A 72,089-nucleotide genomic window follows, 5' to 3' on the forward strand; every position below is an offset into this window, starting at 1 on the left:
ACTATTACATAATACACATGCATAAAGAGAAAAATTAAAAAATAATGTACCACATATTAATATAATAATGTATTTCAAGATATTGTGCTATAATACTATTGTATAGAAAAAACGCATAAAGAAAAAATCAATATTAAAATGATTACATACACATGCATAAAGGAAAATTGAAAAAAATCAAGATATTGTATTGTTCTACTATTACTAAAGAAAAATCAAATATTGTACCAATTAAATGTAGCTAATACAATCAAAAAATGTTCCAACTAACATATGATACTAGTACAGTATATAGCTATACCAACAGGGTATACAATTATACGCAAAGAGTTTAATTCTTTTTTAATTCAATTATTAAACTGAAATAATATTAGTTGTCAATAAAAATTTCAAAAAATTCTAAAAGGGCCTAATTGTAAGAGTATACTCCCTGATGTTACCTTTATCTTGATACTTTATTGAAATCAGACTTGTCTGCCTCGCAAATTTTTATAATTATTTTGTGCTAATTTTAATTTAAGAATATAATATAGCTAAATCTGAGATATATGGCATTACATAAGTGTAACAAATTAAATAACCTTGGGATATATTAAGTTACAAGTTGATGAGTGAAGGACCTAACCTACATGTAAATAAAAGAAAAGGTTCTAGTAAATGAGGCCAGGGAATGGAGCTAAAATCTGAGGCGTATGTCCAGATTAAGCTTGATTGCAGTATGTAATATTTATTGAGAAATGAAAATATTAATTACCAAAAAAAAAAGGAAAAGGTTCATTAGCAAACAGAAAGGGATTGAGGTCAAGAAAAGTTGCGGGGCAGTTGGTGGCTATAAGGATTTAACTATGGATCCTTGGAATTTAATAACAAACAAGCGGACAAGAGAATTAAATAACCCATTAAATATCTGTAAATGGGTCTCGTGGCTTAAGGAATGGGTTGTGAGTAGGCGGGTAGTTTCTTCTGATTGTTTAGAAGTTTATGTAACTATTTTTAAAATGGGTAGAAACGGGTAATATAAATGGCCACCGTAAATATGGGAGAATGGCACACTTACAAACAAAAATAAAATTATTTACCTTTATATATCCATTTATTTTTCTACCTATCAAACTAATTAGATTTCCTACCCATAGTAGTTTTTGTGGGAAATTTTCTCTTTTTTCTCCAATTCTTTTTTATTTCTATGTTTCTTTTCTTTTTTCCTTTTTTTCTTTCTTTCCTCCTTTTCTTTTTTCTCGTTTTCTTCTTATTTTTTCTTTTTTCTCTTTTATTCATTTATTTTTACCCAAATTGTATTATTGTTATTTTTACCGTAACTTATTTCACACTCAAATTTGACTCCTTTTTTTCTTTTTTCCTTTTTCTTCTTCATTTCTTGTTCCTTTTCTAATTCCACGTGATTGCATGCAAACCTTGATTTCTTTCCCTAAAAATATCAGTACACACTCTATCATTAGCAATAACACAACTAGTTATGGAGCAAGAAAACATAATCTACGGCCACCAAATCTCCAAATATACTAGTTAGAATAGAAATGATAATAGAATATTGAAAAATGCAATAAAAATATAAGTAGCAAAAATGACTTCTAGTACTATATGATACCAATATGGTATACATATATACCAACAGACTATATGATTGCTCTAGAAATATTGCTACAACTATCTACGACTATAATACTGTACCAAAATATTAAAGGATACAATAAAAGTATGAGAAAATTACATGCTCGTATTGCAAGTTAAATATTCGCAAAGCAACTTGCTCATTCCGTATACTAATAGGGAATATAGTTGTATGGGGTCGTTCCGCCTCTAATTATAAAACCTATTACATAATGCACATAATCTATGTCCATCAGCACAAAAAAATTCCAGCACTACAAATCATGTTCATATAAATAATTTCATAATAGAATTCACTTAAAAATGCAGCTAAAACAACCAAAAAAATATTCAAACTACCATATGATACCAATATGGTATATAACTATACCAACATGGTATACAATTTTACTGGTTAATTTTCGGCAACTATATGACTACACTACTATTACATAACACACATGTATAAAGAGAAAAATAAAAAAAATAGTGTACCACATATTAATATAATAAAGTATTTTAAAATATTATACTATATTACTATTATTAAATGAAAATTAAATAGTATACCAATTAAATGCAGCTAATACAACCAAAAAATGATTCAACTAGCATATGATACCAATATAGTATATAGCTATACTAATAGGGTATATAGTTGTACGGGGTCATTTCAACAACTGCATATAAATATAAAAACTATTACATAATGCACAAAATCTATGTCCATAGGTACAAGAAAATCCAACGCAACAAAACATGATCATATAAATCATTTCAGAATAGAATTCGCTTAAAAATGCAGCTAAAACAACCAAAAAATATTCCAACTATCATATGATACCAATATGACATATAATTATACCAATAGGGTATACAGTTCTACTTAATACTACTATTACATAATACACGTGCATAAAGAGAAAAATTAAAAAATAATGTACCACATATTAATATAATAACGTATTTCAAGATATTGTGCTATAATACTATTGTATAGAAAAAACGCATAAAGAAAAAATCAAAATCAAAATGATTACATACACATGCATAAAGGAAAATTGAAAAAATTCAAGATATTGTATTGTTCTACTATTACTAAAGAAAAATCAAATAGTTTACCAATTAAATGTAGCTAATACAACCAAAAAATGTTCCAACTAACATATGATACTAGTACAGTATATAGCTATACCAACAGGGTATACAATTATACGCAAAGAGTTTAATTATTTTTTAATTCAATTATTAAATTGAAATAATATTAGTTGTCAATAAAAATTTCAAAAAATTATAAAAGTGCCTAATTGTAAGAGTACACTCCCTGATGTTACCTTTATCTTGATGCTTTATTGAAATCAGACTTGTCTGCCTCGCAAATTTTTATAATTATTTTGTGCTAATTTTAATTTAAGAATATAATATAGCTAAATATGAGATATATGGCATTACATGAGTGTAACAAATTAAATAACCTTGGGATATATTAAGTTACAAGTTGATGAGTGAAGGACCTAACCTACATGTAAATAAAAGAAAAGGTTCTAGTAAATGAGGCCAGGGAATGAAGCTAAAATCTGAGGCGTATGTTCAGATTAAGCTTGATTGCAATATGTAATATTTGTTGAGAAATGAAAATATTAATTACCAAAGAAAAAAGGAAAAGGTTCACTAGCAAACGGAAAGGGATTGAGGTCAAGAAAAGTTACGTGGCAGTTGGTGGTTATAAGGATTTAACTATGGATCCTTGGAATTTAATAACAAACAAGCGGACAAGAGAATTAAATAACTCATTAAATATCTGTAAATGGGTCTCGTGGCTTAAGGGAAGGGTTGTGAGTAGGCGGGTAATTTGTTCCGATTGTTTAGACAATTTATGTAATTATTTTAAAAATGGGTAGAAACGGGTAATATAAATGGCCACCGTAGGCATCTTGTGTAGTTTCCTCTATAATAAACAAACGGAGTAAGGACACTCCTGCAAATAGGGTTTCTTAAAGCAGTTTTTTGGTTTTTGAGGGGATGAGATAACGTGATTTGTTCTAACAGGAAACAATGGCAGCTATTCAGCAAAGTCTTTCCACTTCAATCTCTTCATCAACTTCTACTTTCTTGGGTCAGCACAAACTCCGTCTCAGGTACCAAATTTCATCTCCTACGTTTTGTTTGATTTCCTAACTCAGTTCCAATTCTATTTTTTTAGTGGTATAGTTTCAATTCATAGTATTTTTTATTTGAATGTTATCAACTGCGTTAGTTATCGACATTGCTTGTCTCTTTAGCTGGTAAAAATTCAATCTTTAAGAATTAGATGAAGCAGGAGAGAATAAAGGTCCACTATACCTTCAAGCATTCTGACTCGCTTCAGCTTCAGTTATTCATTTTTTTTTTAGTTTTTTTATTTCATGATAGAAAATAAGGTTTTGTTACCGATTTTTATGTCTGACCCTTGTTTTCTTCCTCCAAAGACCTGGGGGTTGTATCTTTCTTTTATTGGTTTCCTACCTAGAGTGGGGTACCAACATTGGGGCCGCGCCGCCTTAGGCCATTAAAGGGGAATGAGCTCATACCAAGATGTTTTTCACTCACAGGGCTCTCGTTAAGGTGAAGGGATCCTATCTATTCCATCACAACCTTTGGTGGTGCGGTTTAAATATCTAATTCTACTGATTCTTGAATTTGACTCTTTATTTTTCTATAATTTGATGATAGAGCGTTTTGTTTTGCTTTTTGTTAGTGTTTTCATTTTGACTTACACGAAGGGGAGGACTCTCTTTTTCCTTTATTGAACAAAATATCCCCCATTTATAGCATTTACAGGCTGGGATGAGTTTAGTAGTGAGTGAACTGACTGAGAATCTCATCTGCATTGGTTTATTCATGACTAAATGCATTGATGAGAATGCAGTAAAAAACAATTGTTGCTTCCATTAATACTTTGGTAATCCTGAGTGTTTTCATTCCTGGTGTATGCAATGTTTGCTAATGTAAAAGTGTGCATTAATTGTTGCAGGAGCCAGAATGTGTCGCTGCCAGGCAAAACCGGTGGTATTGTCAGATGTGTTGAAACACCCTCTACGGAGACTTGTAAGCCTTTATGTTAATGTTGTTTCCTAGTGCAAATTGTTTCACATTTTGTGGTGTTCTTCTGTTTTTCTCTTGGGGGTCAAAGGTGTTCTTCTGTTGAATTGCCAAGATGTATTAATGCAAATAGTAGACTGCGAGCCAGTGCAATATGGATCAATTAGAGCTTTTGAATCGGTATTTGAGAACTTTAAACTAATCAATGTTTGCAATTGCATATGTATTGCTTTTAACTCGCTGAGAAGCAAAGTGAAGAGTCAAAACAGTTGCTACGTGCACGTTTTTGAAATAATTGTAAAAAAATTGTCTTTTGACGATGATAAAGAGTAAACACCTGTCCATCTTAGTCTCACCTGTATTTGTCCATTTAAATAGATATGCAATTTCTTGAGATTTGACTGCACTAACAAAATTCTTGTGTTGCTTGAAGCTTACAAGACAAAGGTCTCTCGCAATGAGAACTTAACTAAACTGCAAGCTGGTTATCTTTTTCCTGAGGTCTGTATTTCAGATGGTACTTTTCTATTGAGTTGATTGTCGTTATCTGTTTACTTAAGTTACTTTGCAATTGAAGATGCTTCTTATATTGAATTAGCTGTACGAGATTAGAGAAGAAGTTGGACACATTGCTTGGAATAAATTGGAGGCATTGCTTTTGTGCTCATGCAAATAAAAGATTAATTTAGATGATATGGCAGTAATGTGGAATTATGATGAGACAACGAGCAGATTTAGTTCCCCGAAGCAAAATTATTTGCTTTTTAAGCTGGATGTAGGTTGGCTGATTTTATACCGCCATTACCCCTCTATGCTTCTATCTTGAAATAGGGGAAAGAAGACACTTTATAGTAATAAACTAAAATACTTTAATTCTTATTTTGTAGACATTCTCTCCTACTTAATTGGAGTTAAGTTCTAAACAATCTGTCTTTGGTGAAGTTAGATCGCAAGAAGAAGATCTGCACACATGTTGAAACACCCTGATGCTCAAATTATAAGCCTTGGAATTGGTGACACTACTGAGCCCATTCCTGAATTCATAAGTTCTGCCATGGCACAGGTAATGCTGATAGCCTTGTTTGTGAATTTTGTAAAGACAGGATACAGTTTCTGATGTTCAGGGGTCATTTGACATCTCTATCACGCTTTAGTGTTTTGTTATCAGTGAAAACTTCGAGTTTTGCTGTATTTCGTATCCTGGTCTGTTTGACCGATGATCGGATTACTGGCAAAAAACCATTTATCTGGTAACATTTGGTTTTATAATGAACATGTTTCTAGATATTTGTGTTGATAGAATTCAGCATGCCTACATGGACTGCCATTTAACTTCACGAGTAGTTTCTATTTTTAATCTATTCTGCTTATTGAACTCTAAGTCGATAACCAACTTCCTGTTCTTGATTTTGTTTTCCTTACTCTACTCATTGGCAGAGAGCACATGACTTGTCAACATTAAAGGGTTACAGTGGTTATGGTGCTGAGCAAGGAGAAAAAGTAAGTAGCGGATTTCATCCCCCTTCCCCCCTCCATATTTCTGTAATATGATATTAGTTCTATTGTTTATAGTCCATTTCTTGATTCTCTTCCTTTTTCTGCGACAAGAATAAATGATGCTTTGCATGCGCGCTTATAGTTTGCCTTTCCTCTATTTATGCCTATTTCTTTGTTCATTTTGTATCTTCTTTCCTCAAATGCATTACTATCTTCTTTGTCCAGTGGTCCACGCGCTAGAAGTTAAAAACTTCCTCTTTTGTCATAATGTCTAAAAGGCGTGAACAGCTGGAATTTCTGAAGCATCTAAATTCATTTCCGTATATTATATCAACAATAATCTATTACCACTTTGTAATTAGCATTTATTGGACACTTTCTTGGTTTGGCTACCAAGGTAAAAAAAAAAAAAACGAGAGTGAAATGACACGTTTCATGTTTGGCTATTTTCAAGTGGTTATCTTGGAGCCTTGCTTTAAGATAGACATAAAAGAAAATTACTCTATGTTCTCCGTATTTTTCGTTCGTAGCATTTAATTCGCGATTTAAGTGTAAGTCAGCTGTCAGAATAACTCTAAGAATGATGTTGATCTTTTTCCGCATGAGCAGCAACTTAGAGCCTCCATTGCTTCTACCTTTTATGCAAATGTTGGAATAGAGGAAGATGAGATCTTTGTCTCTGATGGTGCCAAAAGTGATATATCTCGGCTTCAGGTTTGGTTTTCTCTGTATTAAGTGGTCTTTTATTATAGCCGCTGTCTTTAAGTCTTTCACTAACAGTTTTTTGTATTTCTTGACTGTATCTTAGGTTCTCTTTGGGTCTAATGTGACGATGGCCGTGCAAGACCCATCATATCCGGTAAAATTTTCAGGCTTTTTTTGACAAAAATGAAAAATGCCCATCCAGGTTACCTGCATATTGTTGATTTGCTGTGTCTATTTTGTTCAATGATTTTTCATATCATTGTGAGATTTAAGTGAAGTGGTACTTGTTTATAACATAGCACGGACTTTTATACTCTTGTAAAGGCTATTGATACATCTTTTATTATTATTATTATTATTATTATTATTATTATTAACATTAAAGAATCTAATTGCAAATTTTCCTGTTATTTGTTAGGCTCGTTATAGTCTGTAGGAGTACCTCTTGCTTTCTTTACCACTCCTTGGAGAGAGGCTCTCATATCTGATGATGTGTGTAAGATTCTGATGTAAGCCTTGATTGTTGTTTCTACTGTAGGCTTATGTGGATTCCAGTGTTATTATGGGCCAAACTGGTCAGTTTCAAAAGGATGTGGTACGGGAATATTGCATACATGAGATGTACTCCAGAAAATGGGTTCTTTCCTGATTTATCCAGTATTCCTCGGACAGATATTATATTTTTCTGTTCGCCTAATAATCCAACTGGTGCTGCGGCATCAAGGGAGCAGCTTGTTGCAGAAGCCAAATGTATATAGTGTGAATAAGTCACAACTAGTATACCAAAAATTATGACAGTCACCAAATAATAAATAAGACAATAAAACAACAATAAAGGGAACACCAGAATTTACGAGGTTCGGCTAATTTTGCCTACTCCTCGGACACAACTAATATTTTATTCCACTCCAAAAATACAAGTGAAATAATACTAAAGAGAGAAGATACAAATGCCTTAAACAGATGAGAAGACAAATGAGAGGTGTGTTTAAATCCTAAACATTAGGCCTTCTTTTATAGGGGAAAATCCCCCCAAAATTCAAGAGCCCACCGATGTGGGACAAATTTGCCAAACTTCAACAAATCTCCACCTTGGCAAAATTCACATCTTCAATTTTCTCTCAATAACAAATTTTGATTGTGTCTTCATCTTTAATCTTCAGTTTTCAACAATGTTGATCAAATCCAAACAATGTTGAAACTTGACCGCAGTCACCACCTTTGTCAGCATATCAGCAGGATTCTCTGTAGTATGAATTTTCTTCACCGTGACTCCACCTTCTTCTATGATTTATCGTACGAAATGATACCGAACATCAATGTGCTTCGTCCTTGCATGATACACTTGGTTCTTCGCTAATTGAATAGCACTTTGACTATCACAAAAAATTGTGATACCTTTTTGTTCAACACCAAGCTCCTTTAGCAATCCTTGAAGCCAAATTGCCTCTTTCACAGCCTCTGTAATAGCCATGTATTCTGCCTCTGTTGTAGACAAAGCAACTGTTGACTGCAAAGTAGACTTCCAACTAACTGGTGCCTTTGCAAAAGTAAACACATAACTAGTAGTTGATCTTCGTTTGTCCAGATCACCCGCAAAATCTGAGTCACAATATCCAACTACAGACTGATTGTCTTCCTGCTCAAAAACTAACCCGACATCTACAGTATTATGAATATACCGTAGAATCCACTTCACAGCTTGCCAATGCTCCTTCCCTGGATTGTGCATATATCTGCTAATAACTCCAACATCTTGTGAAATGTCAGGCCTTGTGCAAACCATTGCATACATCAAGCTACCAACAACATTTGCGTATGGTACCTTTGACATATACTCTCGTTCAGCTTCATCCATTGGCGACATAGTAGTACTTAGCTTAAAATGGGGAGCAAGTGGAGTACTAACTGGCTTAGTCTTGTCATCTATGCCAAAACGTTGTAGTACTCTCTTCAAATATTCTTTCTGAGATAAACATAGTTTCTTTGAACGTCTATCTCTAATTATCTCCATGCCAAGAATTTTCTTTGCCTCACCCAGATCCTTCATCTCGAACTCCTTTTTCAGTTGAATCTTCAACTTATCAATTTCTTCCAAATTCTTGGAAGCTATCAACATATCATCTTTAAGCTTGTGCAAATACACACAATGATCGTATTTGCTTCTCTTGTACCCTTGCCGCAACATAAACTCGTCAAATCGCTTGTACCATTGTCTAGAAGATTGTTTCAATCCGTACAATGATTTTTCAAGTTTGCACACCATATTTTCTTTTCCAGCAACTTTGAATCCTTCTGGCTGAGTCATGTAGATTTCCTCCTCCAAGTTTTCATGTAAAAACGCAGTTTTTACATCCATCTGAACTAGTTCCAAATCCAATTGTGCTACCAAAGCCAACATAATTCTAATGGAGGAATGTTTTACAACTGGAGAAAACACTTCATTGTAATCAATTCCCTCCTTTTGAGCATATCCTTTGGCCACCAATCTTGCTTTGTAGCGAACATCTACTTGGTTAGGAAATCCTTCCTTCTTTGCAAATACCCATTTGCACCCAATTGCTTTCTTTCCCTTCGGGAGATTGGCCAATCTCCATGTATGATTATGATGAAGGGACTGTATTTCATCATTCATGGCAATCCTCCACTTATCTTCTTCTGAACTTTGGACAACATCTTTATAAGTGGACTACAATTGAGGTTGCACAAGCAACCGTCTCTATGAGACGAACAAGTTTCGTTATTGTTCTTTTTGGCCTGCTGGTTGCTATTGATTCAAGTTGTTGTTGAGGTTCCTGAGTTGGAATCTCCTCTACTAGCTCTCCTTCCAGAGGGTAATCTTCATTTGTTTCCTCCTCTGCTTCTTGTGTAGGAAAAATAAATTTTCCCTCAAACTCCACCTGCTTAGAAGCACCTTTATTTTGTTTGGTATCTTCTGTTACCTTATTTACCATAGATTCATCAAAGGTAACATCCCTGCTGAATATTACTTTCTTTGTCATAGGACACCATAAGTGATATCCTTTGACTCCAGAAGTAATTCCCATAAAAATAGCCTTCTTTGCCCTTGGATCTAATTTTGACTCCGTCACATGATAATATACAGTTGAGCCAAACACGTGCAAAGAGTTATAATCTACAGCAGGTTTTCCATACCATTTTTCAAATGGTGTCTTGCCATCAATAGCAGTAGATGGTAAGCGATTAATGAGGTGGCATGCATATGTAATTGCCTCAGCCCAAAATTCTTTGCCCAAGCCAGCATTGGACAACATACACCGTACCTTCTCCAGCAAGGTCCGGTTCATATGTTCTGCCACTCCATTCTGTTGTGGTGTATGTCTAACAGTGAAGTGTCGGACGATGCCATCATTTTCACAGACCTTATTGAAATGATCATTTTTGTATTCACCTCCATTGTCTGTGCGAATACACTTGATCCTCTTGCCTGTTTGATTCTCCACCATCGTCTTCCATTTGAGAAAAATTCCCAACACTTCATCTTTGCTCTTCATTGTATACACCCATACTCTTCGGGAAAAATCATCAACAAAGGTTACAAAATAGTGTTTCCCACCCAATGAAGGTGTTTTGGAAGGACCCCAAACATCAGAGTGTACATAATCCAAAATGCCTTTACTATTATGGATCGCTGTACCAAATTTAACCCTTGTCTGTTTCCCTTTGACACAATGCTCACAAAACTCCAAGTTGCAAGTCTTTACTCCTTTTAACAATCCTTGATCTGATAGAGTTTTCAAGGATTTTCCTCCAGCATGTCCCAAGCGCATGTGCCATAGCTTGGTTGCTTCTGCCTCTTTGTCGTCACTGGATGTCACTGTCGCTGTCCCAATAACTGTACTGCCACGATAGCGGTACATATTATTATTCTTCCGATTAGCCTTCATTACCACTAGTGCACCGGAGCATACTCTCATCACTCCATTTTCTGCAATGATTTTGAACCCTTTTGATTCCAGGGCTCCCACAGAGATGAGATTCTTCTTCAAATCCGGTACATATCGAACATCTGTTAATGTTCTGATCATTCCATCATGGTTCCTTAATCGTATTGAACCAATGCCATATGAGGTAAGAGGGCTGTTATCCGCTGTGTGGATGACTCCATATTCTCCTTCTTGAAATTCCACAAACCAGTCCCTGTTGGGACACATATGATGGCTACAAGCCGAGTCCATCAACCATATGTCTGATGATGTTGATGACTCTGTTGTACTAATGAGAAGTCTGAATCATCACAATCAGCTACATTTGAATCCATAATGGTCTTTCCATTGTTATGTTTGGCCTTATTCTTCAACTTCGGACAGTCTTTCTTCCAGTGCCCTTTTTCTCGACAAAAGGCACATTCATCTTTGCTGGGTCTGGATCTTGACTTGGATCTTCCATTCTTTGTCCTCGTTTGATTTTGAGGACGACCCCTCACAAATAGTGCTTCTCCTTCTCCGCCCTTCTGTTTTTCTCGCTTTCTTTGTTCATAGCTGTACAAAGCCGAACAAACTTCTCTAAGAGAAACTTCGTCATTTCCATGGAGTAGAGTAGTTTCAAGGTGCTCGTACTCATCAGGAAGTGACGCCAACAACATCAAGGCCAAGTCACCATCATCATAAGTTGTATCCATATTTTGCAAATCTGTGACCAACTTATTGAAACTGGTGATATGTTCATTCATCGTGGTACCAGGAACATAGGTGAAGTGAAACAGTCTCTTCTTCATGTACAATTTATTTTGACTGTTTTTCTTCAAAAATTTATCCTCCAGTGCTTTCCATAATTTACTTGCAGAAGTTTCCTTTGTGTATGGATATTTCTGCTCTCTAGCAAGGTAGGATCGAATGGTACCGCAAGCAACACGGTTGAGAATCTTCCAATCTTCTTCTCCAATAACATCTGGTTTCTTTTCTTCAATGGCCAGATCTAGCCCTTGTTGAAAAAGGACATCTAGAAGGGCCTTGCCACATCCCAAAATGTCCGGACCCGTCAAAAATTTCTACCGCAAATTTCGCATTTGACACAATTCTTGTCATAAGCGAAGATGCCAATGATGACGTATTGTTGACACTTGATGTAGATTCTTCTTGTTTATTCTCCCATATTTGACACAAATATTATTTAATAGCTGACGACACAAATCAAGATTATTTCCTTTCTGGTGTGGAAGATCAGACTAAGCTGCAACCACAGAGTATACTAAGACAGAATCTTGACACAGTTACCAAGATAAATCTTTTCTGACGTGGAAGATCAGCCTATGCTGCAACCACAGAGCATACTAAGACAGTACCTTGGCTCTGATACCAATTGTTGCAGAAGCCAAATGTATATAGTGTGAATAAGTCACAACTACTATACCAAAAATTATGACAGCCACCAAATAATAAATAAGACAATAAAACAACAATAAAGGGAACACCAGAATTTACGAGGTTCGGCTAATTTTGCCTACTCCTCGGACACAACCAATATTTTATTCCACTCCAAAAATACAAGTGAAATAATACTAAAGAGAGAAGATACAAATGCCTTAAACAGATGAGAAGGCAAATGAGAGGTGTGTTTAAATCCTAAACATTAGGCCTTCTTTTATAGGGGGAAAATCCCCCCAAAATTCAAGAGCCCACCGATGTGGGACAAATTTGCCAAACTTCAACACAGCTAACTAAATTGGTGCAATTTGCTAAAAACAATGGCTCAATCCTTGTTTATGATTCTGCATATGCAATGTATATATGTGACGACAGTCCAAAGTCCATCTTTGAGATTCCTGGAGCCAAAGAGGTAAGTCAGGATCATTTTATTTGGTCAACATTAAGCTTTATGTTGTTTTCTTGTGAAAGCTTCTGCTATCGTTTGTTCAGACCCTGTAGCATGTAATGCTGTAGATGACTAAAACTCATAATGTCTGCATATCACTTCGTTCTGTTGTTCTTTTTAATCCCAGAACAATCGTCAGCTAGTTAGGGTCAGCATATGCATTCTCACTATTGATTTCGCTCCATTTGGACCTATTTCATTCTAGTATTCAGTATTTTCATATTGATTAGTTGTATCAATCTTTTGCATTATGGTGGCTAAACTTGCGATACCTATACCCCTACTAATCCTAAAATTCGTATTCTCTAGAGTGCTCTCCATAGTTCAAACTTTCTGTTAACAACACCCTCACTAATTTCTCAATTAACTCAATATCATTTGCAAATAACATACTAGGAGATCCAAAATAGTGTTAGGGCTATACGCTTCTAGTCCTTGCATGTCTATTTTCCTCTTTAGTGAACTGATTAAAAATGGAACACAATTTGAAAATTCTCCATCTTGGCTTGCTTCAGAAAGGATAGAAAAGATAGTGATAAATTAGAATGCCATAGCAAATAGCCAAGACCTCATCCTGCATACTATTGGTTAGCTCATCCATAATGCGGATAAGCAAGTACAGGCTCAATTCAGATCTTCATGGTTATGGAAAACTCTTTTGTATCTCCTACCACTATTCTCACACTTGTGGGGCTTTTTCGTACATATCCTCCATGACATTTTTTGTATTTTATATAGATTTCTTTTCTTCTCCTACATTCTCTTTCTAATTTTTACTGTGGAAAAAATGACATGAGCAGACTGTTCAATTGAGACTTTTAGCTGGTTTATTATATCATCCATGCAATTTGTTGGGACCTTTCCTTCTAATTCATCTTCTTGTCCTTCTCCTTCGTTTATCTTTTGCCGTAGTTGAACCTCATCAAACTAGTTTGTGAGTGATCTTCCAAGTCATCTTCTTCCCCTGTTCTTCAATGGCACTCTGTAGTAAGGTTATCTCAAGTCTATTCAATAAGTGCTTTTTATCCCCTGGTTAATTGCAGGGACTTTCTTCTGATCCTTCTTGCTTCCTCACATGTCTTTTTCTAGAAGTTACAGAGCTTCTTATAGAGTTGTCATATTTTCAGTTGACTTTTTTGTGCTGCATTTTCTCCTTACGTCTGGTGTACAGTGTTTATTGCATGATTCTCTACATTAATAAGTGGATTGTTTCTAAGCGATGCAAGAAGCATGATGTACTGGACTTGCAGGTTGCCATTGAGGTTTCATCGTTTTCGAAGTATGCTGGTTTCACTGGAGTTCGTTTAGGTTGGACTGCAATTCCCAAAGCACTCCTATATTCTGATGGATTTCCTGTAGCAAAAGACTTCAATCGCATTGTTTGTACTAGCTTCAATGGTGCATCCAATATCGCTCAAGCTGGCGGTCTGGCTTGCCTTTCACCTGATGGTTTCAAGGTCAGTTTCATCATTTGCTCGTCTCCCTATTCGCGTAATCATAATAACATTATTTACTAGGCTCAAGGTCTCTACTTGAACATGTTGACTTTGCGTCACAGGCCATGAAGGATGTGGTTAGTTTCTATAAAGAAAACACAGAGATCATAATGGAGACATTTAAGTCACTAGGTTACAAGGTGTATGGAGGTAAAAATGCACCCTACGTGTGGGTTCACTTCCCTGGACGAAGCTCATGGGAGGTTTTCAGCGAGATACTTGAGAAGACTCATGTCGTTACCACACCAGGCAGTGGTTTTGGACCTGGTGGTGAAGGTTTTGTCAGAGTAAGTGCATTTGGGCACAGGGAGAACGTCGTAGAAGCTTGCAGAAGATTCAAGGAATTGTACAAGTGAAGTAACTCGTATGCCTGGATGTCCATGTGAAAACATGCAGGTAAATGGGAAACACTTTTGGCCTTGAGAGGCTTCATTCAGATGCTGTATCTTGAATGCTCAAACATTTTGATCATGTATGGAATTTGTTGCTTTGGAAGAATAAGCTTATTCTGTGATTGCCAGTGATTGGTTCCTCTTTGTTATCTCTTGTCAAGATTAGATTCATATACACATAATGGACACGGATGATGAATTTAAAGGGAAGGAATAGTTGAAACAAAATAACAGGTTTTCACGTGTTGAAAGTGATAATGTTTGAGCAAACATCATGCTTCCGGAGCAAAGTACGAACGTTAAGGTACAAACCACCAATAGCATGAATTGCCAGCTTTTAATATTAGATTTCTGAATGCCTTAAAATTTCAACTATTCTGTCATTTTCTTAAAATTTCTGTTGAAAGAAAGGGAAAAACAACATTCTTTCCATTTTACTGTTAGCCCAATATCAGTATCCTGTCTAGATTACCCATAGCTTTCAAACATGTAACTCTTTTTCCCGACGTTAATTGTATTAGCGCGACAAATGAGTTTGAATATCACTATTTTGAACCCATTTAACTGAACTAAATCATCAAATAAGGGAAGGTTGAAAATAATAGTGAGAATAAAACAGAATTAGTAATCAAAGCTTTTGTTTAGGAAAAGCAAATAAATAGAAGTAGGTGTAGAAAAAGAAAGATGTAAGAAGTCATTTTATGTTAAGGACGCCAAAATAAATGGGGTTTTGACACAGTTACCCACAAAAACAAAACTATTTATCCTTGTCTACCCATTTATTTTCCTACCCATAAACTAATTACATTTCCTACCCATAGTAGGTTTTGTGGGGAATTTTTTCTTTATTCTCCAATTCTTTTTTATTTCTATGCTTCTTTTCTTTTCTTTTTTCTCGTTTTCTTCTTTATTTTTTTATTTTTTCCTTTTCTAATTTCATTTAACTTCTTTTTTTATATTCTTTTTCTCTTCATAATCTAGTTTCATTTATTGTTTTCACTGTTTTTTATTATTCTTTTTTTTATATTATTACTAAAGAAACAATCAAATTGTGTACTAATTAAATTAAATGTAGCTACTACAACCAAAAAAATATTAACTAACATATGATACCGGTATAGTATATAGCTATACCAATAGGGTATACAATTTGTATGCAAAGAGTTAAAAAAAAATTAATTCAATTATTAAATTGAAATAATATCAGTTATCAATAAAAATTTCAAAAAATTCTAAAAGGATCTAATTGTAAGAGTATATCGTTACATTATATAGCATACTATAATTTTTTTTTTTTTTTGCATTTTCAGTTTGCCCCTCAGGCTGGGTAAAAACTTAAAGCAAATTAAAAGGGAAAAGACAAGTGAGTTTACGGGTAATAAGTATACTATTATAGTATATTGTATACTATTACAACATATTGTTACAATATCTTGCATATTATTACAATATACCATAACAATATATTGTATACTATAATAATATATTGTTGCAGTATAATTATATACTCCTATAGTATATTAGTAAACTGTAGCGGTATACTCTTAGGTAGCTGTATTCTTCTTTGATTATTACAATATACCGTTGCAGTATATAGTATACTGTTTCAGTATAGCTATATACTCCTACAGCATATTGTATACCGTGGCGGTATACTGTATCTGTGTTCTTCTTCAATTTTTTTTTTAAGATTTCGATCTCAATCACCTCAAATCAGCTCCAAATGATATCAAATTTCAGTATGAACTTCTAGAAGGTATTATAAGCAATATTTAACAACACTCACTTTGAATCAAACAAGAAATCTTCAAAAATAAAATTGAGCTTCAAGCCCAACAATGGTGGATATTCAAATACACATAAAATTTAGATCTGGAAAGTTTATTCGAAGATACTATAAGCAATATTTTATAGCAGCACATCAAATCAAATAATAAATCTTCAAAATAATAGCACCACTTCAACAAAGCAATCATGAAAGAAGAGGTGAATGGTGGCAGGGCCAGAGGCAGGGGCATCTTTGAACATCTGAGAGATTACTGAGCCAACGAAAATTTCAACTTTAGGACAAATCTTGGCATAATAGTTACCGGTGAGTTGTCGAGGCTGTCGTCGGAGGGTATTGATGGATGGGGAGTTGAGCAAAGAATTGGAGGAAGGTAAAGTGAGGAAGAAGAAGAAGAGGAACATAATAAAGGCGGGTAAATAGGTTGGGGCGTATGGGTAGGAGTAGTAAATAGTTTGGACTTGGACATTAAAGAGTAAATAGTTTGGAATTAATGGGTATAAAGTGAGATTTTTTCAAAATAAATATAAACTATAATAATGTAAGAAGCCATTTTATGTTAATGACAACAAAATAAACATAAAATAAAAATATATATTGCCCCCACGCAGGATCGAACTACGGACCTTCAGTTTACAAGACTGACGCTCTACCACTGAGCTACAGGGGCTTTGCGTCTGAACCTGCAAATTTAAATAATACAAACAAAACTAAATCCTCTTTTTTTTTTTTTTTATTAAAGTATACAAACTGCAAAAAAAATTGACAAACTTCTTACTTGTCTAATTGAACCCTTCTTCCTGAAAAGTGAAAACCATGCTCTAAAACGACATTTCTTGTTATTTTATTAAACTTTAAAAATTATGAGAGTTACTTAAATTAGTGGTAGACCACCATAAAATTCGACTTATTCCTAATCATAATTTATAAGAAAACTCGGAGGAGCAGCTACTTCAAATTAGTGGTCCCACTTAATTGAACGAATGGTGGTCTATCAAATTCCTTCCTTGGCAACAACCACCATAAACTACAATGAATATATTTAGAAAAAACTTTGATGATGCCACAAAAGTAGAATTGAAAGAGAAACAAAGGGGTCAAAGTTTTAATAAATAAATTTGGATTTTTTTGGCCATAGAGATAGAAGATAGTGATAGAGAGTATCCAAACTCACCCATATCTAGCCAATCTCATTCAAGCACTATATTTCCTTTGATGACTTCTTTCTTTCACTCTCACTCATTTCTTATCTCATCCCCCCTCTCTTTCCCCCCTACCCTATCCCCTTCACCCCCTCTCTCCATATTCTTATATCTTAACTAAAATGTACCACATTTTTTTTCAAGAATTCACTTCTTCCTTGAAAGTTGAAACTATCTCAATTCACTCTCAAGAAAATGGCAACTAATTCTTTCAAGTCCATTCATCACCACCATACATTAAGGAGAAGGCATTCTATTGATTGCCCTTTTTCTTCCTCTTCCTTTTTCCTCAAACCAATTACCAAAAACCCCTCTTCAACTTCATTTTCCAATCACAATCTCATCACTTTTTCACTTTCCTCCACCACCCCAACCACCCCCACCACCACCCCCACTACCCCCACCACCCCATTTGACGTTCTTGAACAACACTTATCAGCTCAAGACTTCAGACAAGCTGACGAGGAAACTCGGCGTCTACTCATAGTTTTAGCCGGAGAAGCAGTAGTCAAACGAGGCTATGTTTTCTTCTCTGAAGTTCAGTTCATTCAAGAATCTGACCTCAAAGAAATTGATTCCCTTTGGAGAAAATACAGTGACAACAAATTTGGATACAGTGTTCAGAAAAAAATATGGAACAAAGTGAACAGAGATTTCACTAGTTTTTTTATTAAAGTTGGTTGGATGAAGAAACTAGAAAGCAGTGAAGTAGACCAGTATAATTACAGGGCATTTCCAAATGAATTTATTTGGGAATTAAATGAGGAAACCCCAGAAGGACATTTGCCACTAACAAATGCACTAAGAGGAACTCAACTATTGAGTAGCATTTTTACTCATCCTGCTTTTGTTGAAGAAGGAGAAGAAGAGAAAGAAGAGGAAAAACAAGGAAGTATTTCTGGGGAAGATAAAGGAAGTGTAAAGAAAGGAGGATTATTGGGTGGTTTGAGGAGTAAATTATTTGGTAAACCAGATTACAGCTTTTGAATTTGAAATGTGATTTGACTCTATTTGTAAAAGTGATTACTATTAATCAGTACACAAAAAAGTAGTAACATTATGTGATAAAAAATGAATGAACTAGAGCCTTTTTCTTTAATGTGTTCTTATGAAAAATGCATAAGTTGGAGGTTCTTCTTCTAGTTTTTCATTTTCTATTTTTGGGGTTTAATGTGTTTGTATTACATGGTTCATTGACAGTGCTGATTGACTGAATATTCTTCATTGCCTTCTCATCTAATTTTGGCATTGTTATTTGTTACGGTTCCTTCGAACCCTTGAAACCCATAAAGTTATTTTTTTGTGACCTATAAGTCACGAGTTTGAACTGTGAAAGCAGCTATTAATACTTGTATTACACCCTTTGAAATGTGACCTTTCTCTACTTTGTGTGATTGCGCAATGTTTTACGCACTTTTGTTTAAAATATAGTAATTCATCTTTGAAATGGAAAAGACCTAACGAAATTGAAAGAATTTTGGCCTGTATGCACTTTTTAAAGATTATTTTTTCTCTGTTATAAGGCATGTAATATTACAACTAACAGCAAGGCTCGTTTAGGTTTTTTTGGTGATTGTTTTATGCAATGATTAAGAATGAAAACGAAAAATTATATAATGAATAGTAATATAAGAATTTTTATGTTTTGAATATAATACAGAGAATATTATGTAAGTATTGCCTATTCTTTCATTGTTAGTATATGCATTTTTATTTCATATTTTATTCTGCATTAAATAAAATATGAATTGCATCATAACATAATTCGGGTGTTATTTAATATGCTAACCGATACTGCATTAATTTTTCGGGAATAATGGTTGTGGAAATGTTTGGTGTGTAAAAATTTTCCGTCAAGATGGGGTGTGTCAAAGGAATTTCGGTATAAGGGGTCGTTTGGTAGGAGATATTAGATAAAATAATGCAAGCATTAGCTTTATGTATTGCTAATACTTTATTTGGTACATTTTTTCAACATGTGTATAATCATACTTGATATTATCCTATGTATAAGTAATGTATAGAAAATCATGGTATTAGTAATACCAAGGCTATTAATACATGCATTAGTATGGTTAAAGACAAAATTGTCCTTAAAGTCCCTTAAGGCTAGAGAATATGGAGGGCATTTTTGTAAACAATTATTTTTCTTACAAATTATGCAATGCATTATAATTTTAATACACCACACCAAACAATAGATAAAAATATTATCTGCATAACTAATGCTTGCATTACTAACACATGCATTACTAATACACCTTATTCCGCACTATTCTTATATACCCTACCAAACGACCCCTAAGTTTGAAAAGGAAAAGGAGGAGGGTTGAAGTATGTATCAAAGTATCAAACCTTTCTTATATAACGATGATTAGCACAAATAGTGGGAAAAAAATTATCTATACATTTTTTCTCTCTGCTGACATATATACTAAGATCACCTATGAATTTCATCCCCATAATTTTCTTTTGGTTTCCTACTCGATGTTCGGTATCTGCATTGGAGTCCGAATATATCCTGATTCGCGTCGTGTAGGGCCCCATTCAGGGGGGAAGTGCTCCCTACCAATAATTTTTCCATACTGAGGACTCGAATTCGAGACCTCTGATTAAGGAAAAAGTAGTTCATCCACTGCACAACACCTTTGGTGGTCATCCCAATAATTCTTGGTTACATGTTTTGGTGCAAAAAAGAAGATATAATTAGTAAAAAGGATTTTTACGAATTTGATGTCAATTTTTTTTAAAGTGAGTTTTACTAATTTAATTTCAAAATTAATTTTCTTAACAAATCTTGTAAACTTAGTCTTAGAGTATTGCATTTTCTAACTTAAGATTGTATATTTTAGTTATTCGTAGTCTGATATACTCTCCCTTGTATAAGTTCTATCGTTAATGAATGGTTTAGGATATTTGGTGAAGCGTTGTTGAAAAGCTTTTTTATTTATGATAAGTGGCAACTAGTATGTATTAAACAAAAATAAGAAATTCTATGATTACTCTGTTTAACAAAAAATAGCTTTGTACTATATGTTGACCCCTTTAGTTGGACAGTTACAGAACACCTATGGCACTACGACAAAGATAATAAATTAATCTGGCGACACTAGAAATTCGCACCCCTCTGTAATTTTCGCTTATTTATTCCATTAACTTGTCTTTTTTAGCTTTGAGGTGTTGGGAATAGTTCTTTGTTTGCTCATTGCTACAAAGATTCAACGACAAGTTTAAGTTAGTTACACTAACTTGTAACTTGTGACTTGTAACTTTATTTTTTTATCGTAACAAATAATTTATACACACAATGCTATAATTAAGTTATACTCCCTCCGGTCCACAATAAGTGATTTTTTGGTTATTTTCACACAAATTAAGAAATCTAACTTTTAACATTAATTAGCAATAAATCTCTTCACATAAACACTCCTAACACATCTCCAATACTATTTACTCCAAAGGCAATGTATGAAAAAAATTAATTAATTCATTCTTGAAACAATGTGCAGGTTGTGATTTTGTGTGCTCAAATTTGCAAGACCGTCGAGATCTAATTGAATTCATATCCTGAGCTTTTCCTTAATTAAAATAGAGTTGCTCTTAGGGTAGAAATGTACTATATAATCTCCGTATAAGTCAATTCCTAATAATATTTGCTTCATCGTGTTATTAGCTATTCATTTCAGCAGTACCAGTGCAGTGCATACCTTTCACCCTGCCTCCGGAGCCCCCTCCTTTAGAAGTTAGTATAGCCTCGACTACAAGATGACCTTAATTATGTGAACGACCCCTCTCTATGTGAACTTGGGTATATAATGGTAGTCTCACTTAATAGTGACCATTAATCTGGGCACCTTTTCAAAATCTTCTAATATAGGCACATTACCACTGAACTTGTGAAAAATTCACCAAAAGATACGTCATATAGATATGTCCTTTGCAGACAATCCCCTCCACTTTACAAATTAGCTCAAGTATTCTTTTATCTCTAGCCCAAACAACGGCTAATCAATTCACTTCAACATCTCACTACCAAGACAAATATGCGGTGAAGCTACTTGTAATTTGGGACTCGCATATCAATATTTTGACATCAGTAATGCTTTGTAATCAGCGGAGAATGAAGTAGATGCATAATACATACACCACTTACCACATTAAAAGTCAAAAATATCAAGAACCAAAGGATTAAACAACAAGCAGGACATAATTCCTTTTCACCACATAGCATTCTTCACTCAGTAGCGAGAAATGGGGATTAAACAATAGTGAGGTTCAGTATTAGGAAACTAGAAGATGCCAATTTCAGCGGATAAGAACCAACATATAGATAGAGCTTTCATACCGTCATTCCATAGACTACATGAAAAAATAAGCCAAAAAAAAAGACCTAGTGACTCCTATATCATTGTATTTTATGAAGGTGGTGTATGAAGGAAAAACCTGACAAATCTACCAAGCAAGTGGCGACGTAATCCACAAGGGCAGAAGCTACATAATCTTGCCCAAGTTTGAGAAGGATTCACTCTGACAGTTCACATATTTTACTAATTTATTTCTCTTCGCAGCTAGGAGCACACTAACACCAATTTCTTAGACAGGCAATAATACCGGATTGGAAAACTAACTCATATATCCACAATTCCATATGCAGACACCATATGACATGGTACATAAAAATAGGAACTAGAAGAGCAACAAATTTGTTCCATCACAACAGTCATCCTAATTAAGTGCAATTCCACCATATACCAAATCATTGACACGCACTATGATGACAAGAACTAATTGGTCACTTTTAGTTGGCACGTTTTGACTTTTTACGCACCTTCAGAAATAATAAATGAAATGCATAATTTATCATGATACCCATATTAATTAATGAATATTTTATTGGATTTGTGAAAATAATTTGAAATGAGTAATAAATATTGTGGGTATAAAAAGAAAAACAAATTGTATTCTCTTGATATGCGTAAAGTAAAAAGTAAAAATGAAAATCTTTTTTTAGTATACATGCCAAGTAAAATTGAACAAAGGGAGTATTTGGTATCCGTTGAGAACAAATCTAACATAGATGGGAATGTAAGGGTTATCAAGGCCCGGTGTCAAGGTGCACCCACTATAGAGGATTAGAAGTGCTTAGAAAATTGTATAAGCTGATGTATACATAAATGGCGATATTCAGAGTTGTAATTACTTAAGACCTATGAATCATACAACAAAACCCAAAGATAGAGTGTGCAAACTTAAGGCCACATAAGGGTGAAGGGGAAGAGTTGGATATATACCCATATACGAGGCAGATCTACAACATATGCTATATTTTCACGAAGAAACTTCACAAAGATTTGTAGGAGAGGAAAATTGATCTGGACAAATTTTCTTGATGTGTCAAAAATTTACTCAGTGAATTCTTGAGAAAAACAATGCATATCAAATATATAACTTCCAATGAAGTGCCCACAAGTGCGAGGGAAACAGTAAGAGATAAAAATAAGAGTTTCCCTCATTCCTGAGTTTAAACACAAGGATCAACTTTAATACCAGTTTATTCCAATTATGGATGAGCTATATACACAACAAGACAGCATCTTAACAAAGGATGAAGGTGGGCCAAAAAAATGGAGTAATGCTACGAGTTTCAAGGGTGAATTGGGTTCAAATTATTGGAAATAGCCTCTCCAACGATGCGGTAAGGCTGTCTACACTATGCCTTCCCAGCAGCTTGCCTGAGCGGGAGCCTGCACTCGGGTCTGACTTTGTACTTAACAAATGACAAAACTAAATGGAAGCAAAGCATCCATACAGATGATACCTAGTAATTGAAAAGTAGGACTTAATTGATGTTACTACACTTATGCTTTGTAATGACAGGACAGAATAGGATCTTGTTGACATTTAGAAAACTTGAAAGACAGATCATTTTGTGTTTGAAGGAAATGGGGCCAAAAGAATGAAATGAATTATGGATTCAAATAGAAATACAGCCAAAGACCAGCTAGTATAGGAGGGACACATGGTAGAAATAACCAAAAATGCATAACCAAACCACTAGCTTAAATTGTGATTACCAATAAGAGGCAGCAGTACTTGTAGAAAAGTATGCTGAATAATTCTTCTAAATTATAAAGCAGCTACCTGCTGAATGCATTAAGCTGCAACCCACTTATAAGCAGGATTAATGCTGACTTTATTTGGGCTAAGCACTACATAATCTAGTGAACGCTTCAGGCCTTAAAATAACAAGCTTCCTAACCAATTTAACCATTTCCAAGAAAACTCACGGAGTAATTCTTAGAACACAAGCAGCACATGTGCACTTACTTAGTATAACAATCCAGAAGCAACCACACATTATAAGAAAACAATCACATACAACATATATACATAAGAGCAATAAAATAGACACAACATGAAACCATCAGCGTAATTAAAAGCAGATCTAGTAATTTTTCATCAACAAAACAGTGCAAAGAAAAAAACAGACTAAATGTAGCTTAATAATAAAAACATTATCCATCCCTCCTTTAACACTACTAATATTACCATATTCATCAAAATTCAGTCAATCTTAATCATATGAGATCAAAATTACCAGCAGTGCAAGGACCAAAACAACCTTCCCTCAGAACCTAAGCTTAGTGAAGAACCAACGATTTTTTCCAGTCTTGAACCGCTCCTCGAGCCTAGCTTTCGCCTCCTTAGCAGCAGTAACCTTCTTGTCACGTGACTGCAGAACATCCACGTTGACAACATCCTTCAGATCCACGTCAAGCGTGTAACGAGTTGGCATGATGTGGTTGTAATTCACGAGCTTGATGAAAGTCTTGACACGTGACTTCTTCGCCTGCTTTTTGGCTGAGTCCTTTCGGATCACCTTCTTAGGGTACTTGGAAATACCTGCAACCAAACAATGGCCGTATGGCCTGTCCCTTGTTCCTTCATCAAATGCCCTAATGATCACTGCCTTACGGCCGGCATATTTGCCTTGAAGAATGATTACAGCTTTGTTTGGCTTCAAAAACTTCACCATCCTCGCCGCCGCGGATTCTCTCTCTCTCTCTATTCAATCTGTCTCGGCTGAATGCAAATGGAGTGTAAAACCCTAGTTTCTGCTTTATAAAGGAAGGGTGGCTTGCCTGAAAGTAAGAAGCCAAAGCCCTAGTTCTGAATGGGTTTCGGCCCAAGTGATTACTGTTGGGCCTTTAGCTTGATGAAATGGACCTTAATCTCAACCAAAAGGCTGCAAGGGGAAAAGTGCACCAGTAGCCACTTTTAAGCAAGCTATTTAGAATATAACCATAATTTATAATGTATTTAAAGATTAAGAAATTCGCCCAAACTTCAGGACTAAGTATCCTGAATTTTTGAGTTGCTAATTTGAAATTCAGTACTTAGTGTACTAAATTTTAAGTTGCTAATATGAAATTCAGGACTAAGTGTCATGAATTTTTGAACTGTCAATTTGAAATTCAGGACTAATAGCCTGTTTGGCCAAGCTTCTCCATGATCCAAAAGTATTTTTTTTAAAAAAAAAAAACCTCAACTTGAGGTGTTTGGCCTAGGGCGGATTTATAGCTTAATTTATATGGCACGTGAAACCATGATCTTTCCGCCAAATTAGGTATTTTATGTACATATTTTCTAGAATTAATCTAATATTATCCGTTGGCACCCATACTCTACGTAAGCTAGATGGTGCACTTGGTTGAATGTTGAATTATTTACTCAGATGAGCAGGGATCAATTCCCACTTAATACATTTTTTTTTCTCATTTCTTTAGTGGTGCACCCATGCTATAACATTTTAGATCCGCCTCTGTGTTTGGACAAGCTTTTTTAGGGAGAAAAAAATATTTTTGGCTAGAAGCTGAAGCAATTTTGAAGAAGCAGAAAAAAATAGCTTCTCCCAAAAAGTAGAAACAGTTTTGTATTTTTTTCATATAAAAAATATCCGTAGTAAAATATACTTTAAGCATAATATTTAGGATATTATACCTTCTCTTCAGCAAGCAAATCACGCCTCTCTCCAGCAATAGCTTAACAACATCTTAGGGTTTCTCCCTTGTTTCAGCAGCAAATCGCTTCAACAAAAAGGAAAATTATTGATCCAACTTGAATTTTTTTCAATCAAACTCTCTTTTTTCTCACGGTTAGTTTATTTGGCCCTTTATTCTTGTGCATTATCCCCCCCCCCCCCCCCGAAATATATGACTTATTATATTGTATTTTGAATTAAAGAATTGAAATTGAATATCATAAGACCACTCCCTTTAGACTTTTTCTTAATCTATTGTTAATTTGTCTTTTTATTTTTTGTCGAGTTTGAATTTCTCCTTGAGATGTTGAGATATAGAGTTTTTTTTCCCTATGTGATGTGCATATGCATTTATCTGGAGATTTTGTCTGTTATTTTATAAAAGTAGAGCCTTCATGTAGGGGTTGATCAATATTGGAGTTCTTAACATTGAAAAAAATATATATTTTTGTCTTCCTAATCAGAGGTCAACAGTGGAGTATCTAATATTTCGGGGGCAAATTAAATTGTGTCCATGCCAGAAGACTTTATAGTGTGATACCTTGTAAAATTCTGAAATTTAGTCCCAGATAGATCACCTAGAGCAGGAAGACATTTGATTTCGTACTCTGCTTTGTCAAAAGATACCAAGTTGTATTAAAGCCTTTGTTTGAGTGTTTTTTCTTTCTTTTGAAAATTCAATGTGTAAATCTCTTCTAAATATTTTAAAAGAAAAATGATATGAGTATACTTATTACTTAATATAGCAAATGTATGTAAATTCTAAGTCAATGGAAAGTGCTTATTGGGTCACAAAAATGGTGGACATTAGACATGTTGTTTAGAGTACACTAATTAGGTACTCCCTCCATTCAAATCTATCTCATTTGAAGATCAAACACCTAGACAAAAAAAGAACTAATAAGTCCAAAACTTAGCGATAGACAAGCTTTCATGATAAAACAAGCTTCATATGACGGTAATATTATGGACTGGCAAAGCAAAAAGTGAAGAAATAATGATAACAAAGTAATGTTTTAAGCTCTATTTAGTGTAATGTTGGCTCATATAAAGACATCTCTAATAAAGCCATTTCCCTTTCTTATGTGTTGTTGTTGCCCTTGGCTTGGGGAATAGAAAACATTGTCATGATTCCTCCTTTTACTTGTTCGTTAAATGTTTTTCAATGCATATTGACAAGATAATGAGCAAAAAAGTGACACAAGATAACAATAGTGAGAAAGCTAAATGGGATGCAGAAATAACATAATTGTTTTTAAATTTATGTGTGGAAGGAAGATATTACTGCTGGAAATTGTCCCGTACTCATTTTAGTAGAATAGGATAGTCTAACTTGGTGCAAAAATTTAATGACAAGACTGGAAAAAACTATGATAAGACCAAATTGAAGAACAAATAGGATAGTTTGAAACTTATTTGAAAAGATTGGGATACTTTAGCTGAAAAGAATACTGGCTTTTGATGGGATTGCGAGAAAAATACAATTCAAGCGAGTGTCAAATAGTGGAGTAGGAAGATAAAGGTATTAGAATTCTTAAATTGATTTTTGCTTAAACATAATGAGTTATTATTTTGTTTCGAAGACTAATATTTTTCAAATTGCTCTTCCATGAATATAGGAGAATCAAAATGTAGAGAAATTCAGAGATAAAGGTTTACAATATCGAGAGTTGATGGAAATTTATTTTGAAAGATGTTGTTGCCATTGGTGAACATGTTGTTGGGAAGCGTATCGGGCTAATAGGGGAAATATATTTAAATAAAAAAGCAATAAATTGCACAAGACAAGACGAGATTTACGTGGTTCGATAATTTTTGTCTACTCCATGGACACACAAAGAATAACTTTTTATTAATAGAAGAGAAAGAAGAAGTTGAGGATGATTTGCAAATGAAAAGGCAGATACCCCTTTATAGGCATGTGAATGCCCTGCTGAAGTAATCACTTACATCATAAGAAAAGAATTCGAAGATGAATTCTTCTACCTAATATTATGCTTTATACTACTTTTTCTTCTCTCCTTGACTTTTTTTTCTTTCTTTTACATGTGCAGGGTTTTTTCCCCATTAATACCCCCTATAACCCATGTACATAAAAAAAAAATAACGATTCTCTAGTATGACGCCTTCACATTATTAGTCTTGAAGGCCAACTAAGGCAGTTTACAGCTTTAGTTTGTCAATACCGATAACTGGTTTAACATATCTGACGAATTCTTCTATCTTGGTATCTTCTGTAGATAAAGAGTTTCTTTACTTATCAACTCTCGGATATGATGATACCTCAGTTGGATATTCTTTGATCTTGTATGAAACACTCGATTTTTGGCAAGATAAGTTTTACTCTAGCTATGGCTAAAAAGCTCATAATTGTCCTTCTTTTTACCTAGCTCTTTAAAAAAATTCTGGAGCCAAATCATCTCTTTTCCAGCTTTTTAGACTGCCATTTACTTTGCTTTAGTGGTAGATAGAGCAACAATTTTCTGAAGTCTGGACATCCAGCTAACAGCAGTACCACCCAAGGTGAACACGTAGCCTGTGGTATTTTTTCTACTATCCAGATCACCGCCTAAATTTACATCAGCAAAACCTTGTAAGATAATATTGCTCTTTTAAAATAAAATGTCATACCTTAGGTGCCTTTGAGATATCGCAATATCTATTTTATACCTTCTGAGTGCTCTTTTACAGGATCTGACATGTATTTACTAACAACACCAACTGCATGGGCTATGTCAGAACTAGTATAAACCATAACGCACATCAAACTTCCAACTACTGAAGCATAGGGAACTTTGGATAAGATGACTTTCAAGTGGAGTGCTTCTGATATTTGAAGCATGAAAACTGAACTTGCTTAGTACCTTCTGTATGTACTTTTCTTGAGACAACTTTAAGGTTCCTTCAAACATGTTTATGGTAATCCTCATCCAAAGCATTTGCTTAGCTGGTCCTAAGTCTTTCATTTCAATCTCCTCCGCCAGTTGTTGCTTAACCCTATTGATCTCATTTATGCTAGATCCTGCAATTAGCATATCATCAATGTATAATAGTAAAATTAATATAGTATTCATCAAATTTTTTGATATAACAACAATGGTCCATTTCACATTCTGTGAAACTATTGTTATGCATGAATCCATCAAATTTTTTGTACCATTGTCGGGGAGCTTGTTTCAAACCAAACAAATTCTTCTTCAACTTACGCACAAGGTTTTCTTTATTAAAAACTTAAAAACCTCCAGGTTGCTTCATGTAGATGTCTTCTTCAAGGTCACCATGCAAGAAAGTAGTTTTAATATCTAGGTGCTCCAAATGCAAATTTTCTACAACTACAATACATAGAACCAACTTAATAGTATTTCATTTGACTATGAGGGAGAAGATCTCGGTGTAGTCAATTCCTTCCAGCTGCTGAAAGCCTTTTACTACTAATCGTGATTTGTATCTCTTCTTACCATCATGTTCTTTTTTGACCTTGTATACCCACTTGTTCTACAATGCCTTCTTTCCTTTTGGTAACTTTGTAAGTATCCATATTTTATTCTTTTGAAGAGAATTAATCTTTTCTTTCAAGGCTAGCTTCTACTTATTAGAGTTCATCACCTGCATTGCTTCAATAAAATGCTCTGATTCTCCAGCATTAGACAGAAGTAGATAGTGGAGAGAGAGAGAGAGAGTTAATGTATCTGAAGCATTCATGACTATTTTAGATCTCCTTAATGTAGGTTCAAGAGTAACTGATCCCGAATTTGATTCAAGTCCTTGCTTCAGATCTGGTTCTCCATCTGATTCTGTCCTAGTTCTAATTCAGATCTAGATTCAGCTTCTAGTTCTGCATCTTCAATTTCAGAATCAGTTGTAATCCCTCAAGCCACTTCATTTTCTGATATTTCTTTCAACTCAACTGTTTCATATGTCTGTTTGGTGGTGCTGGTTGGTTCTACTCCAAGCTTGTCTTTGTACGTCACATTTTCATTGAATGTGACGTTATGTGTCTTATGGTCTTTCTACTTTGATTACCAAAATTATCATCACCATATCCAATAAAGACATATTTTTTGGCTTTAGGATCAAAATTATCTCTATCATTGGAGTTTACATGCACGTAAGCAACACAATCAAAGATTTTCAGATGAGAGAGAGTTGCCTCCTTTCCTGTCCATACCTCCTCATGAATTTCAAAATTTAGTGGTACAGAGGATCCCCTATTTATGAGGTAAGATGATGTGTGAATATCCTCGGACCAAAAATAATTTGGCAACCCGGAATGTATTCACATACTTATAGCTTATTCATTCAGGGTTCTGTTCATCCTCTCAGCAATGCCATTTTGTTTCGGTGTTCCAGGAACTGTCTTGATCATTCTGATCCCATTTTTAGAGCAGAATGCTTTGAACTCTTAACTATCATACTCCCCTCAATTTTCAGACTTCAGACATTTTACTTTAAGCTTGTCTGATTTTTATCTTCAGCTTTCCATCTTTTAAAGGTAACAAATATATCAGATTTATTTTTCAGAAAATAAACCTATACATTTCTCGTGGAATCATCAATGAAGGTGACATAATAACGTGAGCCTCCCAGAGAAGTTATAGAAGTTGGTCTCCACACATCCGTATACACTAGTTCCAACTTCTCTTTCTTCGGCGTCCTTCCCGTCTTTGAGAAACTAATTCTCTTTTGTTTTACGTAAATGCAATCTTTGCATAAACATAATTCATCATGTTTGAGGTTTGGCAAAATTTTCTTTAGATGCCAAAAACTTCATTCCATTCTCAATCATATGCCCGAGCCTCCAATGCCACAATGTTGTATCACGACTATGGTCAACTACTGCTATAGTATCTCTCTGTATTATGGTCGCATATTGTGTTCCCTTCTTAATGCCTCATGCCACAATCAAATTTACTTTGGTTATTTTCCACGATCCATTATCGAATATTGTTGTATATCCTTCGTTGTCAATCTGACCCATGGGTATCAGATTTTTCTTAAGGTGAGGAACATGTCGGACATTTTACAATTTTCATAGCGTGCCTTGTGAAATCTTTATATGAACTTCACCTTTTCTGACAATATCCAAAGGTTCAACGTCTGTTAACCTTCCCGAATTTTCTAGCAATATAGTTATGCAATAATTCTTTGCATGAGGTAGAGTGAAAGGATGTACCTCAGTCTAGAATCCAAGATTCGACTGGGCTGTCTACACAATAAATTAGTGCATCACCAACTTGTTCAGCAATTGCATTTGCTGAATTATCATCATTGTATTGATCGTTCTTCTTATTCTTTGGCTCCCTATACTGACTACTATACTGACACTTTTTATCGCAATTACAACAAGTAATGTCTTTGCGATTCTTGGATTGCCTTCTTCTCCTAAATTTTGATCTGCCACGGCCATGACTTTGCCCTCTTTGGCTGCTTCTCCCCTTGCTTTTGGTATTAAAAGAGATCATGGAAAATCGATTGATTCTCTCCAGCGAATATCTTCACTTAGAACCAAGTCTCTAGTATCATCCAATTTGAGTTTGGTACTTCCCGATGAATTGCTAATTGCAGTTACTGTTGCATATCAACTCTCATGTAGAGATGATAGTAAAATCAATGCTCTGACTTCATCATCAAATATTATATTAACAGAACTCAATTGAGTTAATATTATATTAAACTCATCGATATGTTCCGTAACAGAACTACCTTCTGTCATCTTCAAGTTGAACAATCGACGCATCAAATAGACTTTATTTGAAATAGATGGCTTCTCGTACATATTTGATAACACCTTCATCAAGCCTGTAATGGTCTTCTCGTTAATGATCTTGAACGCTACATTTCGTGTCAGTGTCAAACGAATCACACCAAGAGCTTGGCGATCTAATATCTCTCAATCCGCTTTGGTCGTATTCTCTCATTTTACTCCAGTCAGAGGTAAGTGTAATTTTTTTGTTACAAATAATCCTTTATTATCATTTTCCAGAATCCAAAATCTTTGCCATTGAATTTGTCAATTTTAACCTTTCCTTCTTCCGACGCTATTACTTCACAATTTTTTTATGTGAATAATGCTTGTGAATAGTTGTAACGGCCCGATCGGTCGTTTTGAGCTCTAGCACGTCGTTCAGCAGTTTGAGGCCTTGAGTAGCTTCACTTCAGATATTATAACTTGCATGCATGGTCGGAATTGAATTTGGAGAAGTTCGGAGTTGATTCGGAAAGAAAATTCTCATTTTGGAAGCTTTAAGTTGGAAGAATTGACTAAAGTATGATTTTTGAGTAAACTACCTCGGAATCGGGATTTGAAGGTTCCAACAGGTTTGTATGATAATTTTGGACTTAGGTGTATGTCCGGTTCGGATTTTGGATGACTCGGGAGTGTTTCAGCTCCTATTATGGAAGTTAGCATTTTGGAAGAATTTCATAAATTTGGGTTGAAGTGCATTTCAATATTATCAATGTCCGTTTGGGATTCCGTGTCTGGGAATATCTATGTATGGTGATTCTAGTGTTGGGAGCGCGTCCAGAAGTGGATTCGCAGGTCCGTAGATCATTTCGGGGTCATTTGGCGAAAGTTATAAATTTGAAGGTTTTTGAGAAGTTTGACCGGGAGTGAACTTTTTGATATCGGGGTCAGATTCCGATTTTGGAAGTTGGAGTAGGTCCTAATGTCGAATGTGACTTGTGTGCAAAATTTGATGTCAATCGGAGGTGATTTGATATGTTTCGGCATTAAATTAGAAATTAGAATTTCTTAATTTTATTAGACTCGAATTGGGGTGTGATTCGTGTTTTTAGCATTGTTTGATGTGATTTGAGGCCTTGACTAAGTCCGTGATACATTTTGAGACTTGTTGGTATGTTTGGACGGGGTCCCGATGGGCTCGGGTGAGTTTCGGGGTGGTTTCAGACCATTTCTATCACGACCCTAAAACCAACCCGGTCGTGATGGCGCCTATCGTGAAACTAGGCCAGCCGGCACAATTCCAAATCAAACCATTATTCTATAAAAATCATTTTTAAGCCATTAATTAACAAGAAATCTCATAATATAGGTCTAAATAACCAGTGCGGAAATATAACACAAGCCCGACATCGGGGTGTCACAAGTCACGAGGATCTACTAAGGTCTGAACACAATGAAGATTCTAAAAATATACTATAACAGGTTAAAGAAGATAAGAGGGAGAGAACAGGGTTGCGAATGCCGGGCAACTACCTTGCAAACTTTGATGACTCTACCACTGAGCAATCAACACCCGCTACCGGATTCAGAAATACCTGGATCTACACACAAGGTGCAGGGAGTAATGTGAGTACGTCAACTCAGTAAGTAATAAAAGTAAATGAAAGTTGAGCAGTAAGAAAACACGTAAATCACACCATAACGCTACAACAAATACAATACAATTCCAAAATAGTACAAAAATCATTTATTTCGTAAATCAAACTCAGTTTCAGTAAAACCCTTTTCTTTTACAGAGAAAACTTCTTTCAATAGTTTAAAGGAGTGATAAAACAGTGAGTAAAAATGATAGGAATGTAGACAGCCCCTCGGGCAAAACATGTACCATAAACTGCCCCTCGGGCATAATATCAACAGAACCAGCCCCTTGGGCTACCTCACAATCACTCGTAATCAGCCCCTCGGGCATGACATGAATCAAGAACCGCTCCTCGGGCAACAATATGAAACAACAACAGTCCCTCGGGCAATATCACATCTCAAACACTGGGTACTCGCGCTCACTAGGGGTGTTCAGACTCCGGAGGGGCTCCTACAACCCAAGCGCTATAATAAGCCATCCCGTGGCATAATCAAACTAGCCCTCGGCCTCATAATAAGCCACCTCGTGGCGTAACAAATCAGGCCCTCGGCCTCATAATATCATGAATCAGTACAATTTGCTGCGGCGCGCAGCCCGATCCCATAATATCCTCACAACACAGGCCCTCGACCTCACTCAGTCAGAAATCTCTTATGCCACTCGGGCAACAGTAAAACATGATGCTCGGCCCAAAATATCATTTAAAATATCAAAACGGAGTAAATATGGCTGAGTTATGAAAACAGTAGAATACAGCATGACTGAGTACAAATATGCAGTCAAACAGTGAGGAATAGTAGTTGTCACACCTCCTTTTTCCGCACCCGCGAGAGTACAAGGGGAGTTTTTTTCAATTAAAGGACAATCGAAACGGGATTGGTTTATTTATTTCAAAGTCGCCACTTGGGAGATTTTAGGGTGTCCCAAGTCACCAATTTTAATCCCGAATCGAGGAAAAGAATGACTCTATATTATAGTCTGCGTACCAGAAATCCGGACAAGGAATTCTGTTAACCCGGGAGAAGGTGTTAGGCATTCCCGAGTTCCGTGGTTCTAGCACGGTCGCTCAACTGTTATATTTGGCTTGATTATCTGATTTTGTACGAGTATGAACTTATGTGCGAATTTTAACTTTTAACCGCTTTATTATTATTGTTTTTACAAGAATGTGAACATCGCTTGAAACACGTCTTTGGACTGCGTCACATGAAATGCACCCACAATCCGGAACGCATATTATTTGATGTTTTGAGATTTGGATTTGGGTCGCATGAAATGCACACCCGAGCTTAAGAAAATAAATTATTAAACACGCGCCTAAAGAGACTATCGCGTTATTGTTTTGCGGAGGCCGTGAAATTCGCTAAACGACCCTCCTGAATTCTAAGTAATTTTAAACAAGTATTTACTGAGGGCCCCGCAATTTGTGTTTTTATTCGGCGAGGCTCATCTCATTCTTATTTTTTTAAAAGGAATTTGCAACGTCATGGACATGCATCTCGGGCCACGTCACAATCAATGTGCCCATGACTAGAGACATATTTCGACTCCGTTGAGATTTGGATTTGGGTCACATAAATGTGCACCCGAGTTTAGGGAGATAACATTATTAAAGGCGCGCCTAAAGCAACTAGCGCATTATTATTTTGGGTAGGGCCGTGAGATGTGCTAAACGACCCATCCCGGAATTTAAGTATTTAATACATATATTTTGTGAGGGCCCCGCAATTTGTCCCTTTTATTTGGCGAGGCTCGTCTCATTTTTTTTATTGTTATTATTATTTTTATTTTTTATATTTTAAAGGGATGCCATTTTTACGCCTTTAACCATACTAAACCTTACAACTTCTTTACAACTAAAATCTCATAACTTGTTAGAAGTTTAATAAGAAGAGTTTTAGCGAATGAGTATTTCGGGAGTAGTGATAACATGTACTAATAATTTTGTCCGAATGAACTAAGCAAAAGACCCCGAACAAATTAACGTCAAACTTGTGTCATAGAACAACTAGTCAAACTTAATTAAATGACATCAAATAAACAAGAATCATATAACGCAAAATGAGCAAAAATGCATACAATGAAAACATAAGCAGAAAATTATCATACCAATTTCTATATTGCATTTTCGAACATTTGACGTAACATTTTCTTATCTAATACTTGAGGTTTACTAACCTTTGAACCTCGGCAAACTCAGGGCGACAAACACGATCCCGACGGGACTCAAGCCGAACCTCACTGCACGAGGAACAACGACGAAACCTCGGGACAAACTCGACGTACCGGACCTCGACGAACAACGACGACCTCAATGGAGGCGGAAAGCTCGGCAAAAAACAATCAACGCACGAGATGTTAGCTGCTGGATTTTCTCAACGCATCATGTTGGCTCGAGAGAATGCAACAGGAGGGGTCGTTCAGGAATGAGGAAGAAGCAGGTTGTGGAAGGTCGTTTGGACAGTGGTCGATGGAGCTGAACGACGAGCAGCAGAGGTTGTTGGGGAGGCTTGGTGGTCGACGGACTGGTGGAGCTGGAGTTCCGACGAGGGGGTGGCTGACGGGTCTGCTAGGTTTTTATAGGGTTTGATGGTGGTTTTACGGGAGGGGGCTGTTTGTTGGTAGTAATGGAGGAGTGGTCGTTTGGTGGTGGTGTTTGGACAGTGACGGAGGTGGAGGGAGTTAGTAGTTGACGGACGCTTGGTGTGGCGTTGTGGTCGTGAGGGAGTAGGGGTTTCGACCGGGGGAGTCACTGGTTTTGGTTCATTTCTGGGGCTCGAGGGGTCGTTTGGGCGGTGTCGATGGAGGTTTCTGGGTGGTGTGGTTGTTTGGTGGTCGTCTGGAAATGACGACGGGGGGGGGGGGGGCTGGTTGCTCGGTGGTGAAGGTGGGAGGAGGAGTTGGTTTTCTGGTTTTCAAAGGAGGAAGAAGAAGCATCAACAGTGATTTTCTCCAAAAAATTCAAAAGTCCCCCTTTTCCAAATGTTTGTCCGTGTTTTGTAATGGGTTTGTCAAGAAAAATGAGCCCCACGCGTGGTGGGTTTCAGACTTATGTCCCCCACGCGTGGTGGGGTTCCCCATGTGTCCTGGACTCGGTTTATTACGGGCTAGGTCCGAAAATTAGGCCTAAAACCGGGTAGTTTGAACCCGAATATTATTCTTTTGCCCGTACCCGAGAAATAGGAACACGTTGCTTAACTAGTCCTATGTAAGCAAAATAACTACCAAAATAAGACTAGTATTCAAACAAAACTATATCTTTTTAAATATTTTTTTCAAGATTTAAAATAGCTACAAAATATTAATAAAACTATTTTTGTAATTTTCGTTTTTTAAATATTAAGATAAAATATGAAGCAATATTTTTTTGTATTTTTCAAAGTTAAAATGACTATAGAATATTAATAAAACTATTTTTTTGTAATTTTCGTTTTTTAATAAAGACAAAAATATAAAGTTATATTTTTTGTATTTTTCCAAAATTAAAACGACTACAAAACATTAATCGAATTATATTTTTTGTAATTTTCGAATTTATATAAAGTACCAAAATAAAGTACAATTTTTGTATTTTTCAAGTTTATGAGAAATACATAAACTAAAATTTATATATATATTTTGTGATTTTTTTTCTTTTTGCAACGAAATAAAGTAAAATAGTTAAAATGGCTATATTAGACCCAATTTCATATTTATGCTAAAGAAAATGTGAAAACCCTCGGGGAGGGTCAAAAATCACGTGCTTACAGCTGCCCCTCTTTGACTGGAAACACGAAGAGTTTTACGACAAAGAACGACTAGACGTGTTTTTGACCCGACCATTACTTGGACGGACTACACTTAAGGAAAGGGAGGGAATGTGACCGAGCTCTGGCATCTGAGCTGCCTACATATCCTTGGTTATACAGGAATCAGGCCACGTGTAGTTCGGGATATGAGAGAGATAGTGAAGTTGTACCGAGGTGGAGAGCCGATCGAGGTGCCGTTCCGTTGAGGTTCCGGTCCGCGATCCTGTCATTACAACAAAAATGAAGACTGAAAAAAAAGACTAACTAAGCCTATCAGCTACTAGTTACAGGGATTCCTATCTGTAAGTCTTCTGAAACTTGGTCTTGAGTCTTGAATGGTGCTTCATACAGACTTCAGATTTGAACCTTGATACTGCTAGTTGTAGGTGCTAGTTCTTTGAGCGGACCACATCTGTTCTCCACTTCCGTACCTTGAGTTCTTTTCCCCTCTTGTTTTCTTGTTGTCTTTTTTGACCAGCCTTTTGTGAATGCTGGGGATTTTATTGCTTCCTGCTGGAGATTCCTGTTGTATTCCTCTGCTTCATTGATTCTAAGTGTGCTCCTTCCTCATATGAGCGGGCTTTTGACTTCAATACTTCAATTGTATTCCCTTATTCTCCAGGTGGGTGCCTGATTTCTATTTCTTTTATCCTTTTTCTCCCGGTGGACGCCTGATTTCTATTTTCTTTGTCCTTGTTCTCCAGGTGGATGCCTGATTTCTATTTTTCTTTGTCCTACAACAAACTCCGTTCTACAGGCAGGTCTCCTATTGGTAAGATTAAACTTAGGAAGTGCGTCTCCTATGGTGAAACTAAACTGAGGAAGTGCGTCTCCTATTGGTAATGACATGCCTGCATTTATACTTGTAGGCGACCTGGAATATGGAATGAACAGACAAAATGTATTCCCGTATTTTACTGGTGGGCGACCTAGAACTTAAATGTATTCTCGCATTTTACTGGTGGGCGACCTAGAACTTAAATGTATTCCCGCATTTTACTGGTGGGCGACCTAGAACTTAAATGTGTTCCCGCATTTTACTGGTGGGCGACCTAGAACTTAAATGTATTCCCGCATTTTACTGGTGGGCGACCTAGAACTTAAATGTATTCCCGCATTTTACTGGTGGGCGACCTAGAACTTAAATGTATTCCCGCATTATACTGGTGGGCGACCTAGAACTTAAATGTATTCCCGCATTTTACTGGTGGGCGACCTAGAACTTAAATGTATTCCCGCATTTTACTGGTGGGCGACCTAGAACTTAAATGTATTCCCGCATTTTACTGGTGGGTGACCTAGAACTTAAATGTATTCCCGCATTTTACTGGTGGGCGACCTAGAACTTAAATGTATTCCCGCATTTTACTGGTGGGTGACCTAGAACTTAAATGTATTCCCGCATTATACTGGTGGGCGACCTAGAACTTAAATGTATTCCCGCATTTTACTGGTGGGCGACCTAGAACTTAAATGTATTCCCGCATTTTACTGGTGGGCGACCTAGAACTTAAATGTATTCCCGCATTTTACTGGTGGGTGACCTAGAACTTAAATGTATTCCCGCATTTTACTGGTGGGCGACCTAGAACTTAAATGTATTCCCGCATTTTACTGGTGGGCGACCTAGAACTTAAATGTATTCCCGCATTTTACTGGTGGGCGACCTAGAACTTAAATGTATTCCCGCATTTTACTGGTGGGCGACCTAGAACTTAAATGTATTCCCGCATTTTACTGGTGGGCGACCTAGAACTTAAATGTATTCCCGCATTTTACTGGTGGGCGACCTAGAACTTAAATGTATTCCCGCATTATACTGGTGGGCGACCTAGAACTTAAATGTATTCCCGCATTTTACTGGTGGGCGACCTAGAACTTAAATGTATTCCCGCATTTTACTGGTGGGCGACCTAGAACTTAAATGTATTCCCGCATTTTACTGGTGGGCGACCTAGAACTTAAATGTATTCCCGCATTTTACTGGTGGACGACCTAGAACTTAAATGTATTCCCGCATTTTACTGGTGGGCGACCTAGAACTTAAATGTGTTCCCGCATTTTACTGGTGGGCGACCTAGAACTTAAATGTATTCCCGCATTATACTGGTGAGCGACCTAGAACTTAAAGTATTCCCGCATTTTACTGGTGGGCGACCTAGAACTTAAATGTATTAAAATTGCTTCCCCGTTCTTCCGAGAAAATTTTTCGACAATCGGCAGAAAATTTTCTGCCCCGGTTTTTGGTGGTTTCCCTAACGTTGCGTCTTGCTGCCATTATCAATCCTTTGTTCTCCTTCAGTAGACAAAAGGATTTAGTCAGTTTTAATCGTGGTGGTAGAGGGTGTCTTTCCGGCGAACGATTTTTCTCTCTTCCCCTTTTCTTGCTCTATGTCCCCATAATTGATTAATGGGCAGAGTTGCCTGCTAGGGGTCTCTGGCCTGCTGGGGATTGACTTTCAATTAATCCCCTTTTCTGCTTTCTCTTTAAGCACATGCTGTGGGAGTCTGTTTTTAACTCCCGAAACCACTCCCTTTATGAGCTTACTTCCTCCAAAATTGCCGGGCATGATCACTGCATTGCCTGGGATCGGCCTTTAAGACTGTTTGTATTATCCTGCATTGGATGAATTCCCCTCCGGTTTCTGGTAGTAAGCTTTGAAAAATCCTTTCAAGACACATTTTAGGAAAAGAAATAAAAGATAGAAAAAGGAGAAAATCTTTCTGAACCAATATTTTGGTGGGAGAAGAAACTCAAAAGAACTTATCTGGAGGACATGACTGGTCCCCGTGATCATGACGTGCACCACCGATTCCCGACCCAGTCTATTTGTATCAATCGATTTGCCCGATGGTTTGATTTGCTGGGGATGATAAATGAGTGTCCATTTCGTTGCGAATGTGGTAGCTTTTGTTGATTTGTCTTGTCGCCTCATAGTGCCCTTCGAGGGGTTTTCACTAATGAGACTCTCTCTTTTCTCTCATCTCCCGGTGCCTTATGGTGCCTGTGAAGGTTTTCACCAATAAGACTCTCTCTTTTCTCTCATCTCCCGGCGCCTTATGGTGCCTGTGAAGGTTTTCACCAATAAGACTCTCTCATTTCATATTCCTCATCTTACATCGCCTCTCGGTGCCTGTGAAGGTTTTCACCGATAAGACTCTCTCCTTTTATTTCTTTCGAGGAATCGGGGTGTTGTAGATACGACCCTCTCTTCTGGAGATTCCTTTGATCATCGATTCATTCCCAATCTTACGATCCTCTTCTTTGCTGGGGATCGGTGTATTATTCTTGGTCTTATTTGCCTGACTTGGCATCTCTTGGACATTGATCGGGAGGTCTTTTGGACGTTGATGTTGGCACTGGTGTGGGGTTAAAGAAAGGCTATAAAAATGAAAATAATTTGATGGGTGATGTGCTACAACTTTTGGAATCAAACCTTTGTTGGAACTTAAAACATAACCTCTGCCCCAGTTTTCTTGCTTGGGGAATTTATTTTTTACACTTATGTTGCGCTATGTGCGTTACGCACACTGTGCCTATTATGCACACTATGTACATTATGCATCCTATATTCGCTATGATGCATACTATGACCGAGCCGTGAGGCGCCTACGTATCCTCTTTGAGGAATCAGGTCAAACGTAGTTCCCACGGTTTTGTATTTCTTATGATTTTATCTTCTTCTTTTTTTTTTCTTTTCCTTCTTTTCATTTTCTTTCTCTTTTCTTTTTCTCTTTTTTTTTCATGTCTTTTCCATTAGTGGTTCCAAAAGAGGGGTATGAAAGAATTACTTAGGGCTCAAAGGGAGAAGCAAGGGTTAAAAGTGTTTGGATAGAAGAAAAAATTGCCTCCGTCATCTCATTATCCAATAAATGCCAAATACAAACAAATAAACCAAAAATTGCCATAATTAAAGAAATTACGCATAATATCTCTTGACTGCATCCGAATTGATAGCCATATCAACACATCTCCCCTCGACATCTGTCAAACACAAAGCACCGTTGGTCAATACTCTGGTCACGATATAAGGCCCTTGCCAATTTGGGGCGAATTTGCCTTTTGCCTCGACCTGATGTGGGAGGATCTTCTTCAATACCTGCTGCCCTACTTCAAACTTCCTGGGGCACACCTTCTTATTATATGTTCTTGCCATTCTCTTCTGGTACAGCTGACCATGACACACTGCTGCCAATCTTTTCTCATCTATCAGGCTCAACTGTTCCAATCGAGCTTTGACCCATTCATCATCATTAATCCCGGCTTCAGCGACAATTCGGAGGGACGGAATTTCGACCTCCGCTGGTATTACGGCCTCAGTTCCATACACCAACAAATAAGGAGTTGTGCCTATGGAAGTTCGGACGGTAGTGCGGTAACCCAACAAAGCAAAGGGTAATCTCTCGTGCCATTGTCTGGACCCTTCCACCATTTTTCGCAGTATCTTCTTGATATTCTTATTGGCTGCTTCGACTGCTCCATTCGCCTTGGGACGATATAGGGTGGAATTGCGGTGTGTAATCTTGAATTGTTGGCATACCTCTCTCATCAGGCTGCTATTAAGATTCGCACCGTTATCCGTGATGATCACTTTTGGGATCCCAAATCTGCAGATGATATGGGAGTGAACAAAGTCCACCACTGCCTTCTTAGTTACTGATTTGAAGGTTTTAGCCTCAACCCATTTGGTGAAGTAATCAATGGTTACTAGAATGAACCTATGACCGTTGGATGCTGCCGGCTCGATGGGCCCAATGACATCCATGCCCCATGCCACAAACGGCCAGGGTGCTGACATCGTATGTAACTCTGTTGGCGGAGAATGAATCAAATCTCCATGTATCTGGCACTGATGGCATTTCCTCACAAAAGTGATACAGTCGTGTTCCATGGTGAGCCAATAACACCCTGTTCGAAGGATCTTTCTTGCCAATACATATCCGCTCATGTGTGGCCCACAAACTCCAGCATGTACCTCTGCCATAACCGTCGTTGCTTGACTGGCATCTATGCATCTCAACAATCCCAAATCCGGGGTTCTTTTGTACAATACTCCTCCACTGAGGAAGAAACCATTCGACAAACGCCGAAGGGCTCTTTTTGGTCTCTAGAGGCATGTTCTGGATATATCCCCATTCTGAGGTATTCCTTGATATCACGAAACCAGGGTTCGCCATCTGCTTCTTCTTCTATGGCATTGCAGTAGGCGTGCTGATCACGGACCTGGATGTGTAGAGGATCAACATACATTTTGTCAGGGTGGTGCAACATTGATGCTAAGGTGGCCAAGGCATCCGCAACCTCATTGTGAACTCTCGGGATGTGTTTGAACTTCACCGATCGAAATTGCTTGCTCAGATCATGCAAGCATTGCCGGTATGGTATGAGCTTTAGATCTCGTGTTTCCCATTCACCCTGAATTTGATGTACCAAGAGGTCCGAGTCTCCCAAGACCAAGACGTCTTGGACATCCATGTCAGCAGCCAAGCGCAGACCCAGAATGCAAGCCTCATACTCGGCCATATTGTTGGTGCAATAGAAGCGTAGTTGAGCCGTAACAAGATAATGCCGTCCTGTTTCAGAAATGAGTACTGCTCCTATTCCAACCCCTTTCGCGTTTGCAGCTCCATCGAAGAAAAGCCTCCAACCCGGTTCCTCAGGCAATTCCAACTCATTTGTATGCATTACCTCTTCGTCAGGAAAATACGTTCTTAAAAGCTCGTATTTTTCATCAACAGGATTCTCTGCCAAATGGTCTGCCAGCGCCTGGGCTTTCATGGCCGTCCTCGTTACATAGACGATATCAAACTCTGTGAGCAGAATTTGCCATTTTGCCAACCTTCCCGTGGGCATAGGTTTCTGAAAGATATACTTCAATGGGTCCAAGCGGGATATGAGATAAGTAGTATACGAAGACAGGTAGTGTTTCAACTTCTGAGCTACCCAAGTTAGGGCGCAACATGTTTTCTCGAGTTGAGTGTACTTGACCTCATGTACTGTGAATTTCTTGCTAAGATAGTAGATGGCTTGCTCCTTCCTTCCTGTGTCATCATGCTGCCCCAACACACAACCAAATGAATTTTCCAAGACCGTCAGGTAAAGAATTAGGGGCTTCCCGGGCTTAGGCGGGACCAATACGGGTGGATTAGACAGATACCCTTTGATTTGGTCGAAAGCCTCCTGACACTCTGCCGTCCAACCTACCGCAGCATCCTTTCTCAACAGCCGAAATAGGGGCTCACAAGTTGCTGTGAGTTGAGCGATGAACCTGCTGATGTAATTGAGTCTACCCAGCAAACTCATTACCTCTGTTTTGTTCCTTGGCTGTGGCAAATCTCGGATGGATTCAATTTTGGATGGGTCTAACTCAATCCCCCGTCGACTGACGATAAATCCTAGCAACTTTCCTGATGGAACCCCAAATGCGCATTTGGCCGGGTTAAGCTTGATATCATACCTTCGGAGTCTTTGGAAAAATCTCCTTAGGTCTGCCACATGGTCCTCCTGACGCCAAGATTTGATGATCACATCATCGACGTACACCTCGATTTCTTTGTGTATCATGTCATGAAACACGACAGTCATTGCTCGCATGTACGTTGCCCCGGCGTTCTTTAACCCGAACGGCATTACCCGATAGCAGTAGGTTCCCCATGGCGTAATAAATGTTGTCTTCTTAGCATCCTCCTCGTCCATTAGGATCTGATGATAACCTGCATAGCAATCCACAAAGGATCCGATCTCGCGCCCAGCGCAATTATCGATCAGGATATGAATGTTGGGTAACAGAAAATTGTCCTTGGGACTTGCTTTGTTGAGGTTGCGGTAGTCGACGCACACCCTGATTTTTCCATCCTTCTTTGGGACTGGTACCACATTGGCCAACCACTCGGGATATCGAGTGACCCGAATGACCTTTGCCTGCAACTGCTTAATCACCTCTTCTTTGATTTTTACACTCATTTCTGTTTTAAATTTCCTTAGTTTTTGCTTGACCGGAGGGTATGCCGGGTCAGTGGGCAATTTGTGAACCACTAAATTTGTGCTTAATCCAGGCATATCGTCATAGGACCATGCAAAAACATTTTTGAATTCCATGAGGGTTCTGATCAATTCTTCCCTGACACTCGGCTCAATGTGGATGCTGATTTTGGTTTCTTGGACGTTATCAGCGTCTCCTAGGTTTACAGCCTCAGTGTCATTTAGGTTAGGCTTGGGTTTTTCTTCAAATTGGCATAATTCTCGGTTTATCTCTTCGAAGGCTTCACCTTCATCACATTCAGATTCATCATCACAAACGACCTCTTGCATCATTGAGTCAGATTCAGATTGATTTATTAGACTAGGTCGAAGATCCGTTGTGCATGCCATGTCATTAGAACCAGTAAAAAGAGAACTGTTCAGAAAGAAAAAGAACAAAACAAAATTAAAATGGGACAAAAGAAAAGAACTTCATTAAACTTGCGGGATAAAAGGGTTCACACTTTTACAAAAACGAAAGTAAAATTTGGATTACACCCTTGAATAATCCGGACAAAACAAAACACACAAAACATAAATCAAAGCCTACTACCAAGACTCCCCTCGGACAGGAAGATGAGTAACTGTCCAATTGTTGGTCTTGGCCTCAGGCCCCACAAACTGTATCTCTGCCCTGCTGGAACCTTCTCCAGCTTCCACCATACTGACATCCGTGAATAGCTTCTCAAAACTCTGATTCAAGTCTTCATTTATACCGATCAAAGGTCCTAGAATCTTTGGGACCGGTGGCCCCTTGGCACTTGCTTTGACAAAAGACCTTGAGAGGCGTGGCACTGGTTTAGGCAGAAACCAGACCCTCTTCTTCATTTTTCACGCTTGATTTCTATCTGCTGCGGTTGGTTTGAACCCCAATCCAAAAGTTTCCAGATTTTTAGGAAGGGAGACAGGTTGGACTATCCCTTGAAGCTCGACTCCCAGGCCTTTTTCCCGGCACAAATCCATTGCCCAGCATTTCTGAGACCATCATGACTGTTGCGGCAGCTACCCTAGGGTGCGGGATGATTTCTCCTTCAGAAATTTTGTTGGCCGACCCTGTATCGAAAATCTGGTAGACCCAAGGACCTTTGTCATCAGCGGTCTCTATGAAAGGTACAATGGTTCCGCCCATGGTGCACGTTGTATCCTCGCCGTGTAACACGACCTTTTGTCTTTCCCACTCGAACTTCACCATCTGATGTAGGGTGGAAGGCACCGCTTTGGCTGCATGAATCCAGGGTCGTCCTAACAGCAGGTTATAAGAAACTGTGGCATCTAACACCTGGAATTCCATGGTAAACAGGACTGGACCAATGGTCAGTTCAAGTACAACATCCCCTACAGTGGCTGTTCCGTTTCCGTCAAACCCTCGGACATAGATGCTATTCTTGCGGATTCTTCCACGGTCGATCTTTAACTGGTCCAGAGTGGATAATGGACAAATATTGGCGCTTGAGCCGTTATCCACCAATACTCGAGTTACCACCGAGTCTTCACATTTGACGGCTAGGTATAGAGCTTTATTGTGCTCTGTACCTTCCACCGGCAGGTCATCATCTGAGAATGTTACCCTGTTTACCTCGAAAATCTTGCTGGCAATGGTTTCTAGGTGGTTTACAGAAATCTCACTGGGTACATGAGCTTCGTTCAATATCTTCAGCAGGGCCCGACGATACTCCTCAGAATGGATCAGTAATGACAACAGTGAGATCTGGGCCGGTGTTTTTCTCAGCTGTTCGACCACAGAATAGTCCTGTACTTTCATCTTCCTCAGGAACTCTTCAGCCTCTTCTTCGGACACAGGTTTCTTGGTTGCAACTGGGTTGGTTCTTCTTAGCTCCACCGGAGCAAAACATCGACCTGATCGAGTCAGCCCTTGCGCTTCACAACTGACTTCTTCCACCTGTTTTCCTTTGTACATCACCACCGCCTTTTCATATTTCCAAGGCACAGCCCTGCTGTCAATCATCGACAGCTGGACCACAGGCTTTATGGTCACCCGTTCTCTACATACCCCTTTCAACACGACCGCCGGTGTGGGCGGGATCCCTGGTATTACCAACTTGCTTGGCTCGGGTTTGCTTGTTATGGCGGACGGGCTCTTTCCCAATATCACTACCGGCTTGACGCCTTCTCCCTGCGACTGTACACTCGTTCCTCCACTGGTTGAGACTTCTTTCGGGGCGGCTTGGATCATCATCACTGTTTGTGAGGGTTTTCTCAATTCTCCTCCCTCACACACCAACTCAATCATGTGAGTTTCGTGGTGCGCTGGCAGTGGGTTTTGGTTGATGTTAGGAGCCTCCGGTGTCTGGACCTCGATCTTATTGGTGTCAATAAGATCCTGTATGGCATGCCTTAATTTCCAGCACTTCTCGGTATCATGCCCGAGCATCCCTGAACAGTATTCACAACTGATTGATCGATCCAAGTTCTGAGGTGGGGGATTTGGTTCTCGAGTCTGGACAGGACTAACCAAACCCAATTGCCTCAGCTTGTGGAACAAAGCGGTGTAGGTTTCTCCCAACTCCGTGAAAGTTCTCTGCTTCCGCAACCTATCATTCCTAGCATCTGGATTTCCCCGGAAGCCTGCCCCTGAAGGGTTTCTATACGCCCTCGGTGGAGGATAGGTGTTTTGTGGTGGTGCATATATGTTCTGGGGAGCCGGCGCGCGCCATTGTGGGCGAACCGGAGGCTGAGTGTATGCTTGGGCCTGGTGTATGGAACAATGTGGTTCTCGAGGCGGATAGAAATTTTGTGGTGGGTTGTATGGGTAGTTTGACCTGTGAGGTCTGGGTTGGTTGTAGTGCGGCCTGCCAGCCCTGGACCAACTGCATGCCTCGATCGTGGCAACCTCTTCTTTCTTTCTTCTCAGCGCACCTCCCGTGCCGCCTTGAATAGCCTGGGTTGTGGCTTTGAGTGCCGAATAGTTCAAGATTTTGTCAGACCTCAGACCCTCTTCTATCATGACCCCTATCTTGACCACCTCGTTGAAAGATTTTCCAACTGTTGTCACCAAGTGACCAAAATAGGTTGGATCCAGTGTCTGCAAGAAATAGTCCACCATCTCTCCCTCTCTCATGGGAGGATCGACTCTAGCTGCTTGCTCTCTCCAGCGGAACCTGAACTCGCGAAAACTTTCCCCGGGTTTCTTCCCAGTTCTCAACAATGTGAGACGGTCAGGGACTATCTCGAGATTGTACTGGAAATGACCTGCAAAAGCCTGCGCCAGATCATCCCACATGTACCACCTGCTGGAATCCTGCCTGGTATACCATTCTAGTGCAGATCCGCTCAGACTCTGGCCGAAATAAGCTATCAGCAGCTCATCCTTGCCGCCTGCCCCCCCTCATTTTGCTACAGAATCCCCGCAAATGTGCCATGGGATCACCGTGCCCTTCATATAAATCAAACTTAGGCATCTTGAACCCAACCGGGAGTTGGACGTCTGGGAAAGGGCACAGATCTTTGTATGCTACGCTGACTTGATTGCCCAGCCCGTGCAAGTTCCTGAAGGACTGCTCCAGGCTTTTGAACTTTCTCAATACTTCATCCTGTTCAGGGGCCTTAGCCGGCTTCTCAATCTCTGCCGGCACTTCCAAATGTGGATTGTAAGCCTGTGGTTCGGGGGCATGAAACGTAGGCTCGGGGGGGTAGTATTGTGTATCGTGAGCCTGAAACAATGGCTCACTGGTCGTTCTTTGCAAAGGGGCTGATGTTGGTCCCACAAAAATGGGAATATTGGGTGTTGGGAGAGGTTGATGGGGTGGTGGAGCTTGGGAATCATGAGGGCTTCTTTCTTGATGATAAAGGGGATTTGGGCGGCTTGTGGAAGGGCCAGAGTGAGGGTATTCCGGCATGTGCCCCAGTGTTTCAGGGCTCTTTTGTGTTTTGGCTATGGCTAGCTGCATTGCATTCATCTCCAGTCTCATCCTTTCAATCTTTTCCATCGCTTCTTTTAGCAACTGGCTCATCGGCCTCTCTTCCTCATTACTATTCTCTAAAGTAGTCATGCTGGTTGCTATCGGTCCCTTGGATCTGGTTTGATAGGAGTGTGCTGCCAGAGTTCTTTAACAACTCTTTTGTTTGATTCAGACAACAACAAACTTTGTTAGCGTTAGAGTCTAACAGATTTGATCATAACACATAGAGGATGCAATGCACCTAGGCAGTTAACCGTTTCTACATGCTTTGCTTCAAACAACATGCGTCATCCCGGTTTGCTCATTCGTCCCCTTTTAAAGTACTTTGGGAAACCCTGTGTTTTATTTTATTTTCTTTTCTTTCATTATTAAAAGCGGTCGAATCTTATGGGGATTGCCTACGTATCACGTCCCCGCGTGAATCAAACCAGGCGTAGTTCTGCCTTAAAGTAAAGAAACACAAAATTCTTGTGAAATCGTTAAATTCATTCTCAAAATTTTGCTATTACAAATTACTTCAAGCAAGGAATAGCAATAGTACAGACTCCACAGTTCTTAACCCGTTTTGACTAAAAGAAAAGAAAACAACATATGGAAAAGCAACAAAGCCAAATAAACAAGACTCAACCAAAGATTAATTTTCCAACTTAGGGGCCCGCGAGGCATCATTCGGCCTTTCCGCGGCCCTTGGTGTGAGGTCACTCTGCAGGCTTTTCAACTCATTCATGATTCGGTGGACGCAACCCATGATGGAAACAAGGAGGGTCTTCCGAGGCATTTGCTCGCATGCCAGGCATCTCATGTAGATGTAATGCCCAATCTCGTCAATCCTTCCTCGAATGTTGTCCCTTTCTGCGAACAAATGCCTTATATGTCGGTTCTTCAATCCCAGTGTTTGCGCATTGTTGGCAAGGTGATCCTGGAACATCTCCATTTGTCTTTCCATTCTGGTCATTGCATCGTAACATCGCCTTCTGTCGGCTTGGGCATCTCGTGCTTGTTTGATGATCCGATCATGTAGAGTGGAGTTCGTCTCCCTTAATGTTCCGACGCTCATTTCATAATCCCTTATGACCTGTTGCAAACGCTGCTTCCGGGCCATTGTGTACCTTGCCCATCTGACCTTCATCCTTGCTATGCAAGCTTCTGATTGTTCTAATTCTTCTTGGCTCTGGATGACCTGACTTCTCAAACTTGCTATCAATCTTTCGTCAGAGCGACGCTTCTGTCGGTCAACGTTACTCTTGCTGGCTTGGCGAAGGCGGGCCTTCAAGGTTTGGTTTTCTTGGGCTAGCTTGTTTCTTTCAGCCTGCTCCGAGGCGACTTGCACATTGTTCTCAAATACAAGCCTTTCGACTTGTTGCTTTAGCTTCCCGATTTCAACCCGGTAACCTTCCTCCCTTTTTAACCATCCCCATTGCTCTTGTGAATCATCTGTGAAGTGTTGGACGTGCGCCCTTTTAGCAGGTCTTTGCCGAATCTGAAACCTTCTTTCGAACCAAGCATCGTACTTTGGGTCTACCTCACCTTTAGCCAGTTCTCGCACCATGGTCTTGGGCTCCAAGAATCTACATTCATGCCACAGTTTTCTAATCTTCCCCTCAGGGAATATGACTCCCGGGCTTAATTCCATGGCATGCTTGCTCAGATCTTCATCAGTAGGGACTACTTGAAACCTGCCCAGTTGTCGTAATACCCGATGAGGGGCATATGGCTGGATGCTGCGAAGCCCCATTAAGAGAACATGAAATTCTTCAGCCGACATGTAGATCACCTCAGTATCAGTCAACCAACCGAATGCCCATTCAATTTGGTCAGCTGTTGTTGACCTTAACCGTGTAAACCATGCTTCGACACCTTCAGGAAATCTGGCGCCTGTCATGCGCTTCTTGAATCCGCTGATACAATTCCTCTCGGTCAACCCGTGGTTCATGTATCCTACTCGGTGATGGAGATGTTCCTGCATCCATAGCTGAAGTAACAGGTTGCAACCTTGGAAGAACTTGCCTCCTTCTCGGCATATAGTCAGAGCCCGATAGATTTCGGACAAAATCAAAGGAACCACAGTACTATTGGTTCTTTTGATTGCAACGTCGGCCATACCTACCAGACCTATCTCTATCTTTTTATCGTTCTGGGTCTAATCCCTAGCAGAGTCGCCAGAGCTGTCACACCTCCTTTTTCCGCGCCCGGGGGCGCAGGGGAGTTTTTTCCAATTAAAGGACAATCGAAACGGGATTTGTTTATTTATTTCAGAGTCGCCACTTGGGAGATTTAGGGTGTCCCAAGTCACCAATTTTAATCCCGAATCGAGGAAAATAATGACTATATATTACAGTCTGCGTACCAGAAATCCGGATAAGGAATTCTGTTAACCCGGGAGAAGGTGTTAGGCATTCCCGAGTTCCGTGGTTCTAGCACGGTCGCTCAACTGTTATATTCGGCTTATTTATCTGATTTTATACAAGTGTGAACCTATGTGCAAAATTTAACTTTTAACCGCTTTTATCATTTACCGTTATTTTTATCAAGAATTGCAACGTTATAAAATGTATCTCGAACCGCGTTACAATCAATGTACCCGTGGCCATCGACACACTTTGACTCCGTTGAGATTTGGATTTGGGTCACATCAATGTGCACCCGAGTCTAAGGAAATTAAATTATCAAAGGCGCGCCTAAAGCGACTAGCATATTTATTTTTGGGTAGGACCGTGGAATTTTACTAAACGGTCCGTCCCGAAGTCTAAACGAATTTTTTAAAGCAAATATTTACTGAGGGCCCCGCAAATTGTATTTTTATTTGGCGAGGCTCATCTCATTCTTATTTTTTAAAAATGAATTGGCAACGTCATGGACACGCATCTCGAACCACGTCGTAATCAATGTACCCGTGATTAGAAACTCATTTCGACTCCGTTGAGAATTGGATTTGGGTCACATAAATGTGCACCCGAGTTTAAGAAGGTAAGATTTATTAAGGCGCGTCCTAAAGAGTCTAACGTATTGTTATTTTAGGAGGGTTGTGAGATTTGCTAAACAACCCATCCTGGAAACTAAATGCTTCAATAATATACATTTAACAAGGGCCCCGCATCTGCGCGTTTTGTTTATTTTCATCGATGCTCATCTCGTTCTTATTTTAAAAGGATATCCTATAGCAACTACGTTTCTTATCTTGTTTGTCTCTACTAGTTGAAAACAGTATATAGTCCTAGTTAATTATGTGCTTGCAAGTTATCTATAACAACATTCAGAAAAGCTTGAAAATCAGAAATGAGGCTGTATGTACAGTCAGCCGAACAAATAATCCCGGGCCCAAATCCAGCCCATGCGTAATAGGCCAGACCTGGGCCACTGCTCGTTCGATGCGGGCCCGCCTGGTCTGTTTTGACCTGGGCTCGACCTTTATGAGGTTGAGGCCCTGAATTTGTGTTTTTTGTTTTAAAGGTGTGGCTTATCAATTATAATGAGGCAGTTTATCAAAAGAAATGAACTTAGCTAACAATGGATGGCTTCATGCTTAGCATGTATTAAAGAATATGCTACACGATTATACTAAGTCTAAGATACAACCCAACACATTGAGAATACTTTTAACTAGCAGCATACGTATACAAACTGATATTCAATTACCATGCATTGATATCTACTAGGCGTGCAATCTACTTCCGGCATCCAAACAAGAATAAAATTATTCTACATTACATGATATTTAATGCAACAATCTATGTATAAAAGACATTCTTCAAGTTTTCTCATTTGTATTCATCCTCAATTTTCCAATTACATCTGACAGTGTATTAGGTGTGTACCTGGTATAGAGAATAAAAGAAGAAAGGAATGGTCAGTCGGGCAGTATGCCACAAACACAGCAACAGCAGATGCACAGCAACAGCACAGCAACAACCAACAACCAAAATTGTTTTCCACAGTCCACAAACAACCAACAATAATTCCCAGAACAAAAGAGACCAGCGGATAGTCGAGCACCAAACAAACAATCCCAGGAAAGAGTAAGGAAACAACAGGAGGGACAAAGTGTTCAATGCAGCAGACCAACAGTTTGACAATCACAAGCAGCTCAGTCAGTGCCAAAGAAACAGAACTTGGCCAAGACAGCTTGACCAATATGGACTCTTATATAGCTCTCAGACAGTGTTTGGTTACAATGTTTTTTGAAACTCTCTTATGTTTTCAGTCTTTTTCTTTAAACTCGCAAAACCTTTCTCAAGACTAAGAATTCCAGCCTCAAGACTCAAAATTCTCCTCCAGACTAAAAATTCCAGCCTTTTGTTTTCTCCCTTTTTGAAGACTAAAAGTCCAACCCTTTTTTGAAGTTCTGAAACAACTTATTTATAAGCTAATCGACCTAGTGCAGCTAAGTTGCTTGCCCTGCCAATTGGCAGAATGCCCCTCCCCTTTAAGCCCATGCTTAAACATCTTTTAGTGCCAGCCCTTTGCTCCCCACGCCTGATTTTCTTTAATCAAGAGTTATGGGCTCAATTTTTATTCAGTTTAAGCCACATACTCTTATGTCTTGTTCCCTATTGGTATTAGTTTAATCCTAAATTAGTACCCTACTTGTCAGCTCATTTAAACTAATCTTTCTATCCTTTTTAACACCCCAGAATACCCCTGCTTAACCTTAATTATTACTGCCCTTCCCATTGCATCATCAGGGTATTTTGAACTGATGAAAGTTCAAATTCAGGACTGCCCTGGACTGAACCTTTTCAGTCATTTTTACAATGCAGACAAACTCATTTCAAACAATGCTGGGGCATTCAGTCAGTGGCAAGGTTCAATTAGTCATGCGACATTATTAGCTCATTCGATTCATTAGTTATAGAAAACTAATCGACGACATTTATCGAGTCGACTATACTAATTGTAACAGGTAATAATCAGTCGTTCAAATAAACAACACATACAGGGACCTAAGGGGCTTCGGACAACTTGATCAGTCACTAGGAACCTATATAAGTTATTCATGCGACGACTATACTAATCGGACATGCTTACCATAGGATACATTTAAATCATACACAGAAAACAATCGACCAAATAAAAGGTCTTTACAGAGATGAAAGAAATTAAGAAACTATCAGAAAATAACAAACAATTACCACAAAGCATGCTAATGACTTAATCAGTAGTTAATATAAACGAAAAGGGAAAGAAAAACTTACCGAAAAATGTTTAAACCAAACAGACCCAAATCTGACTCAACTCTGCCCATTTGAGGCCGAACAAATTTTAACCAGGGTGTTCTCACATGAGAACACCTTGGTTAAGATCCATTGAACCTCAAACCCCTTTCAAGACCGGCCGGATTCCCCAGGTGCATGTGTTCTAAGGTCTGGATTTTCAGATCTGGATTTTTAGGAGTTGTGGGTAGATTCGGACCAAACCAAGCTTGGTTTGGTCACGAGGAAGGTCAGGGGAGTGTCTGGTATGAAGATGGGGTAGTTTGGCATAGGTCCGGGTTCGACTCAAATCTTCAAATGAAGATTCGAGACGAAGGAAGGTGATTCGAGGCAAGAGGGTAACAGATCCATGTTCAAGAGAGTGAGAGGGTCTTAGGGTGTTCAGGAGGTGGTCACCGGCGTTCGTGCCGCCGGCTTTAATGGCGAGGGAGACTAGGGCGGCTTGCTAGGGTTTGGGGTTTCAGTGTTTGAGCTTGGGGACGATGAAGGGGGGTTCGGATAGGGGGCGTGGGGTGAAGGGTTGAGTTTATATATGGTCTAGGGGTTTAGATCCTGGCCGTCAGATCAAATAAGATCTATGGCCCGCATTATACTGGTGGGCGACCTAGAACTTAAATGTATTCCCGCATTATACTGGTGGGCGACCTAGAACTTAAATGTATTCCCGCATTATACTGGTGGGCGACCTAGAACTTAAAAGTATTCCCACATTATACTGGTGGGCGACCTAGAACTTAAATGTATTCCCGCATTATACTGGTGGGCGACCTAGAACTTAAATGTATTCCCGCATTATACTGGTGGGCGACCTAGAACTTAAATGTATTCCCGCATTATACTGGTGGGCGACCTAGAACTTAAATGTATTCCCGCATTATACTGGTGGGCGACCTAGAACTTAAATGTATTCCCGCATTATACTGGTGGGCGACCTAGAACTTAAAAGTATTCCCGCATTATACTGGTGGGCGACCTAGAACTTAAATGTATTCCCGCATTATACTGGTGGGCGACCTAGAACTTAAAAGTATTCCCGCATTATACTGGTGGGCAACCTAGAACTTAAATGTATTCCCGCATTATACTGGTGGGCGACCTAGAACTTAAATGTATTCCCGCATTATACTGGTGGGCGACCTAGAACTTAAATGTATTCCCGCATTATACTGGTGGGCGACCTAGAACTTAAATGTATTCCCGCATTATACTGGTGGGCGGCCTAGAACTTAAATGTATTCCCGCATTATACTGGTGGGCGACCTAGAACTTAAATGTATTCCCGCATTATACTGGTGGGCGACCTAGAACTTAAATGTATTCCCGCATTATACTGGTGGGCGACCTAGAACTTAAATGTATTCCCGCATTATACTGGTGGGCGACCTAGAACTTAAAAGTATTCCCGCATTATACTGGTGGACGACCTAGAACTTAAATGTATTCCCGCATTATACTGGTGGGCGACCTAGAACTTAAAAGTATTCCCGCATTATACTGGTGGACGACCTAGAACTTAAATGTATTCCCGCATTATACTGGTGGGCGACCTAGAACTTAAAAGTATTCCCGCATTATACTGGTGGGCGACCTAGAACTTAAAAGTATTCCCGCATTATACTGGTGGGCGACCTAGAACTTAAATGTATTCCCGCATTATACTGGTGGGCGACCTAGAACTTAAAAGTATTCCCGCATTATACTGGTGGGCGACCTAGAACTTAAATGTATTCCCGCATTATACTGGTGGGCGACCTAGAACTTAAAAGTATTCCCGCATTATACTGGTGGGCGACCTAGAACTTAAATGTATTCCCGCATTATACTGGTGGGCGACCTAGAACTTAAAAGTATTCCCGCATTATACTGGTGGGCGACCTAGAACTTAACTGTATTCCCGCATTATACTGGTGGGCGACCTAGAACTTAAAAGTATTCCCGCATTATACTGGTGGGCGACCTAGAACTTAACTGTATTCCCGCATTATACTGGTGGGCGACCTAGAACTTAAATGTATTCCCGCATTATACTGGTGGGCGACCTAGAACTTAAATGTATTCCCGCATTATACTGGTGGGCGACCTAGAACTTAAATGTATTCCCGCATTATACTGGTGGGCGGCCTAGAACTTAAATGTATTCCCGCATTATACTGGTGGGCGACCTAGAACTTAAATGTATTCCCGCATTATACTGGTGGGCGACCTAGAACTTAAATGTATTCCCGCATTATACTGGTGGGCGACCTAGAACTTAAATGTATTCCCGCATTATACTGGTGGGCGGCCTAGAACTTAAATGTATTCCCGCATTATACTGGTGGGTGACCTAGAACTTAAATGTATTCCCGCATTATACTGGTGGGCGACCTAGAACTTAAAAGTATTCCCGCATTATACTGGTGGGCGACCTAGAACTTAAATGTATTCAAATTGCTTCCCCGTTCTTCCGAGAAAATTTTCGACAATCGGCAGAAAATTTTCTGCCCCGGTTTTTGGTGACTTCCCTGGCTTTGCATCTTGCTGCCATCATCAATCCTTTGTTTTCCTGCAGCAGACAAAGGGATTTAATTAGTTTTCATCGTGGTGGCAGAGGGTGCCTTTTTGGTGGATGATTTTCCTTTCTTCTCTTTTCTTGCTCTATGTCCCAATTGATTAGTGGGCAAAGTTGCCTGCTGGGGGCCTCCTGCCTGCTGGGGATTGGCTTTCAATTAATCCCCCTTTCCGCTTTTTCTTTAAGCATATTCTATGGGAGTCTGATTTTAACTCCCGAAACCACTCCCTTTAGGAGCTCACTTCCTCCAAAATTGCCGGGCACGATCCTTGCATTGGGTGAATTCCCCTCCGGTTTCTGGTAGTAAGCTTTGAAAAATTCTTTTCAAGACAAATTTTAGGAAGAGAAAATAAAGGCTAGAGGAAAAAAAAAATCTTTCTGAACCCCTATTTGGTGGGGAGAAGAAACTCAAAAGAACTTATCTGGAGGACATGACTGGTCCCCGTGATCATGACGTGCACCATAGATTCCCGACCCAGTCTATTTGTATCAATCGATTTGCCCGATGGTCTGACTTGCTGGGGATGATAAATGACTGTCCATTTTGTCGCAAATGTGGTAGCTTTTGCTGATTTGTCTTGTCGCCTCATAGCGCCCTTCGAGGGGTTTTCACTAATGAGACTCTCTCTTTTCTCTCATCTCCCGGCGCCTTATGGTGCCTGTGAAGGTTTTCACCAATAAGACTCTCTCATTTCATATCCCTCATCTTACATCGCCTCTCGGTGCCCGTGAAGGTTTTCACCGATAAGACTCTCTCATTTTATTTCTTTCGAGGAATCAGGGTGTTGTAGATACGACCCTCCCTTCTGGAGATTCCTTTGACCATCAACTCATTCCCAGTCTTATGATCCTCTTCTTTGCTGGGTATCAGTGTATTAATCTCGGCTTTATTTGCCTGACTCGGCATCTCTTGGACATTGATCGGGAGGTCTTTTGGACGTTGATGTTGGTTTTGGTGTGGAGTTAAGGAAAGGCTATGAAAATGAAAATAATTTGATGGGTGATGTGCTACAACTTTTGGAATCAAACCTTTGTTGGAACTTAAAACATAACCTCTACCCCAGTTTTCTTGCTTGGGGAATTTATTTTTTTACACTTATGTTGCGCTATGTGCGTTACGCACGCTGTGCCTATTATGCATACTATGTACCTTATGCATCCTACATTCACTATGATGCATACTATGTACCTTATTTATTTTTTTACACTTATGTTGCGCTATGTGCGTTACGCACACTGTGCCTATTATGCACACTATGTACCTTATGCATCCTATATTCACTATGATGCATACTATGACCGAGCCGTGAGGCGCCTACGTATCCTCTTTGAGGAATCAGGTCAAACGTAGTTCCCACGGTTTTGTATTTCTTATGATTTTATCTTCTTCTTTTTCTTTTTCCTTCTTTTCATTTTCTTTTTCTTTTCTTTTCTTTTTTTTCTTTTTTTTTCATGCTCTTTTCTTTTCTTTTTCTCTCTTTTTTTCATGTCTTTTCCATTAGTGATTCCAAAAGAGGGGTATGAAAGAATAACTTTAAGCTCAAAGGGGGAAACAAGGGTTAAAAAGTGTTTGGATAGAAGAAAGAATAGCCTCCGTCATCTCATTATCCAATAAATGCCAAATACAAACAAGTAAACCAAAAATTGCCATAATTAAATAAATTACGCATAATATCTCTTGACCGCATCTGAATTGATAGCCATGTCGACACATCTACCTTCGACATCTGTCAAACACAAAGCACCGTTGGACAATACTCTGGTCACGATATAAGGCCCTTGCCAATTTGGGGCGAATTTGCCTTTTGCCTCGACCTGATGTGGGAGGATCTTCTTCAATACCAGCTGCCCTACTTCAAACTTCCTGGGGCGCACCTTCTTATTATACGCTCTTGCCATTCTCTTATGGTACAGCTGACCATGGCACACTGCTTCCAATCTTTTCTCATCTATCAGGCTCAACTGTTCCAATCGAGCTTGGACCCATTCATCATCATCAATCCCGGCTTCAGCGACAATTCGGAGGGACGGAATTTCGACCTCCGCTGGTATCACGGCCTCAGTTCCATACACCAACAAATAAGGAGTTGTGCCTATGGAAGTCCGGACGGTAGTGCGGTAACCCAACAAGGCAAAGGGTAATCTCTCGTGCCATTGTCTGGACCCTTCCACCATTTTTTGCAGTATCTTCTTGATATTCTTATTGGCTGCTTCGACTGCTCCATTCGCCTTGGGACGATATGGGGTGGAATTGCGGTGTGTAATCTTGAATTGTTGGCATACCTCTTTCATCAAGCTGCTATTAAGATTCGCACCGTTATCCGTGATGATCACTTTTGGGATCCCAAATCTGCAGATGATATGGGAGTGAACAAAGTCCACCACTGCCTTCTTAGTTACTGATTTGAAGGTTTTAGCCTCAACCCATTTGGTGAAGTAATCAATGGTTACTAGAATGAACCTATGACCGTTGGATGCTGCCGGCTCGATGGGCCCAATGACATCCATGCCCCATGCCACAAACGGCCAGGGTGCTGACATCGTATGTAACTCTGTTGGCGGAGAATGAATCAAATCTCCATGTATCTGGCACTGATGGCATTTCCTCACAAAAGTGATACAGTCGTGTTCCATGGTGAGCCAATAACACCCTGTTCGAAGGATCTTTCTTGCCAACACATATCCGCTCATGTGTGGTCCACAAACTCCCGCATGTACCTCTGCCATAACCGTCGTCGCTTGACTGGCATCTATGCATCTCATCAATCCCAAATCCGGGGTTCTTTTGTACAATACTCCTCCACTGAGGAAGAAGCCATTCGACAAATGCCGAAGGGCACTTTTTTGGTCTCCAGAGGCATGTTCTGGATATATCCCCATTCTGAGGTATTCCTTGATATCATGAAACCAGGGTTCGCCATCTGCTTCTTCTTCTACGGCATTGCAGTAGGCGTGCTGATCACGGACCTGGATGTGCAGAGGGTCAACATACATTTTGTCAGGGTGGTGCAGCATTGATGCTAAGGTGGCCAAGGCATTCGCAACCTCGTTGTGAACTCTAGGGATGTGTTTGAACTTCACCGATCGAAATTGCTTGCTCAGATCATGCAAGCATTGTCGGTATGGTACGAGTTTTAGATCTCGTGTTTCCCATTCTCCCTGAATTTGATGTACCAAGAGGTCCGAGTCTCCCAAGACCAAGACATCTTGGACATCCATGTCAGCAGCCAGGCGCAGACCCAGAATGCAAGCCTCATACTCGGCCATATTGTTGGTGCAATAGAAGCGTAGTTGAGCCGTAACAGGATAATGCCGTCCTGTTTCAGAAATGAGTAATGCTCCTATTCCAACCCCTTTTGCGTTTGCGGCTCCATCGAAGAAAAGCTTCCAACCCGGTTCCTCAGGTAATTCCAACTCATTCGTATGCATCACCTCTTCGTCAGGAAAATACGTTCTTAAGGGCTCGTATTTTTCATCAACGGGATTCTCTGCCAAATGGTCTGCCAGTGCCTGGGCTTTCATGGCCGTCCTCGTTACGTAGATGATATCAAACTCTGTGAGCAGAATTTTCCACTTTGCCAACCTTCCCGTGGGCATAGGTTTCTGAAAGATATACTTCAATGGGTCCAAACGGGATATGAGATAAGTAGTATATGAAGACAGGTAGTGCTTCAACTTCTGAGCTACCCAAGTTAGGGCGCAACATGTTTTCTCGAGTTGAGTGTACTTGACCTCATGCACTGTGAATTTCTTGCTAAGATAGTAGATGGCCTGTTCCTTCCTTCCTGTGTCATCATGTTGCCCCAGTACACAACCAAATGAATTTTCCAAGACCGTCAGGTAAAGGATTAGGGGTTTCCCGGGCTTAGGCGGGACCAATACGGGTGGACTAGACAGATACCCTTTGATTTGGTCGAAAGCCTCCTGACACTCTGCCGTCCAACCTACCGCAGCATCCTTTCTCAGCAACCGAAATATGGGCTCGCAAGTTGCTGTGAGTTGAGAGATGAACCTGCTGATGTAATTGAGTCTACCCAGCAAACTCATTACCTCTGTTTTGTTCCTTGGCGGTGGAAAATCTCGGATGGATTCAATTTTGGATGGGTCTAGCTCAATCCCCCGTCGACTGACGATGAATCCCAGCAACTTTCCTGATGGAACCCCGAATGCACATTTGGCCGGGTTAAGCTTGATATCATACCTCCGGAGTCTTTGGAAGAATCTCCTTAGGTCTGCTACATGGTCCTCCTGACGCCAAGATTTGATGATCACATCATCGACGTACACCTCGATTTCTTTGTGTATCATGTCGTGAAACACAACAGTCATTGCTCGCATGTACGTTGCCCCGGCGTTCTTTAATCCGAACGGCATTACCCGATAGCAGTAGGTTCCCCATGGCGTAATAAACATTGTCTTCTCGGCATCCTCCTCGTCCATTAGGATCTGATGATAACCCGCATAGCAATCCACAAAGGATCCGATCTCGCGCCCAGCGCAATTATCGATCAGGATATGAATGTTGGGTAGCGGAAAATTGTCCTTGGGACTTGCTTTGTTGAGGTTGCGGTAGTCAACGCACACCCTGATTTTTCCATCCTTCTTTGGGACTGGTACCACATTAGCCAACCACTCGAGATACCGAGTGACCCGAATGACCTTCGATTGCAACTGCTTAATCACTTCTTCTTTGATCTTTACACTCATTTCTGTTTTAAATTTCCTTAGTTTTTGCTTGACCGGAGGGTATGCCAGGTCAGTGGGCAATTTGTGAACCACTAAATTGGTGCTTAATCCAAGTATATCATCATATGACCATGCAAAAACATCTTTGAATTCCATGAGAGTTTTGATCAATTCTGCTCTGACATTCGGCTCAATGTGGATGCTAATTTTGGTCTCTTGGACGTTATCAGCGTCTCCTAGATTCACAGCCTCGGTGTCATTTAGGTTAGGCTTGGGTTTCTCTTCAAATTGGCACAGTTCTCGGTTTATTTCTTCAAAGGCTTCACCTTCGTCACATTCAGATTCATCGTCACAAACGACCTCTTGCATCATTGAGTCGGTTTCAGATTGATTTATTAGACTAGGTCGAAGATCCGCTGTGCATGCCATGTAATTAGAACCAGTAAAAAGAGAACTGTTCAGAAAGAAAAAGAACAAAACAAAATTAAAATGGGACAAAAGGAAAGAACTTTATTGAACTTGCGGGATAAAGAGGGTTCACACTTTTGCAAAAACGAAAGTAAAATTTGGATTACACCCTTGAATAATCCGAACAAACAAACAAACAAAACATTAATCAAAGCCTACTACCAAGACTCCCCTCGGACAGGAAGAGGAGTAACCGTCCAATTGTTGGTCTTGGCCTCAGGCCCCACAAATTGTATCTCTGCTCTGCTGGAACCTTCTCCAGCTTCCACCGTACTGACATCCGCGAATATCCTCTCAAAACTCTGATTCAGGTCTTTATTTATACCGATCAAAGGTCCTCGAATCTTTGCGACCGGTGACCCCTTGGCACTTGCTTTGACAAAAGACCTTGAGAGGCGTGGTACTGGTTTAGGCAGAAACCAGACCCTCTTCTTCATTTTTCGCGCTTGCTTCCTGTCTGCTGCGGTTGGTTTGAACCCCAATCCGAAAGTTTCCAGATTTTTAGGAAGGGAGACAGGTTGGACTATCCCTTGAAGCTCGACTCCCAGGCCGTTTCCTGTCACAAATCCATTACCCAGCATTTCCGAGACCATCATGACTGTAGCGGCAGCTATCTTCGGGTGTGGGATGATTTCTCCTTCATAAATTTTGTTGGCCGACCCTGTATCGAAAATCTGGTAGACCCAAGGACCTTTGTCATCGGCGGTCTCTATGAATGGTATAATGGTTCCGCCCATGGTGCATGTTGTATCCTCGCCGTGTAACACGACCTCTTGTCTTTCCCACTCGAACTTCACCGTCTTATGTAGGGTGGAAGGCACCGCTTTGGCTGCGTGAATCCAGGGTCGTCCTAACAGCAGGTTATAAGAAACTGTGGCATCTAACACCTGGAATTCCATGGTAAACAGGACTGGCCCAATGGTCAGTTCAAGTACAACATCCCCCACAGTGGCTGTTCTGTTTCCGTCAAACCCCCGGACACAGATGCTATTCTTCCGGATTCTTCCGCGGTCGATCTTTAACTGGTCCAGAGTGGATAATGGACAAATATTGGCGCTTGAGCCGTTATCCACCAATACTCGAGTTACCACCGAGTCTTCACATTTGACAGCTAGGTATAGAGCTTTGTTATGCTCCGTACCTTCCACTGGCAGGTCATCATCTGAGAATGTTACCCTGTTCACCTCGAAAATCTTGCTGGCAATGGTTTCCAGGTGGTTTACAGAAATCTCACTGGGTACATGAGCCTCGTTCAATATCTTCAACAGGACCCGACGATGTTCCTCAGAATGGAGGAGTAATGACAATAGTGAGATCTGGGCCGGTGTTTTTCTCAGCTGCTCAACCACAGAATAGTCTTGTACTTTCATCTTCCTCAGGAATTCTTCAGCCTCTTCTTCGTACACTGGCTTCTTGGTTGCCACTGGGTTGGTTTTCCTTAGCTCCACCGGAGCAAAACATCGACCTGATCGAGTCAGCCCTTGCGCTTCACAACTGACTTTTTCCACCTGCTTTCCTTTGTACATCACCACCGCCTTTTCATATTTCCAAGGCACAACCCTGCTGTCAATCATTGGCAGCTGGATCACAGGCTTTATGGTCACCCGTTCTCTACATACCCCTTTCAATACGACTGCCGGTGAGGGCGAGATCCCTGGTATTACCAACTTGCTCGGCTCGGGTTTGCTTGTCATGGCGGACGGGCTCTTTCCCAATATCACTACCGGCTTGATGCCTCCTCCCTGCGACTGTACACTCGTTCCTCCATTGGTTAAGACTTCTTGCGGGGCGGCCTGGATCATCATCACTATTTGTGAGGATTTTCTCAATTCTCCTCCTTCACACACCAACTCAATCATGTGAGTTTCGTGGTGCGCTGGCAGTGGGTTTCGGTTGATGTTAGGAGCTTCTGGTGTCTGGACCTCGATCTTATTGGTGTCAATAAGATCTTGTATGGCATGCCTTAATTTCCAGCACTTCTCGGTATCATGCCCGAGCATCCCTGAACAGTATTCACAACTGATTGATCGATCCAAATTCTGAGGTGGGGGATTTGGTTCTCGAGTCTGGACAGGACTAACCAAACCCAATTGCGCAGCTTGTGGAACAAAGCGGTGTAGGTTTCTCCCAGCTCCGTGAAGGTTCTCTGCTTCCGCAACCTGTCATTCCTAGCATCTGGATTTCCCCGAAAGCCTATCCCTGAAGGGTTTCTATATGCCCTTGGTGGAGGGTAGGTGTTTTGCGGTGGGTAGTTATTATGTGGAGCTGGGTATGTGTTGTGGGGGGCCGGTGCGCGCCATTGTGGGCGAACCGGAGGCTGAGTGTATGCCTGGGCTTGGTGTACGAAACAATGTGGTTCTCGAGGTGGATAGAAATTTTGTGGTGGGCTGTATGGGTATTCTGACCTGTGAGGTCTGGGTTGGTTGTAGCATGGCCTGCCAGCCCTGGACCAACTGCCTGCCTCGATCGTGGCAACCTCTTCTTTCTTTCTTCTCAACGCACCTCCCGTGCCGTTTTGAATGGCCTGGGTTGTGGCCTTGAGTGCCGAATAGTTCAAGATCTTGTCAGACCTCAAACCCTCTTCTATCATGACCCCTATTTTGACCACCTCGTTGAAAGACTTTCCAACCGTTGTCACCAAGTGACCAAAGTAGGTTGGATCCAATGTCTGCAAAAAATAGTCCACCATCTCTCCCTCTCTCATGGGAGGATCGACTCTAGCTGCTTGCTCTCTCCAGCGGAACCCGAACTCGCGAAAACTTTCCCCGGGTTTCTTCCCAGTTCTCAATAACGTGAGACGGTCAGGGACTATCTCTAGATTGTACTGGAAATGACCCGCAAAAGCCTGCGCCAGATCATCCCACGTGTACCACCTGCTGAAATCCTGTCTGGTATACCATTCCAGTGCAGATCCGCTCAGACTTTGGCCTAAATAAGCTATTAAAAGCTCGTCCTTGCCTCCTGCCCCTCTCATTTTGCTACAGAATCCCCGCAAATGTGCCATGGGATCACCGTGCCCTTCATACAAATCAAACTTGGGCATCTTGAACCCAGCCGGGAGTTGGACGTCTGGGAAAGGGCACAGATCTTTGTATGCCACGCTGACTTGATTGCCCAGCCCGTGCAAGTTCCTGAAGGATTGCTCCAGGCTTTTGAACTTCCTCAACACTTCATCCTGTTCAGGGGTCTTAACCGGCTTCTCAACCTCTGCCGGTACTTCCAAATGGGGATTGTAAGCCTGTGGTTCGGGTGCATGGAATGTAGGCTCAGGGGGATAGTATTGGGTATCGTGAGCCTGAAACAATGGCTCACTGGTCGTTCTCTGCAAAGGGGCTGAGGTCGGTCCCACAAAAATGGGAATATTGGGTGTTGGGAGAGGTTGATGGGGTGGTGGAGCTTGGGAATCATGAGGGCTTCTTTCTTGATGATAAAGGGGATTTGGACGGCTTGTGGAAGGGCCCGAGTGAAGGTATTCTGGCATGTGTCCCAGTGTTTCAGGGCTCTTTTGTGTTTTGGCTAGGGCTAGCTGCATTGCATTCATCTCTAGTCCCATCCTTTCAATCTTTTCCATCGCTTCTTTTAGCAACTGGCTCATCGGCCTTTCTTCCTCATTACTATTCTCTGAAGTAGTCATGCTTGTTGCTATCGGTCCTTTGGATCTGGTTTGGTAGGAGTGTGTTGCCAGAGTTCTTTAACGACTAACTTGTCTGAATCAGACAGCAACAAACTTTGTTAGCGTTAGAGTTTAACAGATTTGATCATAACACACAGAGGATGCAATGCACCTAGGCAGTTAACCGTTTCTACATGCTTTGCTTCAAACAACATGCGTCATCCCGGTTTGCTCATTCGTCCCCCCTTTTAAGTATTTTGGAAAAACCCTGTGTTTTATTTTATTATGTATTTTCTTTTCTTTCTTTATTAGAAGCGGTCGAATCTTATGGGGATTGCCTACGTATCACGTCCCCGCGTGAATCAGACCAGGCGTAGTTCTGTCTCAAAGTAAAGACACGTAGAAATTCTTCCGGAGTCACTTAATTTCATTATCAAAATTTGCTATTACACATTGCTTCAAACAAAACAGCAACAGCACAGACTCCACGGTTCTTTGACCCTATTTGATTGAAGGAAAAATAGAAAACAACATATGGGAAAACATCAAAGCTCAACTAAAACAAGACTCGACCAGAGGTTAATTTTCCAACTTAGGGACCCGCGAGGCATCATTCGGCCTTTTCGCGGTTCTAGGTGCGAGATCCCTTTCGAGCTGCTCCAACTCGTGCATGGTATGTTTGACATAACCCATCACTGCTGGGAGAACGGTAACGCAGGTCATGTTTTCACACCGCCGGCACCTTCTGATGATGGCATGGGCAATGGCCCCGATCTTGTCTCTGGTTTGTTTCTTTTCTATGAGTAGGTGCCTTATCTGATCACTGCACGTCTTGAATACCTGTGAGTCCTGTATATGTTGATCCCTCAGCTGCCGCACTTCTTCCTTCATTTGGGCCAACAAGTCGTAACAGTATCTACTCTCCATTTGGAAATCCCTGGCCTGCTTAACTGCTTTAAACTCAAGTGTAGCCGTCTCCCTCTTTATTTTGGCAACAGCCTTCTCGTGGTCACGTTTCAATTGGTTCAAACATCGGCGATGCTTATCTACTCTTGTTCCCCACCGTGCCTTGAACTCTGTCATGACCTTTTCGGATTCTTCTAACCTGTTTCGCCATTCCGTGATCTCTCTTTTCAAACCCTTTATCAACCGCTAGTCTGATCGACTTCTGGGTTGCTCATCAAGATACAATCTCAATTTTTGGACTTGGGCCTTATGTTCTTCATTCTCTTGGATCAACCTATTCTTTTCGCTTCGATCCGCCGCGATTTGTACGCTGTTATCGAATTTCAGACTATCTATTTGTAGCTTCAAATCGCCAATCTCTGCCCGATAACCCTTCTCTTTTGCTAACCAGTTCCATTGCCCTTAGGATGATTCTACGAAATCTTTGAGATGCGGCCTCTTAGCCGGTCTTTCGTAAGACAGGCTACCTCTAAACCAAGCGTGATATCCTGGGGCGACTTCCCCTTTTGTCGTATCAATCACACAAGTGTTTGCTGTCAGATGTTGGCATTCACTCCAGATTTGGCGAACTTCTTCTTCAGGGAAATGACCGTTCGGACTGATTTCAATCACTTGGGTACTCAAATCTTCATCTTTCGGTACCACTTGGTACCTCCCAAGTTGCCTCAAAACCCGATACGGTGCATAGGGTTGGATACTTTTCAGCCCCATCAACAGAAAGTGAGGCCGGGTTGCCGGCATGTATATGATTTCCTCGATAGGTGACCATCCGAGCGTCCATTGGATTTGGCTGGCAGTGAGAGTTCGGAGAAATGAGGTCCATGATGTGACTCCCTCAGGTAAATTGAGCCCTTTGATTCTCGTGTAGAATTCTCCAATACAAGTTTTCTCTGGCGAACCATAATCCAAAAGTGAGGAGCGATGGCATAAATGATCGGTCATCCACATTTGCAACAGTAGGTTACATCCTTCGAAAAAGTCACCCCTGGCTCGACAAGCAGTGAGAGCCCGGAAAATGTCCGCCATAATCATAGGCGCCAGAGTACTTTTATCTTGGGCAAGCAAAGTATTGACGACCCCGGTTATCTTTAGATCAATGTTTCCATCTTTCCTAGGGAACACTATAAGACCCAGAAAGGCTGTCGTAAAAGCCACTAGCCTGTGTTCGTCCCACTTTTGTCGGTTGCCTTTACTGCATAGTTTGAAATCCAGCTTATTGAACCCGCCCACGTGGCCGTATCTAGCATATATGAGGTGGAGACTGCAGAATCCTTTGGCAAGATCTGGATGGTGGAACGTTCGAGGTATTTTTAGGAAATCCAGAAACCTGTGTACCGTGACAGCTCTAGGTGCAATCAAGTATTTGAATCTAAAAGGGGCTTCATCACTCCCGATGTATCCTGCTATTTCTTCCAACGTCGGGGTGAGCTCGAAGTCCGAAAAATGGAACACGTTATGTGCGGAATCCCAACAAGTGACCAACGATCTGATGATATCACCCCGAGGCTGAACGTTTAGTAGGTCTGGGAGACCTTTCAGATATTTCCTTACTTTGTCTTGCCCTCCTTTGCCTAAGTCGTTCCACCATAACCGCAACTCAAACGGGATCTTGGTCATTACTGAAAAAGGTTCGTTTTGTACCGTGCTCATCCTGCACATTTATTGGGGTGATTATGCCAAGTGAATAAAAATAAAACTTTATTTCGTGATTATGCCAAATGAATAAAAATAAAACTTTATTTTGAAAATTAAGGGTCTAAAAACTTTCAAGACTTTTGGCAAGACAAATATTTTTTGCCACAAATAAAGACATATATTTATTTACATATATGTATAAATCTTTGCTTTTAATAAAACAAAACTAATAAGACATGTTCTTTTCATTTTCTCAAAATTTCGGCAGAGTTTTGACGGTATTTTGGCATTGGCTTTTTTTTCAAAAATAAACAATTTTCTTTTCATTATTCAAACACCGGTCAGCACGTGGGCTCGAGACAAATAAATGCAACGAAAAACAAATAGGATGCATTAGGATGGTCCTTTCATATCAGGTTGCTAGTCCTAGACGGACCCAACCCCTGTGTTGAGTCCCCTAAGTCAAATGCAACGTGATGCAAATAAGCGTTCCTACTAGGGATCCAGCATGAAGTCACGTTATTCTATGTTCAAAAAAACCTGGGTCAGTGTTCTAGACAGTGTACCCGAGCGGACAACTCGAGTCGAGGAGGGGCAACTTACCGGGAACCAAAAGGCCGTCCGGCTTCGTAACTTATCTGTCCTCTTTCTTATTTCGGGTATTGACACTAACAGAATAGGGAGTCTCGACCAGCGAGCTTCTCCCCGGAGGTAAGAAGAGATGGGTTTCGGCACAATCTATATACAGTTCAGATAATATCAAAGCGGTAAAAGCAGCATTTAGCACATTAGGCTCAAACATGTGAAAATCAGATATAACCAAATATAACAATTTATCTAAGCTCGAATTTCTAACCCTGAACCAGTGGTTCTGGGTTACAAAGTCCCCAGCAGAGTCGCCAGAGCTGTCACACCTCCTTTTTACGCACCCGACGGGCGCAGGGGAGTTTTTTCCAATTAAAGGACAATCGAAACGGGATTTGTTTATTTATTTCAGAGTCGCCACTTGGGAGGTTAGGGTGTCCCAAGTCACCAATTTTAATCCCGAATCGAGGAAAATAATGACTCTATATTACAGTCTGCGTACCAGAAATCCGGATAAGGAATTCTGTTAACCCGGGAGAAGGTGTTAGGCATTCCCGAGTTCCGTGGTTCTAGCACGGTCGCTCAACTGTTATATTCGGCTTATTTATCTGATTTTATACAAGTGTGAACCTATGTGCAAAATTTAACTTTTAACCGCTTTTATCATTTACCGTTATTTTTATCAAGAATTGCAACGTTATAAAATGTATCTCGAACCGCGTTACAATCAATGTACCCGTGGCCATCGACACACTTTGACTCCGTTGAGATTTGGATTTGGGTCACATCAATGTGCACCCGAGTCTAAGGAAATTAAATTATCAAAGGCGCGCCTAAAGCGACTAGCGTATTTATTTTTGGGTAGGACCGTGGAATTTTACTAAACGGTCCGTCCCGAAGTCTAAACGAATTTTTTAAAGCAAATATTTACTGAGGGCCCCGCAAATTGTATTTTTATTTGGCGAGGCTCATCTCATTCTTATTTTTTAAAAATGAATTGGCAACGTCATGGACACGCATCTCGAACCACGTCGCAATCAATGTACCCGTGATTAGAAACCCATTTCGACTCCGTTGAGAATTGGATTTGGGTCACATAAGTGTGCACCCGAGTTTAAGAAGGTAAGATTTATTAAGGCGCGTCCTAAAGAGTCTAACGTATTGTTATTTTAGGAGGGTTGTGAGATTTGCTAAACAACCCGTCCTGGAAACTAAATGCTTCAATAATATACATTTAACAAGGGCCCCGCATCTGCGCGTTTTGTTTATTTTCATCGAGGCTCATCTCGTTCTTATTTTAAAAGGATATCCTATAGCAACTACGTTTCTTGTCGTGTTTGTCTCTACTAGTTGAAAACAGTATATAGTCCTAGTTAATTATGTGCTTGCAAGTTATCTATAACAACATTCAGAAAAGCTTGAAAATCAGAAATGAGGCTGCATGTACAGTCAGCCGAACAAATAATCCCGGGCCCAAATCCAGCCCATGCGTAATAGGCCAGACCTGGGCCACTGCTCGTTCGATGCGGGCCCGCCTGGTCTGTTTTGACCTGGGCTCGACCTTTATGAGGTTGAGGCCCTGAATTTGTGTTTTTTGTTTTAAAGGTGTGGCTTATCAATTATAATGAGGCAGTTTATCAAAAGAAATGAACTTAGCTAACAATGGATGGCTTCATGCTTAGCATGTATTAAAGAATATGCTACACGATTATACTAAGTCTAAGATACAACCCAACACATTGAGAATACTTTTAACTAGCAGCATACGTATACAAACTGATATTCAATTACCATGCATTGATATCTACTAGGCGTGCAATCTACTTCCGGCATCCAAACAAGAATAAAATTATTCTACATTACATGATATTTAATGCAACAATCTATGTATAAAAGACATTCTTCAAGTTTTCTCATTTGTATTCATCCTCAATTTTCCAATTACATCTGACAGTGTATTAGGTGTGTACCTGGTATAGAGAACAAAAGAAGAAAGGAATGGTCAGTCGGGCAGTATGCCACAAACACAGCAACAGCAGATGCACAGCAACAGCACAGCAACAACCAACAACCAAAATTGTTTTCCACAGTCCACAAACAACCAACAATAATTCCCAGAACAAAAGAGACCAGCGGATAGTCGAGCACCAAACAAACAATCCCAGGAAATAGTAAGGAAACAACAGGAGGGACAAAGTGTTCAATGCAGCAGACCAACAGTTTGACAATCACAAGCAGCTCAGTCAGTGCCAAAGAAACAGAACTTGGCCAAGACAGCTTGACCAATATGGACTCTTATATAGCTCTCAGACAGTGTTTGGTTACAATGTTTTTTGAAACTCTCTTATGTATTCAGTCTTTTTCTTTAAACTCGCAAAACCTTTCTCAAGACTAAGAATTCCAGCCTCAAGACTCAAAATTCTCCTCCAGACTAAAAATTCCAGCCTTTTGTTTTCTCTCTTTTTGAAGACTAAAAGTCCAACCCTTTTTTGAAGTTCTGAAACAGCTTATTTATAAGCTAATCGACCTAGTGCAGCTAAGCTGCCTGCCCTGCCAATTGGCAGAATGCCCCTCCCCTTTAAGCCCATGCTTAAACATCTTTTAGTGCCAGCCCTTTGCTCCCCACGCCTGGTTTTCTTTAATCAAGAGTTATGGGCTCAATTTTTATTCAGTTTAAGCCCTATACTCTTATGTATTGTTCCCCATTGGTATTAGTTTAATCCTAAATTAGTACCCTACTTGTCAGCTCATTTAAACTAATCTTTCTGTCCTTTTTAACACCCCAGAATACCCCTGCTTAACCTTGATTATTACTGCCCTGCCCATTGCATCATCAGGGTATTTTGAACTGATGAAAGTTCAAATTCAGGACTGCCCTGGACTAAAACCTTTTCAGTCATTTTTACAATGCAGACAAACTCATTTCAAACAATGCTGGGGCATTCAGTCAGTGGCAAAGTTCAATTAGTCATGCGATATTATTAGCTCATTCGATTCATTAGTTATAGAAAACAAATCGACGACATTTATCGAGTCGACTATACTAATTATAACAGGTAATAATCAGTCGTTCAAATAAACAACACATACAGGGACCTAAGGGGCTTCGGACAACTTGATCAGTCACTAGGAACCTATATAAGTTATTCATGCGACGACTATACTAATCGGACATGCTTACCATAGGATACATTTAAATCATACACAGAAAACAATCGACCAAATAAAAGGTCTTTACAGAGATGAAAGAAATTAAGAAACTATCAGAAAATAACAAACAATTACCACAAAGCATGCTAATGACTTAATCAGCAGTTAATATAAACGAAAAGGGAAAGAAAAACTTACCGAAAAATGTTTAAACCAAACAGACCCAAATCTGACTCAACTCTGCCCATTTGAGGCCGAACAAATTTTAACCAGGGTGTTCTCACATGAGAACACCTTGGTTAAGATCCATTGAACCTCAAACCCCTTTCAAGACCGGCCGGATTCCCCAGGTGCATGTGTTCTAAGGTCTGGATTTTCAGATCTGGATTTTTAGGAGTTGTGGGTAGATTCGGACCAAACCAAGCTTGGTTTGGTCACGAGGAAGGTCAGGGGAGTGTCTTGTATGAAGATGGGGTGGTTTGGCATAGGTCCGGGTTCGACTCAAATCTTCAAATGAAGATTCGAGACGAATGAAGGTGATTCGAGGCAAGAGGGTAACAGATCCATGTTCAGGAGAGTGAGGGGGTCTTAGGGTGTTCAGGAGGTGGTCACCGGCATTCGTGCCGCCGGCTTTAATGGCGAGGGAGACTAGGGCGGCTTGCTAGGGTTTGGGGTTTCAGTGTTTGAGCTTGGGGACGATGAAGGGGGGTTCGGATAGGGGGCGTGGGGTGAAGGGTTGAGTTTATATATGGTCTAGGGGTTTAGATCCTGGCCGTCGGATCAAATGAGATCTATGGCCAGGATCTATCCACTTAGGGAAGACGGTGTCGTTTGGGTTTTGGTAGTGGGTGAGGCCGGGTAAGGCTGGATCGGGTCAAAACTGGACGGGCTTAGGGGAAAAACCTGGGTCCGTTGGATCAAGTGGTTGGACGGCTCAGATCCATTACCCTAAGCGACGTCGTTCGGGGTTGAATGATTGGCTTGATCAGGACCGTTTGTTTGAGTCAGATCAACGGCTCTAATAAGGACGCTGATACGGCGTCGTTTGAATCAACGTTTGGGCAGGCCGGATTTGGACTGGTCTGAGTGCTGGTTTGGGCCTGGTTTTGTTTCATTTCTTTTGGGCCCAAACCGATTTTCCTTCACTCTTTTGCTTTTAAACAAAAATGAGATAATAATAAAATAGTTAAATTAAAATCAACAACAATGTAACATTTCCACACAATTATCACAAAAATATTTAAGTAAGTTAAATCACAACCTAGAACGAACGACGCACATATATTTATATTTTTTGAATTTTCTTTTAACGACACATATTTTTTGTATTTTGTTTGATAATGACTAAATGCGAAATGGACAGACCTACAAACGACTAATAACACATATCACGGAAAAATCGAAAAATTGTACAGCGAAGTCATTTGTCATTATTTTTATTTTCTTTTGGAGCGATTGTCCGTGAAGCAAAAATCACGTGTTTACAGTGATGAAAGCCAAAGTACGTCTTGCTTCCCATTTG

The 72,089-nt window shown here is 39.8% G+C and overlaps 2 protein-coding genes, 1 non-coding gene and 1 pseudogene across 3 annotated transcripts; 2 read left to right on the plus strand and 2 right to left on the minus strand.

The window, feature by feature from the left end:
* Positions 1 to 3,530: 3,530 nt before the first annotated feature.
* On the plus strand, positions 3,531 to 14,827 carry LOC107759707 (LL-diaminopimelate aminotransferase, chloroplastic-like; annotated as a pseudogene).
* Positions 14,828 to 17,001: 2,174 nt separating this feature from the next.
* TRNAT-UGU (transfer RNA threonine (anticodon UGU)) lies at positions 17,002 to 17,073 on the minus strand. The gene has a single exon. It is a non-coding gene; the product is annotated as a tRNA-Thr (tRNA).
* A 507-nt stretch (positions 17,074 to 17,580) lies between these two features.
* On the plus strand, positions 17,581 to 18,842 carry LOC107796760 (tetrapyrrole-binding protein, chloroplastic-like). Its single transcript, XM_075219373.1, has one exon. The coding sequence runs from the start codon at positions 17,801 to 17,803 to the stop codon at positions 18,590 to 18,592; it is 792 nt and encodes a 263-aa protein (XP_075075474.1). The 5' UTR covers positions 17,581 to 17,800; the 3' UTR covers positions 18,593 to 18,842.
* A 5,170-nt stretch (positions 18,843 to 24,012) lies between these two features.
* LOC107796761 (large ribosomal subunit protein eL27) lies at positions 24,013 to 24,714 on the minus strand. The gene has a single exon (XM_016619573.2). It carries the CDS (start codon positions 24,639 to 24,641, stop codon positions 24,234 to 24,236), a length of 408 nt encoding a protein of 135 aa, XP_016475059.1. The 5' UTR covers positions 24,642 to 24,714; the 3' UTR covers positions 24,013 to 24,233.
* Positions 24,715 to 72,089: the final 47,375 nt, after the last annotated feature.

This window comes from Nicotiana tabacum, chromosome 8 (assembly GCF_000715075.1).
Source record: "Nicotiana tabacum cultivar K326 chromosome 8, ASM71507v2, whole genome shotgun sequence".
NCBI lineage: Eukaryota > Viridiplantae > Streptophyta > Magnoliopsida > Solanales > Solanaceae > Nicotiana > Nicotiana tabacum.

Bases quoted from the DNA above. Each gene is read 5' to 3' on its own strand.
- LOC107796760 (XM_075219373.1), top strand. From the start codon at position 17,801: ATGGCAACTAATTCTTTCAAGTCCATTCATCACCACCATACATTAAGG.
- LOC107796761 (XM_016619573.2), bottom strand. From the start codon at position 24,641: ATGGTGAAGTTTTTGAAGCCAAACAAAGCTGTAATCATTCTTCAAGGC.